Genomic DNA, 72,089 nt, shown 5'->3' on the forward strand with positions numbered 1-72,089 from the left:
TCGATCAGATGCTCGAACACTTAGCCGGTCATGCATATTACTGTTTTCTTGATGGTTATTCAGGTTATTTTCAGATAGTCATAGACCCTGCTGATCAAGAAAATACCACGTTCACCTGTCCATTTGGTACATTTGCATATAGACGAATGCCTTTTGGCCTTTGTAATGCACATGGTACTTTCCAACGCTGCATGCTTCACATTTTCAGTAATATGGTTGAACGTTTTATGGAAGTATTCATGGACGACTTCTCAATATATGGAGATTCTTTCGATAGCTGCCTATCAAATCTTGAAAAGGTCTTTACACGTTGTGAAGAGAAAAACCTTGTTCTCAATTGGGAAAAATGTTATTTCATGGTTACAAAAGGAATAGTTTTAGGACATATCGTTTCAAAGGACGGAATCAAGGTCAACAAAGCTAAGATAGAAAAAATTGCTTCACTTCCTATACCAAAATCAGTTCGAGACATTCGCGCATTCTTAGGACACGCAGGTTTTAATAGGAGATTTATTCAAAATTTTTAAAAGTTGCTCGACCTTTAACCAATCTCCTGCTTAAAGAGGCCATTTTTGACTTCAGTTTCAATTGCAAACAAGCCTTTGAGATTTTAAAAACCGCATTAACTACCGCTCCCATAATTCAACCACCTGATTGGTCTAAACCTTTTGAATTAATGTGTGACACGAGTGACTATGCTATTGGAGTTGTACTGGGCTAGTTGTCATTTACTATGCGAGTAAAACCCTTAATGAAGCTCAACGTAGCTATACCACCACTGAGAAAGAGTTTCTCGCCGTTGTATATGCTTTGGATAAATTTCGTCCTTACCTAGTGGGTTCTCCAACTATTGTCTACATTGACCATGCGGCACTTCATTATCTATTAGCAAAAAAAGATGCAAAACAAAGGTTGATCCGATGGATTCTCCTTTTGCAAGAGTTTACTCTAGAAATTAGAGATAAAAAAGGTTGCGAAAATGTGGTTGCAGACCATTTATCACAACTTGTCAGTGATGTTGATACTGATACCGAACCTATCTGTGATTCCTTTCCAGATGAACACTTGTACTATATTTTTTCGTCCCGTTGGTACGCTGACATAGTAAATTATTTAGTTACCGAAGAAGTCCCTTCATCTTGGTCTCGTAATGACCGGAAAAAGTTCTTATCCACTGTGAAATTTTATTTCTGGGATGATCCCTACCTCTTCAAGTATTGTTTCGACCAACTAATCCGCCGTTGCATTTCGACGGTGGGAACACAATGATGTGTTATCCTACTGCCATGAACAATCTTGTGGTGGTCATTTTAGTGGTAAGAAAACTGCGGCCAAGGTCCTACAATGTGGATTCTATTGGCCAACACTGTTTAGAGATGCACATGAGCATTGCAAAGCATGCAATCGCTGCCAGCAGCTAGGAAGTATTACTCAACGCAATATGATGCCCTTAAATCCCATTTTAATTGTGGAAATCTTTGATGTATGGGGTATCGACTTCATGGGTCCATTTCCAAATTCACATGGCTTCCTATACATACTAGTAGCAGTTGACTATGTGTCAAAATGGATTGAGGCATTGGCATTTCGTGCTAATGATCATAAAACGGTCGTTTTGTTCGTAAAAGAAACTATTTTCTCTCGATTTGGTGTTCCAAAAGCTATAATTAGTGATGGGGGAAAACATTTCTGCAATAAAATTTTTGAATCTTTAGTAAAGAAATATGGTGTCACGCACAAAGTGGCAACTTCGTATCATCCTCAAACCAGTGGTCAATTAGAAGTCTCTAATAGAGAGATCAAATCCATTTTGGAAAAAACTATCAATCCATCTAGAAAAGATTGGTCTCTACGATTATCTGATGCCTTGTGGGCATACAGAACAGCTTTTAAGACACCTATAGGGATGTCTCCTTATCGCCTCGTTTTTGGAAAACCTTGTCATCTGCCGGTTGAACTTGAGCACCGTGCTCTATGGGCCATCAAAAGCCTCAATTATAATACTAACGCGGCAGGCGCGAAGAGAAAATTGTAGTTAAATGAGCTTGAGGAAATTCGGAGTGATGCCTATGATCTCTCGAAATCCTATAAAGCCAACATGAAAAGAGTGCATGACAAGCACATATTGAGAAAAGATTTCAAAGTGGGTCAAAAAGTTTTGATGTACAACTCAAGATTACATATTTTTCTAGGAAAATTAAAAATTCGATGGTCTGGTCCTTTCACTGTCTCTGCTGTCACCCCTTATGGGGCTATCACTTTGAAAAACGCAAATGATGATAGCGAATTTCAAGTAAATGACCAATGCCTTAAACATTATCATGAGTTGTGCTCTCCAGATGTCGAAGAGACTCTTCTCAATGATCCAGTCTACACATACTAATAGATTCGCTGGTGTACTTCTTTCCAAATGACTTAAACAAGAAAAGTACGCCATTAGGGTAGCCGGGCCCTCTTCTATTTTCTTTTCTACAATTCCCTAGAGTGTGTGGTTGCAAGCGCCAGAACCTTAGTCCACAAAAAAACTCTACTTCAGAACTGAGTATAAATGTCTTCTGATAATCGAGCAAACGTGCCCCCTGGAAAACAATGGATACCAAAAATTTCAAATCATTCCTTCTCCTCCCTTTTCTATTCTCTTCCTCGCGAACTCCAACTCATCATTTGGTGTAAATCTCACCCATCTCGAATTGGTAATGGTCGTAGTACTTTTGCTCGAAAGCGATGTGCTAGAAGGATGGGGTGGTGTATGAATTGTCAACAACGCTTCTGTCCAGGTCTTGATCTATTATCCGAGATGAGCCGGTATAAGGTATATTATTGTCTGACACCACAGCAGTAGGATAAACTTCGTCGTTGCCCCGTTATTCCCACAGGTTGGGATTCGTCTTGAGGATCTGATGTTAAAAGACTCACATTCGTCTTGAGGATCTGACGTAAAAAGACTCAACATGTATATACTCGTTTGTTTTTTATTTTTTATTTTATTTTTCCCTTAGCACCCAACATGGTGCCCAAAGAGAGTCGTGATATGCAATATCGGACATTTCCTAGTTCCTGCGGGCAATGGATTCCACCCAGGCCAACCTCGATCGGTTTTCTATGTGACTGATTTCGGGGCGGTTTGAGGCCATACCATATGTACTAAGGGTAATATTATTATTAGACCATTGCACATTGGTCAGGGATGGTACCGTCCTGAACCCTAGGCCCCCAAAACATAAAGGTTAAGCCACAACCGAATTTGGATTGGGTTCGCCCCAGAGCCGACATGAAAGTTGCCTGAGTTAAGCTGTTGTGATGTGTTGTTTTATTTGGACTGCCGGTGTTGTTGACACGTTCCTCTCGACTTGTACATTTGTATATAAAAATTATAAATAAATAAATACTAAAATTAAAAAAATAAAAAAAATAAAAAAAAATAAAATAAAAAAAACAAATAAAAAAATAAAAAGGTTTGAATGTGATTTTGTCATATTCCAGTGAATGACATTTTTAATGCCGATCGTTTTGATATATCATTGTTTCAATTTGGAGTTAAAATGAATTGAAATTCCACGTTTGAAATTTCGGAACATTTCGGGACATAAGGGGAATTTCTGGAATTCATTTGTGTTTGGGCCAAAAATTAGACCTGACCCAAAATCACGGACCCGTTTACAAAAACCCACATGCGGGGCACCCACGCATCCAACCCTCACATTTCTTCCCCCTCAAAATCCGGATCTTGGTCTCCCTCACACTCACCTCACGCACGCGACTAGACAGACCTGAATTCAAACCGCGCACGTGGGCTAAACTCCACCAATTCGAACTCCCTTCCTCCAGCACCATCTCCTCCATTACTCCTAGCAATTTCCACCCTCAGAAATTCATCTAGACCTTGCTATGGCAGCACGAAGGAGAATCACGGTTGAGAGAAATTTTGAAAATCTCTACAATTAGGGATGTTTCATCCATTTTTCGATGAGGAAATTGCTAGTAGAGAGTGGGAATATCTCTTGCATCGAATTCCAGCTGATTATTCCGAAGATTTGGTGTTGAAATTTTACGACAATGGAGGTTTCCGGGGTGATGAATTTTGGATTATGGCGGATGGGTTGGAACGTGAACTCACGATGAAGTTAATATCGAATACAGCACATATTCCAATAAACTCTGATAGTCCGACCCTGTTGTTGTCAGAGTATCCGACTACGAGGGACTTAATGTTTGACACGCTTCTCGAGGGAGAGTACAATAATGGCTTGAAATGTGTGTACCAGCACTCGCTCAGACGAAACCAACTAGCCGTCACTCAATGGCTGGCGTACAACGTCATTGGAACTTCAAAGACGTCTGACATGAACAAGACATTCTTGCACCTACTGTGGATCCTCCAGGAGAAGAAGAACACTTTCTGTATGGTCCATTTCCTAGGCCATGTTCTTACAACCGCGTCAAACAGGTCAGCTCCTCTTGCTGTACTTGTTACTCAGCTTATGCTTAACTTAGGGTTCCAGTCCGCTACTCCTTTCATTCCAACAAGGTTTTTCAAGAATTTTGGAATTTTTGAGACTTGTGTTCTGGACCATTGGGACCCAGTAGCTAGAGATGATATTGAGCGTGATAACATACCTCCTCCTCCCCCTTCACCACCCGACTGTTTTAATGAGGCTACCATGCGCCGAATCAACACTCCCATGGAAGCCTTGAGACACATGAACACTAGTATGCACAGGATGTTTCTTCGTCAGGAAGAGATGCTTACTTCCCAAAATGACTTCCAAAGAAGAAATGCTAATCGCCAAGGCCGTTTCAGAGAATGATGATGGCAAATCAGCAGCAATTCAAGATCAATTGCTACTGATCTATAAGCCACATTCCGGACCGGTCATTTCGGCCCGAGGAAGTTCGTTTTGTGGCCGGCGACGAGAAAACTGGTTCATCTTACGCTAACCCGAGGATTCCGATGAGTGTTTATTTCCTTGGTCTAGAAATGACTATGTCATTTATTTCCCTTATACATTGCATTTTTAGTTTTCTTGTGATAAAAATATTATATATCGGTTTATTTCTCATAATTTTGTATCTCCAGACGGTTTGAATGAGAAATTATTTATGTTATGCAATTATTGTACTTTCTAATATAGTAGTTTGTTCCTTGATGCATTGGGCCTACTCTCAAAGCCCAACGGTCAGAACCCAACAGACTGATCCAAACGGTCAGATGCCCAACGGTCAAAAATCTAATTATAAATACAACTCTCCTTTTCCATTTTCACTCATCCCCTTCTCTCACTCTTCACAAATTCCTCTTCACAAATTCTCATTTTCTTGATCATAATGAATCCAATCGAGCGATGGGAAAAAGAGCAACGCGAATGGGCTATCACCGTATTCGTGATAACATTGTTTATTATTATTCTGCTGTCACTCATGCATAACATGATCCAGCACATCTAGATCTATGTAACCATCTTTCTTTCCGTCTGTCGTTTTGTATATTAGTATGGTGTATTAAATAATTCTCACACATTTGTACGGGTTACGTATTAAATGGAGAAGTTTCGTATAAAATATTTGTGTATATTAGTTATCGTTTAAAAAAAAAAAAAAAAAAAAAAGAAACACCATCCAAAACTCACCAAAATAATTAATTGATACTCATGGTATTCAGAGAAGATCGCGCACGCTACAAGGTACGCATAACACTTGTCACACATGCAGCTCGATTATTCTATCCATATTCTATTACTGCGGTATGATCATCATTTCTGAAATTACGTGTAAGTCTAACTACCCTGTGAAACTTTCCTCCGTATTTTCTAACATTGAACCATCTCATTAATTGTTTTTGGAAATCTGACATGACAAGACTTACTATGGATCCCCATTGTTGCTATTCATAACCACATGGGTCATTAACTACACTTGGAATCCAGATTGGTACAGACTCATAGATTGGCTATAAATCTTTTCTTTTTTAGCCATTCTCATTCAAACAATTATCACTATCCTTCCCTCAGTAATACTACCAAATGGATCAACCAAGAAAAATAATGCCCGAGAAAGACTACCTAAAAGTTTTGGAAGATGGCCAGTTTTATCCTTATTTTGACACCGAAATAATACGTCGGGGATGGACGCCTCTTCTATATCATTCAGCAGCTTGTTATTCTCGAGAATTGGTTTTGATGTTCTACCAATTTATAGGACCTGAGAATGGAAAATTCTACTTCAATGCTTATGGACGGTGATTGGAATTGACTAGGGAAATTATCTCAGACATACTTCAAATACCAATGAATACCCAGGAGTTCCTTTTTCCAGAGTCATCATTTGATTCTGTCAAAACTTTAGTAAGAGCTACCATATCTCATGGCGAAGTGGGAAATAGACATCACGTTGTTCTTCAACGCTCTTTGAAACAGAATCAACGAGTTGTGCTCCACTGGTTGGGACACAATGTGATAAGTACATCTCACCAATCAGAAGTCACAAAGATTCAACTCCACCTGCTTTGGATTTTGCATAATCAAAGAGATGATTTTTGTCTAATCCAACACCTTTGGAACGTGATCACCAGGAAAACAAGAAATTCAGCACCTCTATCTCTACCTACTTTAGTCACGCAAATTATGATGCGTTGGGGTTATCCAGTAATTTCTCCAGAAATACCACTTCAAAGAGCACATATTAGTGTACTCCAAACAGACTACTCCATTGGTTTTTGGATTCCTGATACTCTGACAGATGAACAGAACGACCCAAGCTCAAACCCTGAACATTTCTTTAATGAAAATGCCATGCTAAATTTTTTTAATCCCATGGAAGGCATTCAATTTCTTCATCAAGGCATGCGGGAACTACACACTCGTCAGAATATCATCATTACAACTCTTAAGGATTTCCAAGAACGTCAAGCAAAATATGATGTTGAACAGGAGGAAATCTTGGAAAATCATTCTCAGTCCTTGCAAAATCACGCTCTCCTTATGGAAAATCAAACTACACTCTCTGCCAGCCAAGGGGACATTCAGATGCAGCTCGGCCAACAAATGGAAGAACTAAACAATCTAGTGCACGATATGCGTCTCCAAGATCAACATAATAATCTATAATTTTCTAATATTACTAAGTCAATAAATAAATAATCGTATATGTTATTACGTTTTTCATCGTATTATAAATTTTGTCTTATCTTTGCGTCTTCTTTTGTATGAAATGCTTAGTAGGATTGTCATCATTTCCGTTGTGACTAATATAATTTTAACATGTGCTTACAGGAGGGTCTATTTTCTTACATACTCATTTATCCATCCAGTTTGCCTTTGTCGTTAACTAATTCTTTACTTCATCCACTATGTCATCTTCATCAATTGCATCTTCATCAAACATGGTATCTCCCAAACTCATTCCTGAGCAATCCTTTCAGTCTATGAGGGATTCCAATACCTATGGCCATCTCTTTCGTGACTACATTACAAATATCAGGTGGTCTTCCCTAATTCTTCAACCTGACCAAACTTATTCTCCGAGTTTGGCTGCATACTTTTATGCTAATATGGAAGACACACCAGCATTCAACCATGCGCATGGTTTCCACTTAGACGGGTTCACAATCCTAGTTGGTGACACACCTCACATCTTTTCTGAGCAACAACTTGCCTTAACTTTGGATCTTCCATACCACGAACCTGCTGCATCATGGCATTACATCTATCATAATTCTTACCATTCCTTTCAGTGGCAAGCGTTTCGCGACTCTTATGGTGATGGTCTTGAGATTAAACGAGAAGGAAATGGCCATGTGCCATGGCGCGACATCACCATTCCATTAGCAAGCATGACCATGAACATGGGGACTACGATGTTGTTTATACTCCTGAACATTATGGGAGATTGGCATTTTTCTACTGCCAACGAGGTTTCTTGTGTCGTATTTAGTGCCCTAGCTCAAGGTCATACATTATTTAACATCTTAGGTTGTGTTATCTCCAACCTGAAACGAGCTCACACTTTTCAGGATCAGTATATACTTTTACCGGTCACCGCTTACCGAATCATGAAGACACATTTCCCACAGTTTGCAACTACTTTTCATGACTGGGTCAAGGTAGATTCTATGTGCCCGGCAAACAGAATAATTCGTTCATTGAGGTTTCGGCAATGTAAGCGTCCTGCTCGGTACCTGAGGCATGTTCATTGTTACCCAAAGGATGAAAATATGAAGAAACATTTGAGGCAATTAGGAGACGAAGAATGGGCAGAAATTTGGCAGACTATTATCTTTTGGCGCGATGCTAAGGAAATGCATTTCCTTAAAGAGGCCACCAGACCTTCACATCCTGCTGGATGGTAAATTTGAGCTTGACATTGTACATATATCTAGCTAAATAATTATGTTTCGTGTGCTATTGTTTTTCATTATTTCGTGTGCTATGTTTCGTATGCTATTGAACATTTTATTGTTTCTTTCTGAATAATATATTATGTTCTCCAACCTTTCTGTCCAGCAATCTAGCCCTAATATTGCTCACGGTTCTCAAGTACTTTCTCTTTTTATTTATTGATACTTCGAGGACTAAGCATCATTCTGTTTGGGGGTGCTTTTAACCTGTAGCAAAAATTTGGCATATTGTAGCTTATATATAGTTTTTATTTTCATGATAATAAGTGTCCTTAGTGACAAAGTCTTGTTTCCTTTTCAATGATGAAAATTGTCTAGAAATCTCACATTAGTATCTGAATTAGGATTTGTTTTTTAGAAACTTAAGATAATACGTATGCAATAGTTTATACATCTTTTCACGAACATTCATGCACTGAGTATCATCGATTGTACATGGCAGTAAGTTTCTGGAACCAACGCTTAATTACTTAAACTATAAATCCTGTGAGAATCTAACCAAAAGCCTTGACATGAGTGATTTGTATGTGTGATGACATAGAGGAGTAGTTCTTCCGATTAGAGAAAATCACGCGTCTACTTACTTGATCACCACCCGAACCCTAGGCGAGAATTTAGGCCTTCTTTGGATCGACATAGCTAAAAATTCTTACCTGTTACAAATTTTACCGTTAGTCACTCCATTGAACCTTTCATCAAACCTTTCACTATTCACCAAGAATTCCTTACCCATCTATTACACCAAATAAAAGAACCTACCTAAGTGATGAGTATGAGGAATAGGATGAAATGTGGAAGAATAAAGAGAAAGACTTGTCCCAAATAAAAGTCAGTTACTTACTTCAGGAAAGAAAAATAGAATCATGTTCTTAAGTTATATATATATATATATATATATATATATATAAAATAAAATAAAAATCATCAGTATCCAGAGGCTTAAGAACAAGGTCGGAAAACTCAGTTAGAAGAAGGAAGGAAAACAAGGATTTCTCTAGTGTAAATATATGAAGACCCTATTCTCTCATACTCGTAAATTTTGATTATCCATTTCCATTTTCTTGTACACTATCACCTAAGCCTCACAATACCTAATAAAGACATCTAGCTCAATTAGGAGTAGGGTGGTGTGATAATAAGTAGTAGACCTAATTGATTGACATCGGCTCCTCTGACTGTCATTGAGATGTGAGGAAATGTGTGCCCACTACATACTGGAGTTAACAAAACCTGAGTGGTAAAATTTTGAGTGGAATGGTGTTTCAACACACACCTGTGAGAACCCATTTAGGTACGCTCTCCAAAGGATCCAGAAACAACCCTGCTAGTACATTTCAATAAAAAGCACTGCATGCATGATCATATATAGATGTTTTAATTATTGAATACATATTAACTTGAGTTTCAAAGAAATCAATCCTCGTTCCCTGCTAAGGAGATGTATGGATATCTGAGATTAATTTAGGAAACGAAGTTTACATCGAAGTCGTTGTAGTATAAATGAAGTTTGTGAGTATCTTCTCTGGAAAACTCTCACGAAGCTATAACTCGTCCACTAGGGAATTCCTAGTGGTTTAAGGCCTTGTTGTATATGGTCAATGTAACCGCACTCTGCGAAACGAGAATTAGTTAGGACTACACATTTTTGGCCACTTATCTGTTTTAATGTCTCTTCTTTGCTTCGAGGACAAGCAAAAGTCTTTGTTTGGGGGTAGTGTGATAAGCACCCAAAAGTGTATTATGAAACCCCATTGAGACATATAAATTTGGTTAATTATGTGTTTAATAATCATAAAATAAATATGTTTTCATACTTTTGCAGGTATTCGCAGTAAACATGAAAATATTATTTAAACCTGCGATAAAGCACGAGGAACGACATATATATGAATTCTTCCAAATCCGCACAGAAGCATCAAACTTCTGAAGCTCCTACCTCTTGAACCAGGACTCCGAATGCGACAAGTGAGCTGCTCAGACAATCAGGGCGATAAACTCTACGCATAGGCAGGAAGTTGTAAAATTGCCCAAAGACCGGACCGCCACTGAACTGTACATAGGACCCACTATGCGGGCCTACAAGATTGGATGAGTCATCAATCATGGAGCATGTCAAGACAAAAATGGCAAATTATTGGTGCAAAGTTAACACCTTGCATGTAATTAATTAGATTAGGTGTTAATAGTGAAAAAAAAAAGGCAAGGTGTCACTTTGTTTTAATGTGGTGGATAAAAATGAAGTAAATGTGGTTTGATGTTTCACGTGGGAGGAAATGAGATTTCTCTCAAATGGAGAAGAAAATAAAGCAAAGGGGGGACACTCCATTTACTCCCTTGACTTCTTTTCCTTACCTTGTATTATTTTAGTTCCTTAGTCATTTTTATTATTTAGTTTTGAGTTTTGGAAGAAATAGCTTGTAATAGTTTTAATGGAGGAAACTTGGGTTTTCTTCTAGTGAAATAAATCAAAAGCAAGTGAGTTTAGATAGTTAGTCTTCTTCTTCCTTTTTCTCTCTCTCTTTTTGTTACTTTCTAACTTGTAATCCTTTATCCCAAGGATCATGAGCTAACTTCCCCTTTCGGGGAGTTAATAAAACTCATGTGAGAAAAAATGTTTGTTGTTGGTTTGGTAAGTTGTTTAGGAAGAACAACTAGACCTACATCCTATCCCAAAATGATAGTTGGTGTAGTGTATAGTTAGGGATCAAAGTGATGAGCTTAGAGATAAGTCATTGCTTTGGTTCCACTTGCTAGCATGTATGAGCTTAGAGATGATCCATACATGTTAGGGATCAAGTTTTCTTCTATTAGGACTTATCTATGAGTTCTAGGAAGAATAAAATGAACTTATTAAAATCAACAACAAAAGTTATCTTCACATGAGGAGGATTAACTCTCCACCTTTTGTTTTAGTAAATTTTATTGTGTCTTAGTTGTATAATTTTGAAACTTAATGTTTTTTTAATGTTTGTGTAGTAAAGAAACCTAGTATTAGTATTAAAATTACTCACTAGTCCCCTAAGAGTAAAAACCAAGTTGTAGTTTGTCCTAGACTTTAGGTTGGTTCGAATCCTTACTTCAACTTTACGAACACGAAGATCGTGAGTAAGGAAACTTTGAATTCGCATTTTTTGCCAAATTAGAGAGTCAATAACTAACGTGGTAGAAAGAGGATTATCAACTCCCTCTATCTACAGGTCAGCAGAAGGCTGTTCCCCTCCGCTGTCTCTTGATTCTATAACCACGGGGAGTCGAATGAGGCCTCTCCTCCTGCCCTCGACTCCCTCTAGCTACATGTCAGCGAAGGGCTCTTCCCCTCCGCTGTCTCTTTCCACACGGGGTTCTAATGCCCCATGTGTGATTTGCTCCCCCGCGGAGGGCTCATCCTACTTCGCGGTTTCGGTATTCTCGGCACGTCTCTTGGGGGCGCTCCTTTTGCCCCCAACTCCTCTCGAGCCTCACATCAGCAATGGGCTCATCCCCTCCGCTATCTCTCTCTATCTTCAGGCTTTATGCCCCATGTGTGTCTCGTGCCTCTCGGCCCGCTCCGCGGGATTCATAGCTTTCGGGAGGCGCTGGGTTCAAATTTGGTCTTGTGCTAGCACCGCCGATGTCTCACTAGCATTCTCAGTTTCATGTTTTATTTAAGTCTCCTACTTTCACAAATGGCGATTTCCTCTCAAAAGTGCTGGTGTATTATATATTTACATACAACCACAAATTCATGTATTACATTTCCCTTACATTCAAGCGTGGAATTTTTTTAACATCCTCACATTCCACAGTTTCTCTATCAGCTTGCCTTCTTGTGTCTGCAATCTGTATGTGCCCGCCCCTCCGATGTCCACCACCGTATACGGTCCTTCCCAGTTCGGGCCCAACTTTCCATCTTTCTCTTCCCTGGTACTAGGTGTCACTCGGCGGAGCACCAGGTCGCCCAGCCAGAACTGCCTTGGCTTGACCCTACGGTTGTACTGTCTTTGCAATCTCCTGTGATACTCCTCCAGTTTTATGCATGCAGTGTCTCTTCTCTCCTCTGCTAAATTCAGGTCTGCTGCCAATATTCTCCAGTTTGATCCTTCTTCCACGGACCTCGTTCGCATTGTAGTTGCCACAATCTCCGAGGGGATCACGGCCTCCACCCCGTAGGCCAAGGAAAATGGAGTCTCTCAGGTGGAGTACCGAGGTGTGGTCCGGTAGGCCCATAGCACGTGATTCATCTCATCGGCCCACACCCCTTTCTTGTCCTCTAATTTCCTCTTAAGATTGTTCATGATGATCTTGTTAGATGCCTCTGCCTGTCCGTTGCCCTCGGGATTGTAAGGGGCTGAGAACCCCTATTTCACTTTATAGGCTTGCAAGAACTTGGCCACCTTCGCTCCCGTAAACTGAGTACTATTGTCAACGATGATTACGTATGGCAACCCAAACCTGCAGATGATATTCTCCCATAGAAACTTTATGATTTGTGCTTCCTTCACCTGTTGCAGTGGCATGGCTTCAATCCATTTTGTGAAATAATCCGTTGCCGCGAGCATGAATCTCCTTTTGCCGCTAGCCATGGGTAGCGGCCCCACTATATCCATTGCCCACATAGCAAAAGGCCACGGACTTGAGACGTTATGAAGGGGTTTTGCGGGGGCGAATATCAGCTGGGAAAATCTCTGGCATTTGTCACATTTCTTTGCAAATTCCATAGCATCCTTTTTCATGTGGGGCTAGAAATACCCCTGTGTCAGTAGGCGATGGGCCGTCGTTCTCCCCGCTGAGTGGCCCCCGCAATCCCCCTCATGTAACTCTGCCAACACTTCATGCGATAGCAGCGGACCCAAACATTTTAACAGCGGCCCATTGAAGTTTTTTCGATATAGCTCTCCTTCCAGTAGAACGTATCTCCGAGAAGTTTGCTCCCATCTCCTTCTTTCTTTTTTATCTGTCACTTCCTTCCCAGCCAAAAAGTCCTTAATTGGATCCGTCCAACTCTCCTTCTCTTCCGTGACCTGACAAATCTCTATCATCTCCTCGGTGCTCGGTTTTTCCAGTCTTCCCACACGTATCGTTCTTTCCTCCGACCCAGGGATGGCAGCTGCTACATATACCAGGGCATCAGCATGTCTGTTCTCTCCCCAGTCTAAATGAAGGAAACGGAGCTTTGTGAACTTCACAGACCTTTTACGCACCACCTCCAAATATCTGGCCATCCTGGGGCATCTAGCTGCGAACCCTCCATTCACTTGGCATACCACTAAGTTTGAATCAGAATATACTATCAGCTCTTGCACTCCCAGATCTTCGGCCATTCTTAATCCTGCAATCACTGCTTCGTACTCTGCCTCATTACTGGATGCCGCAAACCCTAATTTCATGGTTTGCTCTATTCTGCTATTGTCGGGCGTAACCAAAACCACCCCTATGCCGTTGCAGGTATCTGTCGCTGATCCATCGGCGAACACCCTCCACCCATTCCTCTTATCCCAAGGGTCTAGGATATCTAGCTCACCTTCTCGTTCTGGTTCCATAATTTTTTCCTTTCCCCAGGTGGGATCCTCTGCAGGAAACTCCACCATAAACTCAGCCATTTCCTGTGCCTTTTCCGCAGTCCTTATCTGATATTGTATCTCATAGGAACTCAGTATCACTGCCCACTTCAACATCCTACCCGAATTTTCTGTCTTCAGTGCTTGTCTCAGAGGCAGATTCGTTACTACCACTACCACATGTGCTTCAAAGTAGGGTTTCAGTTTGAGGGTGGAGAAAACTAGCGCCAAGACATACCTCTCAATCCTACTGTACCACATCTCTGCATCTAACAGAGTCTTACTCTGAAAATACATTGGCTTCTCTATTTTGTCCACCACACGCACTAGAACTGAACTAACCGCATACTCCGTGGCCCCCAAGTACAAATATAGCTTTTCCCCGATCTCGGGCCGTGATAGCAAAGGCGCTTTGCCCAAATATTTCTTCAAGTTCTGGAATGCCTCCTCACACTCCGCGGTCCATACGAAGTGCGGTGTGCTCCTTAATAATCGATACAGCGGTCTGCATTTATTGGATGACTTGGAAATGGATCTATTCAGTGCCGCTACCCTTCCTGCTAACCGCTGTACTTCCTTCACATTATGCGGAGATGGCATCGCTACCAGGGACCTTATCTGCTCGGGATTAGCCTCGATTCCCCTATGAGTAACAATATAGCCCAAGAACTTCCCTGTAGTCACCGCGAAAGTACACTTCTCAGGATTCAGTTTCAAATTGTACTTACGTAGTATCCCGAACGTTTCCCGTAACCCCTCTATATATTCCTCCTCTATCATGCTTTTCTCCACCATGTCGTCTATATAAATCTCGATTCCCCTCTGGATCTTGCTTGCGAACATTTTTTCTCCCAACCGCTGGAAGGTTGCCCCTGCATTTTTCAAACCAAACGGCATCCTCGTGTAGCAATATGTACCGCCCTCCACCACAAATGATGTCTTCTCTTGGTCTGGCTCATACATCGCAACCTGATTATACCCCATCGAGGCGTCCATGAAAGAAAATATTTCGAACCCGGCCGTCCTGTCCACCAACTCCTCTACTCGCGGCATGGGATAGCTGTCCTTCGGGCACTCCAGGTTGACATTGGTAAAGTCCACGCACATACGTACTTTCCCATTCTTTTTCAGTACCGCGACTATGTTTGATAACCAGTCCGTGAACTCCACCTCTCGGATTATCCCAGCCCCCTTCAATCTGGCAATCTCTTCCCGAATCCCCTCTGCGTATTTCGGTCTGAGACTTCGCAATTTTTGTCTCACTGGTTTGGCATCCTCTCTCATAAGCAGGTGGTGACATGCGAACTCTGGGTCCAACCCTGTAACGTCCTCTATCGTCCATGCAAAGACATCTCTATTATCTGACAATAACTGTATCAACTTAGTCCTCCACTCCTCAGGCAAACTTGACCCTACGACGTGATCTTCTCCTCTTCCCCTATCCCAATATTCACTACCTCTATCTCGTCAAGCGTCTTGGGATCTGCCGACGCCTCATCACCCCCCTCCCCAGAGGTGCACTGTAACTGCTATGCCAGCCTCTTCCTAAGGTTGGAAGTTTCTCCTTCTGACCCACCGATCAAACGTTTCACGCTTCCTCTGTGACTATTCTTGGCTGTTACCTGATCCCCGTAGACCTCATACTTGTCGGTAGGTGTGGGGAACCATATCACCTGGTAATACGTAGATGGGAAAGACTTCATCTCATGAATCCACTGCCTTCCCAAGATTGCATTGTATTGTGAAGCCGCATCCACTACCATGAAGCGGGTGAAGACGGTCACCGGCCCCGCCGTCACGGGCAATAAGAGTTCCCCCATGGGCTCTGTCATACTCCCGTTAAATCCATACAAATTAGTGCGCGAAGGGCGCAACTGCTTAGGATCAACTCCCATTTCCTCCAAGGCTCCTTTGAACAACAGATCTACTGCACTTCCACAATCGATCAACACCCTTTTCACCATGTAGTTTTCCCATTGCTACTGTGATGACCAGCGCGTCCTCATGTGGCAAATCCACTGCCCGTAGGTCCGCGTTGCTAAAGACGATTTTATCCTTCTCGGCCACTGTGACCTCTCTTTGCCGTGGCTTATTCGTCCTCTCATTAATTTGTTGGATGCTCGCTGTCCGCCGTATCTTGTCTCTATGGGCATTATGACTCATAACTTCCCCACTGTAAATTACATTGATGGTTCCCAGTATTCTTCCCTGCTGCGGCACTCACTCTTCGTTCTGGCCGTCTCTCACAAATTCTCCCATCCTCCCTTTCTCCACCATCCTCTGCACCAACCACTTGAGAGCGTAACAGTCATTCGTCTCATGATTTCTTATCTGATGGTATGCACAGAGTGGCTTCTCAGGTATTTTCGCTGGCATACTTCGCGGTCCTTCATATCCTGGTAAACCCTTTATTAAGGGCAAAATCTCACTGAGCGGTTTGTTCAACTTCGCGGTATGGCTTCCTCTCCTTGTACTCCCTTCGGATCCTTTCTCGACTTCCCTCCGTTCGTTCTCTGTATTCGCGGTATCTACCACTTTCTTTTTCCGATGCCCCCGATTTCCGCCGTTCTTGTTCCTTCTCCAAAGATAACACAGCCTTCCCTGCCCTCTTAGAATCCTTTTGCATAGAGTCTTCATATCTTATATATTTTTCCACTCATGGATACAACTCATGTAACGTCGCTATCTCATTCTTTGCTACGGACTGGTGAACTCCGGTTCCTGGACGCAATCCCCTTTCAAATGCTATCACCGCTGTCCTCTCATCCAGATTCTCTACCTTCAGTGTCTCCGCCTTGAATCGACATAGGAACTCTCTAATTGACTCCGCGGACCGTTGTCGCACATTGAACAGAGCCGCGATGTCCACCACCCTCTTCTTCTGGTGTATGAAATAATCCACGAACGCCTGCTCCAACTCTTGAAAGTTCTTAATGCTCCCAGACGGCAATCTATAGTACCAATCCGATGCGCCCCTTTTCAGACTAGCCTGGAACATAATGCACCGCAGACCATCAAACCGAGCCTCCTGCCATAGCGGCATCTGCTGTCAAAAATGATGGATGTGGTCCGCCGGGTCTCCTTTGTCGTCGTACCTCTCAAACCTCGGCTGGGCGAATCGCTTGGGAACCTCTGATGCCCATATGTCATCTGCTAGCGGGTTACGGTTCAACCCATCCACCACCTGGCTGGCCGCTCCCCCACGCTCCTTCGTCTGCCGCTGATTGGCTTCCCTATCATTGTCTATCATTTCTTGGACTTGCTCCATTGTTAACCCCGCCACCAGGTTTTCCACTAGGTTTGGTCCGGTCTCCTCCCCGTCTCCAGATTCCTCACTCCGCTCTTCCCCTGCCTCATCCTCCATCTTCTCTCTCTCTCTCCGCAGCTCATCGTTTTCCTCTCTCAGCCTTTTGATCTCTTCACGCATCAGACGCGCCTCTTCCGCCGCTCGTCCTTCTTCCAGTTCTTCCCCCTCCTTTATCATAGCTTCCGGCGTCGGCTCCTGATCCCTAACTTTCTTTGGCCTTCCCGCTGCTCGCTTCGGTGCCATTTCTGAGTTGCTCTTCTCTGTCCCCACAGACGGCGCCAAATGTATAGACCCCTAATTCACTACTACATAAATGTCTAGCTCTCTAGTTCACTCTTACACAAAATGTATGGACCCTCCTTTTCTCTCTTTCTTCTCTCTTTTTCTTGTTCCTCTCTCCCTCATTTTCTCCAGTGGCCTCCCTCTTTTCTCCACCTCTTCTCCTTTTTATATTCCTTTTTTCTTCCTTGGGACCGTCCACCTGGCCTGTCATCCTATGACCCCGATGTCGGCCGTACACTTGCCACCGTGGACTAAGGTTCCGCGGCCTTGATCCGCTGCTCCTGCTCGTCCTTGCGTATGTTGCTCCCTATCAGCTGCACCGCGGACTCGGTCCAAGAGGTACACATCATGCTATTACAGTAAACATGCTCCCCTGCTTTAGAACTTATTGGCCAGTTTATAAGGTAAATATCAAGGTACTCCAGTTGAAGACTCTTATAGTGATTAGTCATAATGAAATTGAAATGCACCCAAAGTTTATTCATATAAATATTCCATGGTAATTTATTAGAAACTAAATGGATTGTATTGACATTCACATTAATGAAAACATAGATTACAAGATGACATACAACCTCAAACCTAAACCCTAGCAAACAATCGATACATTAATACCTTATATAAACTATGTTTCTAACATTGTCAATGATTGTTAAAAAGAAAAAGAAATCTGAAAATGCATTAGGTGAAATTTTTACAAAATAGTGAAAATAACAATGAATGAGTGAAGCTACCTCAGAGAATTCTTAAGAGCAGGGAGTACACGATCTTGATGAGCGTCACTACACCATAACTTGGAAGTTATAAAGAACTCTTCTCTAGATTTTACAAGGCCAAGTGCAAGTGCTTCCTTTATAGCTTCACCAAGTGCCTACTCCGTCTGGTACAACGAAGCCGTATCAAAGTGTCTGTAACCAGCTTTTATCCCATTAATTATCTCCGACTTTATGGAATCTGATGCTGCCATAGGATAGGTCACTGTGCCAAAGCCAACAAGAGGCATCCGATGGCCGGAGTTCAGAATAACATCAGGAACATTAGCCATCTCTCTTGCACTGGTTTAAGTTCTCATAGTTGCCAATTTTCTTCTTCTATTTATATGCATTGTTTTGGTTAACTAGTTCCATTATTGGCATGGCCAGGAATCACCATACCAACTTTGTTTGCGAGTTCCATTATTGTTGATGTGCCATTCATCAAGTAAACATCACTTAGCTTTTGTTTTTTGTCGATAATTCATCACTTAGCTGCTTTAGAACACTTTTGACCACACTGATAATTCATCACTTTTATCCCATTAACTAGTTCCATTATTGATATGGCCGCCAGGAATCACCGTACCAATTTTGTTTGCTAGTTCCATTATTGTTGTTGCATTATTGTTGATGTGCCATTCATCAAGTAAACATCACTTAGGCTGTTTTTTTTTTGATAATTCATCCCTTAGCTTCTTTAGAACACTTTAGATAATAGAGAACCCAAATTGCATATCCAGAAGTAGGTGCCGACTAGCAAAGTCGGTAAAACTTTGGGTGATGATACCAAAGAAACAACCTCATAAATTTTTTTCGATTAGGATACCATGAAGAATTTTGGAATAAGGAGAATTTAAGGAGACAACTCTTTTTTTTTTTTTTTTTTTTTTTTTTTTGCTAAAGATACTATAATAACTCTTACATACTCAATATGGGACTAAAACCTGTAATGTAGTATACTACTATTCATATATCTCAACACAGATAGGTGAAGTACTTTGACTAAAAACTTTATTTTCAAGGGTGGGTTACACAAATATCTTTCAATGAGCCCAGTGACGGAGCAAGGAATTTCATCCAGGTGGGGCACCACAGAATGTGACTACTGACAATAAATTTCTAATACGTTTATAATTTTATCACCCCAACCTTTTGAATAGAAGAATAACAAAATATATAGTCGATACTTCATTAGAAAAATTAACACAATGTTGGAATAAGGTCGGTGCAACTAATTTGGAAAACACCTACGATTTGGCTTGTGCCAAATTGAATTAGAAATAGAGAACCCGTTATTGATTTGGAATTGAATTAGAAATAGGAAACTAATTGTTGTGAACCAATCTCCATGCGGGTTTGGAAACAATTTCCTAATTCTTTTAGGAAATCCATTGTGGACTTGGGGTCTATATATACTCCATTAGACTTGGAAATTTGTAAGAAAGAGAGGAGAGCAAAAGTTGTAGAAAATTGGTGAGAGCCAAAATTGTAATGAGGAGAATATGGTGAGAGAGAATTTGTGAGTTCCATTGGGGCTCTTGGATATTTGTGAGTGTTTGTAATTTGTTCTCTCTATTGATAATTAAATCTGCTTTTGTTGGTGGATGTAGGCATTGCCGAACCACATAAAATCTCTGGTCTCTTCTTCTCTTGTTCGTGTTAGTTGGTTACACACTTCCACCACACTCATTGTTTGTTTATTGCTTCCGTTGCATTATTGGTATATACTAGCCAATTGGCCCGCCTGTGGCCGGGCCTGCTACATTGATAGTTTACTCGATGAACTGATTTTACTTTTATCAAACTATTAACAACTATAATACAACATTACCCAGCGTTACCTACCATTATCTGTAATACCTACCATTGGCAGAGTATTGAGTGACCTTCCTCCACTGAAATATAATTGATGCATTAGTAGCATAAAAACTTAATAGCGGGCCTGCCATATGAAATTAATTTTCCTTTGTACTAATTCTTTTGAGAAGTATAATGATTCTTTCAAGGAGTAGTAGGTATAGACAAATTGATCCATAGTCATTTCAATCTAAAATTGTGGAGTATGAAATTCTAGCTTACGAATCATCCAATTGTGAATTACCATAATTAACCAATAATAATTAATACCCTACGAACCATGATATTCTCAATCTCGCAAAGAGTATCATGCTTTATATGGTCTTCACTCAGTTGTAGACTTTGGTTGTGGTTGGGTTTTCTATAACGAAATAAAATATCTTCACCAATGCATGATTTTCAAAAAGTATTTATGGAGATGTAACCTCACACAGCATACCAAAACAACATAAACAACCACCCAATCAAATGATACATGGAGGGGTCTTATGAAACAAAATATTTGCAAAACCACCAAGTAGATGGAAACTGAACAACATATAGCTTATAGGACACCCACTGGATAACACATTATCAAAATAGAGGCTACTTTGAATACATGAGGCCAATACGACTAATATCACAAATTCACAATACAAACTCGCCAGATACTGAAATAGACTACTATCTTGAATGAGTTCCTGTTAATACCACTGCACTTCTAAGAGTGCAAATGGTTTGGTAAAGCCTTGAAGACTTGAAGTACGTAGTCTATAATTCTCGACTTACGACAATATTCCCAATAGAAAACAATAATATATGAAACAGAGGCAGCTAAAACTGAAAATAACATGTGATAGGAAATTAACCGGCCTAAATAAACAGGTTAATTAAACCCCACTTTACTTATACTAATACTCGCAAGCGCACGAGGTCTATCGTAATAGGTGTGCAAGAACGAAGTCGATCCCACAGGGATTGCTGTTTAGGAACAATTGAATATTAAAATACTACTTAACCTAATCCGAACTATATTAGTTTATGAAGTTTTGATTAACTAATAACTAGTCTTATTTAACTTAATTATGAAAACTATAGAACTTATATTAAATTATCAATGGAGAGACTACTAAGGCATTCGAATCCACCCTAGACTGTTGTAAGTATCCTAATTCAATTAATTCAAAGTTCTCTTTTTAATTACGAAGTAGCACGAGTTTAAAAGGAAACCCTAGCTTTCTCGAAGATGTGAACGTTGAGCTCTTATATAAATCTATATATTGGTTTGATCAATTTCAACAAACGGGAATATAAACTCCTAGAAAAATCGCCTTCTTACAAAGACGACTTCTCACAAGTTTACGTAAACGGTAAAAACGATGCTTTGATAAGAACGGAATATGTATCTAACGATTAACTAGTCAAGTCATGAAAGATATAATTAATGAAAGTATACCACTAATATCGATACGAAAATGATCACTGAATCTTTACGTTCCGTGAACAATGAATCAACTAAACAGTATAAACATACGCAAGTCTAGGGCTTCATCTAATCCCTAGCTTATAGTTTAGCTACACATAATAACTGGAACCATAAAACAGAAGAAATAAAACTCCCTTAACAAAACCAAAGCCTGTTGTGAAGTCCTCTCCTCTTGCTTGCCTATTCCAACAGTTGTGCTCGTAGCTTAAAGTCACGGCCTCGCAAGATATCTCCTGGTTCAGCCCACGTGAGGTCTTCTCCTTCTCTCTCTCTCTCCGTTTTGGAGAGTTCCAAATGACCGTAGTAACTCTGCTTCCTGCTTTTGTTCTGCGTTTTTCCAGCCAAGAGAGCCTTCCTTCACTGCTGTGTTTTCTCTCCTTCTCTCTCTCCTTCCTTATTCGCGAGAATCCTCTTGAAAAGGAAACACCTTTGGTTCCGGTATGGGATCGGCAGTTTTTGGTTTTTATTTGGAAAGGTTCTGTTTTTCGTTTTTCTTTCCTCTTCGCAAGAATGAATGGAGAAGGAAACTAAAGATCTTGATTCGGTGGTAGCGATGTGGGCTTTTAATTTATTGGTTCGAATTTGTAAAGCTTCAATGGAGGGAAAGTTTTTGTTTCTGTTCGTGAGAGATGAAGGTGGAAACTAAGGTCTGATTCGGTGCTCTCGGGTGGACATGAACCGGTATGGCCATTAGTTGGTTGTGTGGGCTTTAGTCTTGAATACGGATTGGTTTGCAATTCTTGGGCCTTTTGCTGGTCACATGCCCACTGAACTTCATGGGTACGCTGGTCTTTAGCACATAGGCTTTTATAGCTACCTCCTTCAAACTGACTTTATATATTCTGCAGCTCCACTGAACTAGATCAACGTACACACACTAATATCTTCGAATCTCGATAGTTTCAACACTTTTAATCATATTAAGTCCAATTCCTGTAGAACCACCAAAAATACACTAACTAAATCAAACGAATAAATTAAACGAACTAACTAATATAAAATTGAGCGTGAATAATGTAATATTTATGCGTTTATCAAATACCCCCAAACTTACATTTTGCTAGTCCTCAAGCAAAACTAAATCTAAACTAATAACAAAAATTAAAAATCCTAACTCATTTTCGTAGGAATCACGATTACACTTAGCATGTGCAACAAACCTTTTAAACCCCTAGGTTTACCCTAGTGGACGAGTTTAGTCTCGTGAGAGTTTTCAGAGAAGATACTCACAAACTTCATCTATACTATAATGACTAAGAAATAACAGTAATGTTTCCTTAATTTAATCTCAGGTATTCATGCATCTCATTAGTAAGGAATAAAAAATACTCATTTTAAAACCTAAGTTAATACATGCATAATAATCAAATCATCTAAAAATAAACATACATGCAATGAACAAAACTATGAAATGCAGTGGCAGGTCCGTTTCTGAAACTTTGGAATAGCGTCCTTAAGTAGGTCCTCACAAATATGTCAAGACAAAATACTCGATTTTTCCACTCGGGGTTTTCACTCCTTCCGATTAATGCGGTGGGCACTTTTTTCCTCTTAATCTCAATGACATCCAAAGGAGCCGAGGTCGATCAAACACATCTGCCACTTACTATCACACCAACCTATTCCTAATTGAGCTAAAGGTCTTTATTAGGTGTTATGTATGGCTTAGGTGATAGTTTAAGAATAAATGGAATGGATAAACAAAATAGACAAGTCTGAGAAAATAAGGTCTTCAAATTCCGTAACTAGAGAAAGTCTTGTTCTTACTTTGCTTCTACACTTTGTTTCCATCCTTAGCCCTTTTGTTTTGGTTTTTTGACTCCTTTGATTCTATTTTTGGAGTTCTAAGTTTTTTATTTTATTTCTATTTATTTTTCTTTTCTTTGGATGGAAACTTTCTTTTATTTATTTTTCTTTTGAAGCAACTAACAAATTCTTGATTTTCCACAGGTCTTTCTCATTTCTTTTCTTCATTTCATCCTATTTCTCAAACTTATCAAATGGGTAGGCTATTTTTATTTATTTATTATTATTATTTTTATATAGGGTAAGGAATTTGCGGTTTATAAAAAGGCTAATAAAAGGCTCAGTGGGGTGACTAGCGGAAAAAATATTCTTTAGGTTTGAATTTCTGGCTATATCGATCCAAAGATGGCCTAAATTCTCTTTTAGGATATGGTATGGTGATCAAGCAAGTGGGACGTGTGTTTCTCTACTCGGAATTAACTTCTCCCTTGTGTCATCACTCAGATATCAACTCATATGAGGCTTTTAGGCTAGATTCTCACCGGATATGTAAAATTAAGCACTCTAACCTAGGTCTCAGAAAAGTACTGCCAAGTACAAATATAACGTTCATGCAAGACATTTATGAAAAGATGCGAGACTATTATTACCTATATCTTAACCTAAGTTTCTTAATAACTACTCTTAATTCTAATGCTAACTGAGATTTCTAGACTATAATCATCATAGAAAAGGAAACAATACCACTACCCTTAAGTGCATAGTATACATAAGTTTTATTTTTCGCTAAACAAAACATTTTGTTCCCACCCCCAAACTTAGTTTAGACATTGTCCTCAATGTTGACATATATGCTTAATTCCAAAAATTAATAACATGGACAAGTAAAAGAATTAGGAAAAAAGTTACCAATAGCTCCATGAACGAAAAATAAAACTCGAGTCACCTGTAGAAATTAGTACCTCACTAAAGATATAATATCGATAAAATAGAAAAGGAACCAATTTACTATGATGACTAACCTGTGGCACATATCTCATTCCATAGAGTTACACGTCTCCAAAAACACGGAGAAAAGGTGCTAAAGTGGAATGCATGAGATATGCGAAAGGTACACATGACTCAAAAATAAAAACATGGGTTGCCTCCCACAAGCGCTACAGTTAACGTCTCTAGCAGACGAATGCTTCACACAACTGTTGGGCTTAGTGTCGCAACCATCCACAAATAAAAACATGCATATAGAATAAGCAAATGCGAACAATAAAATGGAAAATAAATTCCCAACTATTATGGCCATATTCATTGCTCCATCCTGTTCACCGAACTCTTTTTGGTTGTCTTCGCTTAGTTGTTGGGGTTCGACCGACCGGTCCCTCTAAAACCGGAAATTTTCGCGGTCAACAGAGGTCGCGGGCTGGTGCGCTTTTACTTTGGGCGCAAAGCGCCTCGATTTTTTTTTTTTTTCTAGAGTTCTGGTGTTTTTTTTTGCCAGAGCGCCGAGTTGAATTCTCTCGACGCAGCCTTTTAGGGGCGCAGTGCGCTCAGAGTTGAATTCTCTCCGACGCGCTTAGAGCAGTGCGCTCCACTTGGGGGCAGGTGCGCTCAGAGTTGCTGAGGTGCTAAAATGGTGAAGAACAACGAGAAACGTGGGAGTGAAAGGTGAGAGATGGAAGTTAGGTGTAGTGTGGGTTGTGAGTGTAAAATGAATGAAGTTTTTATAGGTTTTGAGTTGCTAAAACGAATCGGGAAGTTGCCAAAAAGCTTTTACGGCAATTTCCGGAAATACTAAAAACATGGGTTGCCTCCCCCACAAGCTTACAGCTTAACGCCTCTAGCGCATCGAATACTTCACAATAACCGACAAGGCTATGTGGGCTTATCAACAAGCCGGATACTCAATCAGTCATGATAAATAGGATCAAGCAAACTTACCTCTTCCACATCCTGCCCGGCCAAACCTTCAAGGTATGGTTTCAAACGTTGACCATTTACCTTAAACACACGACCATCCGTAGGATCTTCTATCTCAACAACACCATGAGGAAAAACAGTTTTAACAATGAAAGGACCAGTCCACCTAGAACGTAACTTACCAGGAAAAAGACGCAAATGAGAATTATATAACAAGACTTTTTTATTAGGTTTAAAAGACTTTTGAAGAATAGATTTATCATGAAAAATCTTAGTCGGCTCTTTGTAAATCTTGGCATTCTCGTATGCCTCATTCCTTAACTCAGCTAACTCATTCAACTGAAGTTTACATTGTGAACCAGCCTTACGCATATCGAAGTTAAACGTTTTAATGGCCCAAAAAGCACGATGTTCCAATTCTACAGGAAAATGACATGCCTTTCCAAACACAAGCCTGTAAGGAGACATACCAATAGGAGTCTTATAAGCAGTTCTATAAACCCAAAGAGAATCATTAAGACGTTGAGACCAATCCTTACGGGTCGTCGCATCTTTTTTCTAAAATCCGCTTTTAATCTCCTATTAGATACTTCAACTTGGCCACTAGTTTGAGGATGATATGGGGTAGCAAGCTTATGAGTAATAGAGTACTTTTTCATTAAAGATTCAAATGCTCGGTGTGTAAAATGAGTACCATTATCACTTATAATTGCACGAGGAGTACCAAAACGAGAAAATATATTATATTTTAAAAAGTTAACTACGACTTTATGATCATTCATTTTACATGGCACCGCCTCAACCCACTTAGAAACATAGTCTACGGTAACAAGGATATAAAGATAACCAAAGGAAGGAGGGAAAGGACCCATGAAGTCAATACCCCATACATCAAAAAGCTCCACAACTAAAATAGGGGAAAGAGGCATCATGTTCCTATGGGAAATATTACCTGTACGCTGGCATCTATCACAATTAAAACAAAACTCATGTGCATCCCTAAATAGAGTAGGCCAATAAAAACCACACTGCAAAACCTTCGCAGCCGTCTTTTTAGGACCAAAGTGACCACCACATGCATGGTCATGGCAAAAAGAGAGAATACTATGAAACTCATTCTCAGAGACACATTTCCTAACAATCTGATCAGGGCATGACTTAAACAAGTATGGATCATCCCAGAAAAAATTCCTAACCTCAGCAAGAAACTTAAATTTATCTTGTTGTCTCCAATGAGAGGGAAACTGTTTCGTTACAAGATAATTAACAATATCCGTATACCAAGGCGATTGTGATATAACAAAAAGTTGCTCATCGAGGAAAAGATTCATTTATTGGGCAAAATATCGGTAGAGGATTCTACTATAAGTCTAGACAAGTGGTCGTGACCACGTTCTCCTCCACCACTTCTTATCCCTAATCTCTATATCAAACTCTTGCAACAAGAGTACCCAGCGAATCAAACGCACTTTAGCGTCCTTCTTAGTAAGGAGATTTTCAAAGCCGAATGATCAGTAAACACGACAACCTTAGACCCTATGAGGTAAGACCTAAATTTGTCTAAAGCAAACACAACAGCTAACAACTCTTTCTCAGTTGTAGTGTAGTTCATCTATGCATCATTAAGGGTTCGACTAGCATAATAAATAACATGGGGCAACTTGTCAAACCGTTGACCTAAAACAGCCCCAACTACATAGTCAGATGCATCACACAATAACTCAAAAGGCTCATTTCAATCAGGTGGTTGTATGATAGGAGCGGTAGTCAATAAATGCTTAAGCTTCTCAAAAGCTTTCAAACAATCGTCATCAAAGACAAAAGCGACGTCCTTACCAAGTAAATTGCATAAGAGACGAGAAATCTTGCTAAAGTCTTTAATGAAACGCCTATAAAAACCAGCATGACCTAAGAATGACCTAATATCTTTCACAGTCTTAGGTGGTGGAAGACCAGAAATGACATCAACCTTGGCCTTATCGACCTCAATTCCTTTACTAGAAACAATATGACCAAGAACAATACCCTGTTGAACCATAAAATGACACTTCTCCTAATTCAACACAAGATTCTTCTCCTTGCACCTAATTAACACTAATTCTAAACGGTGCAAACCTTCATCAAAAGAATCCCCAAACACTGAGAAGTCATCCATAAACACCTCAAGAAACCTTTCTACCATATCAGAAAAAATACTCAAAGATGCATCATTTGGAAGGTACCAGGTACATTACATAATCCAAAAGGCATACGACGATAGGCAAAAGTTCCAAAAGGACAAGTAAAAGTAGTCTTTTCTTGATCCTCAGGGATAATACATATTTGGTAATAACCGGAATAACCATCAAGAAAATAATAGTATTTATGACCGGCTAACCTCTCAAGCATCTGGTCAATAAACGGAAGAGGAAAGTGATCTTTCCTAGTGGCCAAATTCAACTTACGATAGTCAATGTAAAAACACCATTCATTAGTCATACGGGTGGGAACTAACTCACCTTTCGCATTTTTAACTACTGTAAACCCAGACTTTTTAGGGACAACCTGAACAGGACTCACCCATTTACTATCGGAAATGGGATAAATGATACCCGCATCTAACAACTTGAGAACCTCGGCTCTCACTACCTCTTTCATGTTAGGATTAAGCCGTCTCTGAAACTCACGGGTTGGTTTAGCATCCTTCTCAACATGAATATGATGTATACAATAAGTTGGGCTTATACCATTAATATTAGCAATATTCCACCCTAAAGCTGCTTTATGCTCTTTAAGAACCCTAATCAATTTACCTTCTTGTTCATTATCCAGATTAGAAGCAATAATAACCGGCAAAGAATCATCAGGTCCCAGAAAAACATACTTAAGAGTATCAGGTAATGGTTTCAACTCTAGCTTAGGAGGACTCTCTATAGAATAGACTGGGGTAGACTCAGATGGAGTCAGGTGCTCTATTGTGGCTCTCCACGTATCAGTTTCTAAAATTGGGGTTACATCCAGCAACACATTAACTTCACAAATTACATCATCCACATCACAACCACTACCAGAATTAGTTAAACAAGACTCAACAGGGTCATTAGAATAACTCTCCAAGAAAGTCTCGTGAACTATACTATCAATAAGATTAACATCCCAAAAATCATCAGGTTCAGGAGGTTCTTGACCCACATTAAACACATTAAGTTCTGTAGTCATATTACCAAAAGAAAGTTTTAACACTCCATTACGACAGTTAATGATAGCATTAGAAGTGGCTAAAAAGGGACGACCTAAAATGACCGGAATATGGTGTTTAGGATCTTGAACAGGTTGTGTATCCAGAACAACAAAGTCAATAGGGAAATAAAATTTATCAACCTGAATCAAAACATCCTCAACAACACCACGTGGAATCCTAATAGACCTATCTGCCAATTGAAGAGTAATTGGTGTAGGTTTCAACTTACCAAGACCAAGCTGTAAATAAACTGAATAAGGCAACAAATTAACGCTAGCTCCTAAATCAAGTAATGCTTTCTCAATCATATGATCACCAATAACACAAGAAATAGTAGGGCATCCTGGATCTCTAAACTTAGGTGGAGTTTGGTTTTGGATAATAGAACTCACTTGCTCAGTTAGGAAAGCTTTCTTGTGCACATTCAACTTACGTTTTTGTGTACACAAATCTTTAAGAAACTTGGCATAGGAAGGAACTTGTTTTATAGCATCAAGTAACGGAATATTTATTTGAACTTGTTTAAACATTTCCATTATTTCATTAAGATTAGAACCTTTCTTAGCCGGAATCAAACATTGGGGAAAAGGAGCTTTAGGTATATAAGATGGCACAGGGTTAGTCTCCACAGCAGTAGGAGGTTCTACACCCTTCCTAGAAGTATTATGACTATTAGATTCACTCACCTCACCTTCCTCCTTCTCACACTCTATAGAATCAGATCTGACCTCAGCGTCCTTAGACATCTCAACCCTATTATCAACACGTTTTCCACTCCTAAGAACAGTGATAGCCTTGGCTCCTCGTGAGCCTGGTTTAAGTTAGAACTTATTTCCAACTGACTCCTCGGATTAGCTACCGATTGACTAGGAAACCTGCCCTTGTCCCTCTCATTCAAAGTATTAGCAATTTGACCTATGTTGATTTCAATCTTCCTAATGGCTTGAGCATTATCCTGAGTAGTCGTTTGACTGGCTTGCATAAACTGTTGCGTTGTGTCCTGGAATTTCATGGTGTTTTGTGTTAATTGAGCAATGGCCTCTTCTATAGGTGAAAGTTTAGGTGGTTGAGGTGCATACTGTGGTACTGGGTTTGAGTTAACCACGGGGCCTCCCTGATGTATACCTTTAGACCAAGACAAATTGGGATGGTTACGCCATCCAGGGTTATACATGTTAGAAAAAGGATTATTGCCTGGCTTTTGGTATGAATTAAAAGCATTGACTTGTGCATTTACACCAGGGCAATTATCTATAACGTGATCAAGACTTTCACACAACAGACACCCAGGGACTTCAACATTGGTAACTGGAGCTAGAGACTTTGTCTCTTTTTCTAGCTCGAGAGCTTCAACTCTTCTAATTAAAGCGGCCATCCTAGCGTTAGGTGTTCAATTCCTTGTCAACGCTGAACAAACCCTTCGTGTAGTAGTACTACTAGCCACCTTCTTAGGCTCGCGACTAGTTTCCCATTCTTTGGACCTTCCGGAGACTTCCTCTAAAAGGTCCACGCTTCTTCTATAGTCTTATCAGAAATCCCAAGTACTCATGGTCTCAATCATAGCCTTAGAATTAAAATCGAGACCCTCATAGAGAATCTGACTAGCCTACCATTCTCTAGGCGTGGTTAGGACACTGCGCAAGAGCATGTCCTTAAACCTCTCCATACACTTCCATAATAATGACTCTCCATCAGTTTGGCAAAAAGATGACAAGTCTTTTCTAAAAGTAGTCGCCTTTTTATGATTAGGGAAAAAGTTCTTTAAAACACAATGCATAACTTTTCCCATCCCGTTATGGAATTCGATGGGAGAGTGTGAAACCAACTCTTGGCTTTTTCTTTAAGAGAAAATGGGAACAATTTTAATTTTATAGCTTCGTCACTAAATTGTTGAAACTTAATAGTCCCACAAATATCCTCAAATTCCCTCACATGAAGATATGGGTCTTTCTCTTCCGTTCCCCTAAACTTAGGAAGGAGCCCCAGCAGATTGGGCTTCAACTCAAAGTGATTAGCATTGGTTGCAGGGGGAACGATGCAAGATGGTCGGGTTGTCCTAGTAGGATATATATATTCCTTAATAGATCTAGGTACTTGGGCAACCACGTTATTATTATTACCTTCCATGTCAGCAAAAATTGGTGTATTGCCAACAAAAGTTACGGGTACCTCTAATTCGGGATGCCTACTTCTCCTAAGGAGAGTGCGTTCAATCTCAGGATCAAACGGTGTAACAGGTGTGTTATCAGACGGAGTTACTACCATAAACTATTTCTAAAACCTAAGACTGTAATAAAAGATGCAGACAATTCACACAAACAATACCAAACAAAAATTACAACCCAGATTGAATTTTAAAACTTGTTTAATATATATTTGCTCCTAAACCCAAATCACATGATTCCCAGTTCTTGTGCAAAAAGCACTGTCACTCGATCCACGCGTAAAAAAGGTTTTCCTAGTGAGCGGGCTAAAACCTGTCCTAATGCAAGATGCCTAAGGCTGGTCAATGTGATTTAACCTTCCTAAATGCAAGAAACAATAAAACAAGCACAACCCACGAAACAAACAAAATTCAACCCCACAAAGTAAAAAGACGTACCTCCGGCGTGAGCCTTCAAGGGCTACTTGCGACGCCGGGTGACGACAACAAGCAACTTCACAACGTCCACAACAAAGTCACGACTATCCCTTGTAAGAAGAAATCTATGCTTAATTATCTGCAAAAATAACTAAAATTAGACACGTAAACTATGAAATAATATATCTACGACTAAACTTAAACTATGAATCACGATAAATAAAACTTTAAAACTCAATTGTACTACTACAATCCCCAGCAGCGGCGCCAAAAACTTGATAGGAAATTAACCGGCCTAAATAAACAGGCTAATTAAACCCCACTTTACTTATACTAATACTCGCAAGCGCACGAGGTCTATCGTAATAGGTGTGCAAGAACGAAGTCGATCCTACAGGGATTGCTGTTTAGGAACAATTGAATATTAAAATACTACTTAACCTAATCCGAACTATATTGGTTTATGAAGTTTTGATTAACTAATAACTAGTATTATTTAACTTAATTATGAAAACTATAGAACTTATATTAAATTATCAATGGAGAGACTACTAAGGCATTCGAATCCACCCTAGACTGTTGTAAGTATCCTAATTCAATTAATTCAAAGTTCTCTTTTAATTACGAGTAGCACGAGGGAAAGGAAACCCTAGCTTTCTCGAAGATGTGAACGTTGAGCTCTTATATAAATCTATATATTGGTTTGATCGAATTTCAACAAACGGGAATATAAACTCCTAGCAAAAATCGTTTTCTTACATCACGACTTCTCACAAGTTTACGTAAACGGTAAAAACGATGCTTTGATAAGAACGGAATATGTATCTAACGATTAACTAGTCAAGTCATGAAAGATATAATTAATGAAAGTATACCACTAATATCGATACGAAAATGATCACTGAATCTTTACGTTCCGAGAACAATGAATCAACTAAATAGTATAAACCTACGCAAGTCTAGGGCTTCATCTAAGCCCTAGCTTATAGTTTAGCTACACATAATAACTGGAACCATAAAACAGAAGAAATAAAACTCCCTTAACAAAACCATAGCCTGTTGTGAAGTCCTCTCCTCTTGCTCGTCTATTCCAACGGTTGTGCTTTCGTGAGCTCAAAGTCACGGCCAAGAAGATATCTCCCGGTTCAGCCCCACGTGAGGTCTTCTCCTTCTCTCTCTCTCTCTCCATTTTGGAGAGTTCCAAATGACTTGATAACTCTGCTTCTCGCTTTTGTTCTGCGTTTTTCCACCAAGAGAGCCTTCCTTCTTTGCTTTGTGTTTTCTCTCCTTCTTCTCTCTCTCTCCTTATTATTAGAAGAATCCTCTTGAAAAGGAAACTCCTTTGGTTCCGGTATGGGATCGGCAGTTTTGGTTTTATTTGGAAATGTTACGTTTTTTCGTTTTCTTTCCTCTTCGCAAAGAATGAATGGAGAAGGAAACTAAAGATCTTGATTCGGTGGTAGCGATGTGGGCTTTTAATTTATTGGTTGAATTTGTAAAGCTTCAATGGAGGGAAAGTTTTGTTTTTCGTGAGAGATGAAGGTGGAAACTAAGGTCTGATTCGGTGCTCTCGGGTGGACATGAACCGGTATGGCCATTAGTTGGTTGTGTGGGCTTTAGTCTTGAATACGGATTGGTTTGCAATTCTTGGGCCTTTTGCTGGTCACATGCCCACTGAACTTCATGGGTACGCTGGTCTTTAGCACATAGGCTTTTATAGCTACCTCCTTCAAACTGACTTTATATATTCTGCAACTCCACTGAACTAGATCAACGTTCACACACTAATATCTTCGAATTTCGACAGTTTCAACACTTTTAATCATGTTAAGTCCAATTCCTGTAGAACCACCAAAAATACACTAACTAAATCAAACGAATAAATTAAACGAACTAACTAATATAAAATTGAGTGTGAATAATGTAATATTTATGCGCTTATCAACATGCAACTACAGGGAGCACTTATCAAATAAGCAACTCATATCGAAAGAGATCTTGCTTACTTCAGGAACTCATACCTAGAAATGCACATATACACATCCCTATTCAATTCCCAAGATGTTTGTGGCCCCCTTTTGATGTACGCAAAGCCTTCATCACCCCAAGTGCTGCCCCAACTATTTGGTACTATCCATACTGGTTTCCCATACTTCTCAACATACCCCGCAAGCAACATTGGATGAAGGATTTTAGTTGGATGCAGTGTCATGTTCACCTTGAGTGTATGCTCAATGTCAAATACACCATGATAATGAATGAAATGATGTTAGTAGTGTAGTCGGTGAAAACTGTCGAATCAGAAATCTAGATAATGCGTACCCCTCTATAAGAAAATAAAAGTTGACAATCATTCACTTTGATCACAACAGGTCTTCTAGCTACTTCTTCTTTTAGAGACTTTGCACTGGTACGACTTTCACCAAAGTCTTTTATCAATATTTTGTTCAAGACCTGTAAGTTTTTATGGAAATATTAGTTACTAATGTTCTTTTATTGGGTAGTAATCTCACTGACTTATTCATAACTTCAACTAATAAAATTGTCAAAACTACTTGATGCGACTCGTGTTCACTTTTAAGTGACAATCCTAGTGCAGTCAGTGGAAACTGTGGAATCAGAAATCTAGATAACGCGTACCCCTCTATAAGAAAATAAAGGTTGACAATCATTCACTTTGATCAGCTACTTCTTCTTTCAGAGACTTTGCACCGGTACAACTTTCACCAAAGTCTTTTATCAATACTTTGTTCGAGACCTGTAAGTTTTTCTGGAAATATCAGTTACTAATCTTTTTTTTTTGGCAGTAATATTCCACATAAAGTCTACCATTCCCAGCTAGTTCGTCAATATAAACCATATATTCCAGTATATATATATATATATATTCGCCCAAAGTCGAACATAAAATCTAATCCAAATTCTGCCACCACATTGAATTAGAAACCTTCATCATTTTTTTTTGACAGTCCAGTCATTGTAAAACTAATCACCGCCTATAGTCTAACTTTGTACCACCTACAACTACATACGATGCTAACTACAAAAAACACCCTTCTTTATCAACAACCATATGAGTATACTGAGTATGTACCATGTCATTCGTATTATTTATGTCAACTGAACTATTTTCAGGGAATATGCTACAAAAGTTAAAAGAAACTGGGTCTTCTAGAGAATTGATAAATCTTATGTTTGCTCTTACTTCCTTGTAGATGGTGAGCGTGCTTTTTCCATGACTTGTGGTTGAGCCAAGATTATCAAGTTTACCTACTTTATTTACCAACTATCCCAACACAAAATCTATTATGCAAAAATTAAGGAAGAAGCAAACCTGTGAACATAAATATAATTTCTGCTCCTTTCAAAAACAATTCCTTTGCATAAGTATCCTACCCATCTGATGGCTTTGGAGTTTGGAGACTTTGCAACATCCATTTTTAGCATAACCCATCTAGACAAGTCCACCATGAAGATCAACTACTCCAACTGAATCTGAGTACCCCTTTCCCAAATTTACTAACATATAGTTTTTTGTTTCCTGAAAAAGAAAAGAGACATTTTGTATGGTTAATTAGTGGAGATGAAAATCACGCAATTGTTAAAAGTATTCTTTAAAATGAAAGAAATGTCAACTATATAGCATTAATTTATAATATGAATGAGACAAATGTTGCACTTGTGATGAAGATGGCATGGGACTTTTTGAACTCTTCAAAAAAAATTCAAAGTTTAGGACCACTATTCAAATTGCTTTGTAAAAACTATTCAAATCATCCGATAAAATTCCAGGAGCATTTAATTGATCCCTTGGAACATCTATAATTGTTTACTTCAGTTAGCAGTCGTTATAGCATGTAGTTTTATAGGACTAATGCAGAATTCTCACAGGATTTGCGTTGTCACGAAAAAATAATAATGAACCAAAGAATAACACATTTTATTATGTAATCCCTAGTAATATTTTTGTGATTAGGATTGAAATATAACTTTGTATGATCCAAAGAAATAAATTTTTTACGTGGTGAGGTTCCCTGGCTCTCTACCTCGTGGGCAATTGGTATTCCTAATATCGATGTATCACAATCAATTACCACTAAATTGGAACTTACGAAAAGGAAATTACCCCTTTGACCAATACAAAAGGAGTTCCTGCTTCTAAAGTGAGAGTATCAATGTTATGCTCCAAGGACTCAAAAATCCCATATATACCTTTCTTTCTAAAGAACCCAAAAAAAGTGTCATGCACGCATCATCAAGGAGCCAACTTCTCTTCAAAGAATGAACTAAACAGGAAAAGGGACTACATTTGAGCTAAACAGGGAGTTTGTATGTCAACGATGCTGGTGTGGTGGTTTAGACAGCTGATAAGCACCCAAAACTGTAATACTAAACCCCGTAGAGACATAGTGTTTTGGTCAATTATATGTTTAATAATCATGAAATAATTATATTTTTCGTACTTTTGCAGGTTTTCGTAGTTAACGTGAATATAATGATAAAACGTGCATCGAAGTACGAGAATACTGGAATACTTGAAGTCTTCCCACTCAGCCCCAGTGAAGCCCAACAAAGCCTGACTAGAGCAGAAGATTCCAAAGGGACAAAACCTGTGCAAAATGGGTCCACATGAAAAGGAGCATCAAACTTTCGAAGCTCACATCTTTCAAACCTGGACGCCGGCTTCGGCTAGTGAACTGCGCGCCAGAGCAACCAGGGTGACGAACTCTACGCAAAAACAGAAAGTTGTAAAAATGCCGAAATCGGCGCCGCCACTGGACACACCATGTGGACCCACTCTGCGGGCCCAAAAGGCATGACGAGTCAGCATAGGCAGGCGGCAAGTGATGGTCACAAATTTGTGCCACCTTGCAAAAGGAAAAGACGTATCAATTCAAAGTTTGAATTGATTTGGGCAAAAGAACAAAACATTAAATGCAAGTTTTGTTTCGTAAACAAAACTTTGGAAGTAATACAAATAAGAAAAAAACAAAATAAAGAAAAGGACAAACTCAAATTAAATGGGAAGGATTCACGAGAAGGGGCTGGAGGCTATATATATGTGAGGGGTCTTCAATATTCACTCTTCAGTGTTTCAGTTTTAGTTTTAGCCTATAGTTTTAGTTTTTGTTTTTTAGTAGTTTCATTTCCTACTTTCAATTCCAGTACATTATCTTGCTTTCCTTTCTAGTAGCTTCAGTACTATAAGTCTTCTTTCTTAATAAAAGTCATTTCTTTTCAAGTTTAATTTTTGTTCTGCATTTACTTATTTATTGTATACAGCAAGTTCAATTATTCATCCAATGAGCATGAGCTAAACCCCCCCCCCCCTCAGGGGGAGGGTTATAATGCTCGTGTGAGGATCCAGATTGACACTTTTATGTTCCAGAATCACTACTTAGGAATTAGGTGTATATTATACATCCGGTCCCAAAATGATTGAGACTGTACGAGTTTGGAGTGCTGATGCTCCAGAACAATCTCGTGAGAGACACAAAATGTCTCGCACATGACTCTATGGTGTCAAACAGCTCTCCGATTTGTCCAGCTGATGTAGAATCGAGCCAGGAGCTGAAATGATATTCCAGAGATGAAATATTAGTTCAACTCCTTATTCTAGTGAGATGAGCTCAGAGATGCGTGCATCTCGCTAGGGATCGATACTCGACGTCGTCTCGGATTTGTCTATGAACTCGATGACGGATTAGAGCTGTAGTGATATGGTAATATAACTGTTGAAACTGATTCTTGCACGAGTATGGTTAACCCTTTCCCTGTTTCTCTATCTTTATTTATTTACGTCGGAATCACCGTTATTAATTTATGTTACTTCCATTATAGTTAATTTACTTAAACCAACTAAATAACCTAAAATCCTACTCACCAAAAGTTATAAATCCAGTTGTAAACCTTGTCGAGCCATAAGGTATGGACGATCCCTTACTCGACCTATCCTGCCAAACTCACGTGAGTAAGGTAACTTGACTAAATAGGCGACTAACAGACTTTGGACTTTAGACTTTGGGCTTCGGACTTTAGACTGTGGACCTTCAGACTTAAGTAAAATCAAACCTGAAATTACCGTTTATCAATAGTGGAACAAAAGGGGTGGGGGACTGGAAAAGAGACAGATTGACTGCTTAATAGTTTATGAATCCAAGCTCAAAAATGACTTGACTCGGGCATCATGCAGGTAAATAACTGATAAAATTAAAAACAATAGTTTTACCTACGAATAAGCGATGAAACTCAAACGTAAGTAAAACTAAGACTATTTTCCGTTCTAAAGTATCAAAGTTTTTTACTCTCGTTATCGTTCAATATAGTTGGAGTAAAGAATTCGCTCCACTCCTAGTTATTTAGAATTTATGTTAACTACGATAATCAGCCTATCAAAGTCAATGAGAGTAACGATGAAAATTATACTACGATGGTAATTCAACTAATCAAGATGATATAATTCAACTGCGGAAATACTAAATTAACAATATGATAATAAATTAGGGGAATTTGATTCCACCTTGATTCGACTTAATTAACTAACGAAGAATTATCGTAATCCGAATTGCAATGCTTTCGCATAACAATTAGGTCTTTCTAATCCCTAATTATTCATGGTAATCTCTACCAACTAACAACTAGCATGTGAAGCAATCAAATCCATTCTCATGGTGACCTAATTATTTTCTAGAATGGAATAGATTATTACAAACAATTCTACGCTAAAAACAATCAAGTTTCATCAAACCCCTATAATGGAGGTTTTAGCCTCGAATCATTATACTATTATTTCTAAAACAAGAACAATCAAAACAAGTCATTATTGAATAACTAATTAACCTTATTAATCTAATTTAACAATAGTCTAAGATTCAAAATGGATTAAAACTAAATTTAAAACTAATTTAGAACTAAGATTATGAATACTAATTATCAATTTAAAACAACTAAATCTATGAATGCAAGATTGAATTCGAAATTAAATATTGAAATATAAACTAAGTATTTTATTCTAAAATTCAAAACTTGTTTTAACAACTAATAAAATTAACAACTAACTAGATTAATGTATAAAAACTAATTTAATGAATTAAAACTAAGTATTTTTATCATTTACTAATTAAAAACTAACTAAAAACCCCTTGACTAAGTAAAAACTAAGTTGCTTAAGAGCTCAGTCTTTGTCTCCTCATCTGGAGGAGACAAGACCCAAAATTTCGTGCATGGGCTGAGGAGCCATATTTTGGGCCGAAAAATCGAGCCCAAAACCTCATTACTTCAGTCCACAAAGGGGTTTTCAGCTGGAAATGACTTCAACAGCCTTTTCGTCCACTTTTGCTCCTCTGATTGGGTCAAAGCTTGGACCATTAGAAAGCTCGTTCCAAGATGGTCGTTTTGACAAAAGGTAAGCCCAATTCCGAGGTCTGAGTCCAAAGATACGGCCTTCGGAAGTTCTGTTGACTTTGTGTGCTATTTTTGCCCACGTTGACTTTGATTTTTCAGCTTTGACCGGGATTTAAAAAGGCTTTTTCTCCTTAAATCTTGGCCTTTTATCATAGAAATTCTTAGCAATCAACATTTGCTCCATTATCTCTCAAAAGGGGCGCATTTCTGCACATATTAGACTCCAATGCCTGAAATACATAAGAACACGATAATAGTATCAACTCTTACTTATTAATCACACCATTGGTCAAAAAGTAATATTGTTAAGGGGTTAAAACTACAGTTTTGGGCTCTTATCAAACCACCCCCAAAAAGCATTTTGCCTATCCTCAAGCAAATATAAGAAATTAGAATAAGTGACAAAAAATAGAGTTCTAACTAATCTCGTTTTGCCAAGTGCGATTGCATTGACCATATGTAACATAACCTTAAACCACTAGAAATTCCCTAGTGGACAAGTTATAACCTCGTGAGAGTTTTCCAGTGAAGGTACTCACAAACTTCATTTATACTACAACGACTAAGAAATAAAGCTATTATTTCCTTATTTATTCTCAATATCTATCCATCTCACTAGAAATGGATACAGAATAATCAAGTCGAAACCTAAACTAATATATGCATAATAATCAATCATCTACGAATAAACATATATACAAATGAGTAATGCTATGAAATGCACTAACAGGTCCATTTTTGAAACTTTGGAATATCGTCCTTAAGTAGGTCCTCACATAAATGTCAAGACAAAAATACTCTGATTTTTCCGCTCAAGTTTCGCTACTCCAGTGTGTAGTGGGCACACTTTACCTTACAATCTCAATGACACACAAGGAAGCCAAAGTCGATCAAACACATCTACCACTTACTATCACACTAACCTATTCCTAATTGAGCTAGAGGTCTTTATTAGGTGTTGCGGGGATTAGGTGATGGTTTAAGAATGAAGGAAATGGATATTAAAAAAGAACCAGTCTGAGATAATAGAGTATTCATATTATGTAACTAGAGAAAACCTTGTTCTTTACTTTGCTTCTACTCTTTGTTTGTTTGTTTGTTTGTTTTTTTTTTTTTTTTTGTTTTTGTTGGCTTTTGACTCATTTGATTATGTTTTTGGAGTTCTGACTCTTTATTATTATTGTTTTTTTTTTTTTATTTGGATGGAAACTTTTTTTCTTATTTGAAGCAACTAACAAATTCTTGATTTCAAAGGTCTTTCTATTTTCTAATCTCTCAGAGGACTCATTCACGATATATATATAATATATATATTTTTTTTTTAAAAGGTTTGAATTTCTTGGTATAATGAAATCTCGAAGGAAAATAATTAATAAGGTTTGAATTTCTTGCTATATCGATCTAAGGAGGGCCTAAATTCTCGCTTAGGATATGGTATAGTGATCAAGCAAGTGGACGAGTGATTTCTCTATTCGGAATTTACTTTTCCCTTGTGTCATTTCTCAAATATTTCACTCATATAAGGCTTTATGTTATATTCTCACTGGATTTGTAGAATAAGTACTCTAGCCTAGATTTCAGAAACTTACTATCAAACAATCATAGATACTCATGCAATATATTTATAGAAAGATGCAAAGATTATTACCTACATATTAACCTAAGTTTCTAAAAACTATTCTAATGCAAAAGCTAACATGATACTTCTAGATTATTAAGAGCATAAAAAGAAAACAATACCAATATTCCTCAGTGTATAGCATAAAATTTTTATTTTTATTTTTGAATTTTTGATATTTTTACTAGAAAACAAGTGCATAATATACTATTTATATCCTAACAGATGCCTTAAATTACGCGTATTTTTATGCCACCCCCAAACAAGAAGCATGCTTTGTCCTCAAAGTATTGAAATAAAAAGGGTAGAAAAATACCATAGAAATGCGTGAAATTTTAGAACATCTACAAAATAAGGTTAAAACATACTAATATAGAAAAATAAAAACAGATGCAACTCTATATGAGTTCCACCCGTTATGGGGTTATAAGAAGTAATTTGCTTGGGGCATAAGCAGACACTAACTGAAATAAAAACTTACCTCTTATCCACGATTAAGCGTCATCCTCCTCGTCTATAAAGAAGTGAGGTTCCTTCGCATCCTACCATGCCATTATAATTTGCCAAGCCCTTCGCCGTGTATCATCAACCCGTGCTAACCTGTCAAGTGATACTTGGTCTGATGGGGTGTAAGGAGCAACCAAGTGAGGTTGCACCTGCCATCCCTACCAAGTCATAACTCGAAATGAATGAACCACACAATTGGTGGGTCTCATGATTTCAACCCTAACCCAATCCGTGAACTGGGTACAGAATTCAGGTAAACAACCGCGCATGATGCGGGAAACCAAAACAGGCATAAGAAGATACTTATGCCTCATGCTATGGGCTCTCTTTAGACTAGCCACTAAAACTCTGGGAATGTCATATAGGTGGGGCGTCCCTCAGCTAAAGCAAGGAAAATGTCACCAGCGGTACTATTTGCAGAAGTAAACTGCCACTCTCCTAAAATATTTATCAGGATGACTAACATGGTGGTGCCTACATTTAGGGACAGGCTACCAAGGGCTATGTTATATCGCCTTTGGTCCATTACATGAAACACCCCTCCCTCATAATACTTATGGAAATACGCATAGTTATAGAGGTATGCATTATCAGTCATATATCCCCATGTGTTTGTAGGATTAGGCAAAGGCAATCCCGAAACCAACGCTACCAAAGACTTACTGAATTCCATTGTCGTGTCATTAATTACAACGTAGAATTTTTGTTCTCCATCAGGTTGACTAAAGAAATTAATATTTTTGTAGAAATATGCAGTATGATGAGGTGAATACGAGTTGTCATCACTTACCAGTAGGTGCCGCCATCCTAACTGTAAGATCTTGTCACGGAACCAACCTCCATAGGTCTCGCTTCCCAACAAGTCTTTGAAAGACTGCTCAGGTATGAGTGTAGGAGATGTCATCACAATAACTACTCTCTAGAAGTGCTGCAAACAACCCTGGAAAAACTCACAAAAAATCAGAAAATTAAAGTGGCTGCGAAGGTTAGGGCGCGGAGTGCGCTCAGAAATAGCCTAGGTAGGGCTCAGGTCGTGCTCCCTTCAAACTCGAGTTCCAGTGTTTTTGGCGCAGGGTGCACTATAGAATGGTGTGTGTAGGGCGTAGGGCGCGCTCCGTGTGTGAAGAGCAGGATGAAGTGAAAAACAAAAGGAAAAATTTAGAGATTCAAGGTGAGAGATGCAAGTGAGATGTGTGGGTTGTGAGTGTAGAATGAATCAAGTATATACAGGGTTTTAGTTTCTAAAACGAATTATCAAATTGCCAAAAAAATTTAAGGCAATTGTCGGAAACAAAATATTTCCAAAACCTAAAACGAAAACAACCCAGATTCATTATTCCAAAACAAACCTAATATCTTTTAGATTAAATTTAGAATAGCAACTTCCTAGCTCATTGAAATTTCATCCTACCACAATATCTAATCCTAGCCACACCAATATTGGCAACATTCTCAACCAGCTCATTGCAAAATTATTTCTAAAAAGGTGGATCAGATAAAAGCAATGCAAAAAATAATAATACCACCCCAAACAATTCTGGAAGGTGGGATTTACGCAAAACTCATCGCATGCTTAGACAAAACCCAATTTAAATTAAACTAGAAATTCAAATAACAATTAACTACAAAATTCAAATTTAACTACTGAATTTAACAACTTAACATCCAATCTACCAAAAACAATAAAAACAACATCAAAACAATAAATGTCCTAAACCACTAGCCACGAGATGAAGATGGGCCTGCGTCATTCGTCCTTCAGCGACGACGCTCATGCCTCACAGACTCCTCTGAGGAAGAACCCCCGATGGGTGGCATGCGTTCTAGGATTTCCACTTGAACCAGCACTGTGCCTCCATAAATTCTCTCATCTCTACCCAATGCGCATCCTCACGCTGGACAATAGTCTCCATGTTAGACTGGAGATCCATTTGACCAACGTTGATCAATTCAAAATTCGTCTGAAGGTTCTTTTGGTTACGTTAAATGTTAACCTGCTTAGTCCGTAAGTCTTGACAAATATTATTAAGGGAACGCAAGCCATGATACAACACTGACATGCGTTCTAAATCAGAAGTACACCTCTCCAAGGCATTGACATCAAAACATGCCGTATCGTCCTCCTCATTATCCAAATCAACTACCCTATCCTCCGACAACCTCCAAGTCTTCTGGATACACTCCGTATAAATAGTTGCATTTGAATGCAACTTCAACATAATACGATCACTTTTCGGAATAGCTCTAAAACTCATCATGATCTTAGTAATTAAAATAGTGAAATGTGCAATACTTTTTACAACACCTCTAATCATATTTAACAAAAACTCGAGAATGCAGAAGTGATACCTCTTATTCTGCAACATCTATAGAACGTGCAAACAGTTCAAACTGATGTCACTGACTTTCTCTTTCCCAATGACATTCTTACCAATCCACTGAGCTACAGTCAGTTGGTTGGTTCGCAGAGATGACTGTCGAACACAATGTGACTTAGGATTGTACTGTCCTTCTATGACAGTGTCTCTTATCAATGCTTCGATCCTACCATATTGGGATTCCTGCAAGGTGGCTTCGAGATGGCGTTTTGGCGTAATGCCTAAAATATCAGCCAACAACTCTCTAGAAACTTCTCTTCTCGTCCCAGTCACCTTCACAAAATTTTCTGACCCTCCAACTCCCTCTTCTTATAGAATTGTTCGACCAAATTGGAGTGATGAAAGTCGTTCTCCGAATACCACAAACCTTTCCAATTTCGCTGAATCATTTCGTTACTGTAAAACAGCGCAAAGTGGTCGACTTTAAAAGCTTGTTCCGGCAAAATTCGTCATTTCTGAGCCATTGAAGTTTGGAGTCGATTTGTGGGCTTGAGTGCAATGTGGGGAATGAGTTTGAATCAAACTCACTCAAAATTTTGGAGTGGGCGCGGTGGTGGTTGAAATTTGTTGTTGTTGTTTTTTTTTTTTTTTTTTTTTTTTTATATATATATATATATATATATATATATATATATATATATATATATATATATATATTATTTTTTTTTTGTGGTTTAAACTATTGAGAATGGTGGTGGAGATGATGTGGAGAAGATTTGGAGTGGGGGAAACCTTTTTGGCGTGGTGGTATTTGGATTTCTTTTTTATTTATTATTTTGGTTAGGGTTTAAACTGTTGATAATGGTGAGAATTGGAGAAGATGAACTCGCGATCTGTTTTTGGGTTTAAGGCTTCACACGTGCCGCGCACGTGCGTGCGATATTTGGGCTCAAGCCCAATTCGATTTTACACCATTCCATTTTTATGCGCACAAATTAAAACTAAAATTCTTGAGTCGTTACCGGTCTGATTTTTGCGAATGAGTTATGAAAATGATTTGTAGAGAATTTCCAATCCAATGATCTAGAAAACACTCTATTCTAACCATGGTTGACATAAAAAAATTGGAAAATGCCTTGAAATGCGTGCATGACATCAGTTATGTGAACAAATGAAATCTAAATTCATAGATAGTGTCAACCTGAATCCAAATATGACTTAACGACATAAGCAACAAAAATGGAAAGTTGAGCAATCAAGGATGGAAAAACCAACACCCTACCCCCAAACAAATTTTATAGAATAGAGTTTAGAAAATTTGTTTTAAACGTGGGTCTTTTAAAGTCAGATTCCCGAGACTTCCTCGATTACTATTTTTATGGTTTTGATATTATTACGGATTAATATAAGGAAAACGAAAATCAATAAAGACGTAAATCACTTCATAGAGAAACATGACTCAAAAACTGAGAAAACATACAAGAGTGGAAAGCGTGAATTACGTTAACCGTGGACTTATGATCCGGTACTTACAGCCACACACTCCATAGGGAGGGCCCGATTATCTGAATGGTGCACTCACCAATATATGGAAGTGAAAGAAAGTACACCAAACAACAAAGGTCAATCCTCATAGACAGGGTCCTGTAAAAGGACTTCCTCCACATCCAGGGACATTAACTCATGAAAATGTTTTAACCATTGGCCATTGACTTGAAAGGTACTGTTGTCCTTGGGATTTACCAATGTGATTGCCCCATAAGGGGTGACTTCAGTAACTAGAAAAGGACCAGACCAACGGGTTTTTAATTTCCCGGGAAAAATATGCAAACGGGAGTTATGAAGCAAGACCTTTTGACCAACCACAAACTCTTTGTGCAAGATTTGCTTATCATGAACACGTTTCATGTTAGGCTTATAATTCTTTGCGAGATCATAAGAATCGCTACGGATTTCTTCAAGCTCATTCAATTGCAAGTGCGCTTGACACTCACCTCATCAAAATTGAAGTTAAGGCTTTTTATAGCCCACATAGCACGGTGCTCCAATTCAACAGGCAAATGACAAGGTTTCCCTAATACAAGTCTGAAGGGAGACATACCTATAGGAGTTTTAAAAGTAGTCCTATACGCCCATAAGGCATCAGTTAGATGCTTAGACCAATCTTTCTTATCAGGATTTACAGTTGTTTCGAAGATTTTTTTGATTTCCCTATTAGAAACTTCTACTTGGCTGCTAGTTTGTGGATGATAAGGAGTTGCCACCTTATGTGTAACTTTGTACTTTTTAACTAGGGACGCAACAACTCTGTTGCAAAAAAGTGTTCCGCCATCGCTAATGATGGCTTTAGGAATGCCAAATCGATAGAAAATATATTCCTTAACAAAAAACACCACTGTCTTATGGTCATTGCTACGGCAAGCCATGGCCTCTATCCATTTAGACATGTAGTCCACGACAACTAGAATATAAACGTAGCCGTGGAAAATAGGAAAAGGACCCATGAAATAAATACCCCATACATCAAAAAGTTCTACCACCATGATTGAATTTAATGGCATCATATTACGCTTAGTGATTCGCCCAAGTTGTTGGCAACGGACACATGTCTTGCAATGCACTTAGGCATCTTTAAAAAGGGTAGGCCAATAAAACCTACATTACAGAATTTTAACAGCTGTTTTTATACCACTAAAATGGCCACCACACTCTTTGTCATGACAGAATGATAGAACCTCGTTATATTCTCACTGGGGAATACAACGACGAATAATCTGATCCGCATAATACTTAAAAAGGTAGGGCTCATCCCAGTAGTATAGCTTAACTCTGGCCAAGAACTTCTTACGTTCAATTCTTGACCAAACATCAGAAATAATATCAGAAGCTAAATAATTAACAATGTCAGCATACCATGGTGTAAAAAAAATAGCATATAGATGATCATCAGGAAAAGAGTCAGGTATGGACTCAGAATCACTATCATCGTCATTTGTTAGTCTAGATAAGTGGTCGGCAACTACATTTTTGACCCCTCTTTTGTCCTTAATTTCTAAGGTGAACTATTGCAGGAGAAGAATCCATTGAATTAATCTCTACTTAGCATCCTTCTTTGCGAGAAGGTACCTAAGGGCTGCATGGTCCGTGTAAACTAAAGTCTTAGTACCAACCAAATAAGGACGAAACTTATCTAAAGCATAAATGACAGCTAAGAATTCTTTTTCCGTAGTTATATAATTCCTTTGAGCATCGTTTAAAGTTTTACTAGCATAATAAATGACAGTGGACTTATTATCTAGTTTCTAACCTAACACAATAACAACAACATAATCACTAGCATCGCACATGAGTTCGAAAGGTTTAGACCAATCGGGAGGCTGTATAATGGGTGCAGATGTTAAAACAACTTTTAAAGTTTCAAAAGCCTGTTTACAATTATAATTGAAATAAAAAATGGCATCCTTTAAGAGCAAATTAGTTAATGGCCTAGCTATTTTTGAAAAATCTTTGATAAATGCCTATAAAATCTTGCATGGCCTAGAAAGGCTCTAATATCACGGACAGTCCGTGGTATAGGTAGAGACGCTATCTTATCTAGTTTGGCCTTATCTACTTCGATGCTATCACTAGACACAATGTGACCTAGCACTATTCCCTTTTTCACTATGAAATGACATTTTCCCAATTTAAAACCAGACTCTTCTCTTCACACCATGTCAAAACCTTAGACAGGTTAGATAGGCAGTTAGTGAGAGAATCTCCATAGATAGAAAAATCATCCATGAAAACTTCCATGAAGCGCTCTACCATGTCACTAAATATATGAAGCATACACCGCTGGAAGGTACCAGGAGCATTATAAAGGCCAAAAGGAATTCGTTTATAGGCATATGTTCCAAAAGGACATGTGAAGGTAGTCTTTTCTTGGTCATCAATATCAATAATAATTTGAAAATAGCCAGAGTAGCCATCTAAAAAACAATAATAAGCGTGACCAGCTAGACGTTCGAGCATTTGATCTATAAAGGGTAAAGGAAAATGATCATTTCATGTCATGGCATTTAAATGTCTGTAATCAATACAGATCCTCCATTTTATAGGGACACGTGTGGAAATATATTCACCCTTAGCATTAAGTACCATGGTAACCCCCGATTTCTTAAGATCTACATGAATGGGACTTACCCATTCGCTATCAGAGATTAGGTATATGATACCTGCATCGAGTAAACATAAGACTTCTTCCCTGACCATCTCTTTCATGGCAGGGTTCAAGCGACGCTGAGGTTAGCGAGAAGTCTTTGCATTATCCTCCAAATGGATACGATGAGTGCAAACATTAGGGTTAATCCCCTTAATGTCGTCTAGGGACCAACCAATCGCTTAACGATGTTCCCTAATTACCCTAATCAACCGTGCCTCTTCATTCGCAGACAACAGAGAAGATATAAATACCGGATGACTACCGTCCGGATCAAGTTGAATATACTTTAACTTAGAAGGAAGAGGTTTAAGGACAGGGGTGGGAGGTATGTCGATAAAGGCTTCTAGAGGGTCCTCATCTTGAGTAGTGAAGACTTGTTTAGGTAGCAGGTCTTCAAACTCAGTAGATGGAGTAACAGAAGGTCTACGATAGGAGTAGAATCGAAAATGGCATTGACTTCCTCTAAATAGGAGTCATCGGCGAAATCTTAATTTCCAAAGGAAAGGAATTTATGCATCTGGTTTTCTAGAAACATGTTATTAAAATAGTCTTGAGCTAAGCTCTCGATCATGCTAACCTCCCTATCTATAGACGAGTCTGGTAACTGTTTCATCATTTTAAAAAAGTTTACCTCAACAGATAGGTGGCCAAAAGACATGGACATCGAACCATCGTGGCAATTTATAAGCGTGTTGGCAGTTGCCAAGAAAGGATGCCCTAAGATGATCAAAACAGAGTTGTTAATGACTTCTGTATCGAGGATAACAAAATCAGCAGGATAGTAGAAATCCTGAACCTTAACAAGCACGTTTTCAACCACACCCTTAGGATACTTAATAGACCGATCAGCTAATTGCAACGTCATTTTAGTAGGTTGCATCTCCTGTAGACCTATTTGTTTATATAAATAATAAAGGAGTAAGTTAACACTCGCCCCCAGATCTAATAGCGCGGTCGTCGTGTGGGAATCTCCTAATGTGCATTGTACCGTAGGATGACTAGGGTCCTTGTACTTAACGATTTCATTATGTTCGGATAAAGTTGAAAATTGTTCATTTAGAAAGGCATCTTTTGGAATATTTGTTTTACGCCTAGTAGTGCACAACTCTTTAAGAAACTTAGCATGGCGAGGTAACTTTTTAATCGTTTCCAGAAAGGGTAGGTTTATCGTTAGATTTTTGAAAACCTCCCTAATCTCATAGAAATTTGTATCCTTGGTTAGCATGGCTAATCTCTGGGGAAACAGTGGTTTCTCTCTATATTTAGCATATAGATCAACAGGATGTCTAACCTTGGCTTTTTGTTTCTTAGGTTGTGGTTTAACTGGTACCTCTACTGGGGTAGGATCTTCAGTTATTACTTCGGTATCTAGTACAATATCCGGTGTAGGGACTACTGGTGGGGTAACTACATGCATAGTTATGACGTTATCAACCACTCTGCCAGAACGGAGAGTAGTGATGGCCTTTAGCTCACCTACGTTTCCATTTTCATTACTAGTATTACCGTTTACTTCAAAGGCTGTGTTTGTTATTTTAGGATTAGGTATCGCTTGACCTGGAAACACACCTTTGGATTGTACTTTCTCTTGGGCTAACTGCTGTAAGGAAAGTTGGATGAACTGTAAAATCTATTGTTGGGTTTGCATAAAGGTGTCGAAACGATCCGATTGTTAAGGAGTGTTTGTTACAGGTTGTGTGACAGGAACTATGTCACGTTGATTATTAACAGGTGGATTGTGATAGTTATGATTAACCGGAACGATACCTCTATTAGCATTATAATTATTATTGTTATAATTATTATAATTCCCTTGTCCTTGTCCTTGTCATGGTGAAGCTTGCTTGTAATTGTTTGCTGGCCTAACATTTTGATTATTATACCCTGGAGGTGTAACTTGTTGATTATTTCTCCAACTGAAGTTGGGATGTTGTCTCCAAGGGGCGTTAGGAATAGGATAGCTATTAATGGAGCAAACATTATCTGTTTGTGATGTTTGTTGTTCATAGGCGAGAGGACAATAGGAGTCGAGATGTTTAGGACTCAAACAAAAATTACATGGATTAGAGTTGACATTCATGACGGGGATAAGCTTTTGTTGAACAGAAATAGCTTTTACCTTTCTAGTGAGAGATTCGATTAAAATTTTAAGCTCAGGATCGGGTTTAATCTCAAACATATCGGCAGCCTTAACTGTTGAAAAAGAACTAGAAGAGTGGGGGATATCGTCACTACCCCCTAGTTATTATTACGCTTTGTTTGATCTTCTAAAAACTTATAAGCCTCTGAGACTCCTTTACTAAGGAAACTACCCCCATTCATTATATCTAGGACCTCTTTATTGTGGTGTAAAAGTCCTTTGAAAAAGGCACGAACTAACGTGTCTTTCGCAAGGTTATGATGTGGACACTCTATAAGCAGGTCAGTGAAACGATTCCAAGCCTCTGAAAAGGATTCATGAGGATTCTATCTAAAAAAATGAATCTTGAAAAGCATTTCATCTGTCTTCATTGGTGGATAAAAATGTTCCATAAATAGTTGAACAAGTTTGGCCTATGAGTCCACAGAATTGGGCACTTGGGCAGTTAACCAAGATGCCGCCTTGTCGGCTAGGGTGAAAGGAAACACCCTCAGTTTAATTTGTTCCGTACCAACCGTAGGATGATGGAATGTGGTAAGGACTTGTTCAATCCTACGCATATGCTGATAAGGTTTTTCATGGTCTAACCCATGAAAAATGGGTAACAAATTAAATATATTTGGGGGGATTCGGACATCCCCCACTGGGTCTGTAAGAACGATGCAAGATTTTGGGCTATCGTTCAAGGCTTTGTAAAAGTCAGAGAGAGGAGACTCTCTTTCTTCAGCCATTAGTTCAGGTGTAGTGTGTGGTATACTAGATAGGTTTGTGTGTTGACGTTCACGATAGATTACATTAATCGTTTTTTCTCTTCCTGACCTTAATCTCATGCAAGGCTAAGTCCAATATTAAAGAAACACGACAACAGTCAAAACAACCCTGATATGCTAGTATAAATCCTCTAACAGGAGATGCGAGGAGTGGAAGAAAGAAGTACCTGAATGCCTCCTTGCTTCGCTTATGAATAACATCTTGTATACGTGAGCTCAGTGTAATTAATAAGTTAGAAACACTGAATAACTTGAAGAAATGGAAATTTGGACTAACCTATGAAAATCGGGTTCCTCAAGAAGAAGGCGCGGGTCGCACTCAGAAATAGCCTAGATAGGGCACAGGTCACGCTCCTTTATAACTCGAGTTCTAGGCGTTTCAGCGTAGGGGGCGCTCGAACTTTGCCTTGGATGGGCGCAGATCGCTCTCAGGCTTTTTCTGGGATTTTTTTTTTTTTAGTTTCTGAACCAAACAATCACTGTTAGAACCAAACAAGGGTGGGTGGGTTTAATGGGATCTACTTTGGGAAGACTAATAATACGAACGAAAACAAATCTAAATAGAACTAAGATGGCAGCGGCGCCATTTGATAAAAGTAAAAACGATAGTTTAACCTACGAATAAGCGGTGAAACTCAAACATAAGTAAAACTAAGACTATTTCCCGTTCTAAAGTATCAAAGTTTTCTACTCTCGTTATCGTTCAATATAGTTGGAGTAGAAGATTTGTTCCACTCCTAGTTCTTTAAAATTTACGTTAACTATGATAATCAGTCTACTAAAGTCAATGAGAGTAACGATGAAAATTATACTACGATGGTAATTCAACTAATCAAGATGATATAATTCAACTACGAAAATACTAAATTGATAATATGATAATGGATTAGGGGAATTTGATTCTACCTTGATTCGACTTAATTAACTAACGAAGAATTGTCGTAATCCGAATTGCAATGCTTTCGCATAGCAATTGGGTTTTTCTAATCCCTAATTGTTCATGATAATCTCTACCAACTAACAACTAGCATGTGAAGCAATCAAACCCATTCCGATGGTGAACTAATTACTTTCTAGAATGGAATAGATTATTACAAACAATTCTAAACTAACAACAATCAAGTTTCATCAAGGCTTCCTCAAACCCCTCTAATGGAAGTTTTAGCCTTAAATCATTATACTATCATTTGTAAAACAAGAACAATCAAAACAAGTCAGTATTGAATAACTAATTAACCTTATTAATCTAATTTAACAATAGTCTAAGATTCAAAATGGATTAAAACTGAATTTAAAACTAATTTAGAACTAAGATTATGAATACTAATTATCAATTTAAAACAACTAAATCTTTGAATGCAAGATTGAATTCGAAATTAAATATTGAAATATAAACTAAGTATTTTATTCTAAAATTCAAAACTTGTTTTAACAACTAATAAAATTAACAACTAACTAGATTAATCTATAAAAACTAATTTAATGAATCAAAACTAAGTATTTTTATCATTTACTAAATAAAAACTAACTAAAAACCCCTTGTGTAACGCCCATATTTAAAATATGTAATTATTTATTAATTAATTAATTTAATTATTTATATAAAATCTGTTGGATTGGATTTGGGATACGTAGGCCTGGTTTCTGGGACCGAGTCTGTATTGGGCTTGGGTTTCAAACCCAAGTATATAATCATATTGTTATGGAGAATAGGGTTCTTAGATAATAAAATAATAAAAATGGAGGCGGCTTGTTTGCTCGAGCGTTGGAGCGCGACAATTCGGACGATGAGGGATTCGTCGAGTTGTAATACAGGTGAGTAGTTAGTTTTTCTACTTCACGGGTATATAGTAACAGTTTTATTGTTCATTCTTCTTCATCATGTCTCGTTATTATTAAACTGGTTATATATTAGTATATTGTTTTGGTTATTATTGAAATTGTCTGAACTGTTGGAAACTCGGAAGAAGTCGTCAATGGTGACGCGAGACAAAACAAACAGTGGTCCTGTATTCGATTTGGAACTGTTAGTATATTATTTGTAACTGTTTGTAGATTATACTCTTGTTGTGTTGATTGAATTACAGATTGGTGGTAGTGGGGGATGTCTGGATTGAAATTCGGGGTGTGACAGTTTGGTATCAGAGCATTTGGTTAGCTTAGACTAGGGTGAGTCTAAGTGATTATCAGATCGTGGTTTATGGGTAGTGTTTAGGAACTATTATTTTTAAAACTATTTCCGCTTGTTGTTTTATTTTTACAAAGAAAAGAAAAGAGATACAGAAATAAAGAGAGTCAATATTTTCTTGATTTGTTTGTATGCGTAATGTGTATATTTATATTAGTTACTCTGGTGAAGTGCATTTGAAATGCTTTTATTTTTCCTTATCATATGAGGAGTGGTTATATGTGTAATATGTTAATTATTAATGGATTTGATCAAAATGATGTGTGCTGCTATGATGTTGTTTTATTGTTAGTGTTCATTCTCACATGGAGTATGGATTAAGTGCGATAACATGTATATGAACTTTGTATTTGAGTGTTATGATATTATTCAAGAAACAATAAGATATTTAATCTATATTGAAGGTGCTGTATTAACTGATGACTTTATGACGTACTAAGTAAGGAACTAATTGCCTCGGTGTTAGAGGAACTATCTCGCCTCACTCGTACACTTTAATGGATGAATAATATTTTAAAGTATAAGAGATTAATCTGTTAGAGGTGATTAGTTAGAAATAGACCGAATAATAAATAAAATATATGTGTATTCTTTTTTAGATGTATATACTTGCGTATACACGCTTTCTTATATTATCGTATATAGATGAACTATTACCGTGTATATATGATGATAATATGATTTCACCAATAAGACATGCATGTGTAGGTGGTTTTCTTAATGCTGCGTTATTAATGATTAATTAAACTAGTCGTGATACTTGGTAGTCCTAAACCATAATTGGATTAATTGTTCTTAATTAATATATTGAACTTTGTTCATGCCGATATAAATTGTTGTTGCTGATATATTAGAAGTGAGTTTATATTATCCTAAAATTTTTAAAATTCGTGTTATATGGTAGCAAGTCTTATGTTAATTGTCATTGTATATGGAGATTAAATTTTGAATCTTTTCACCGTTTAAAATAATTAGTAATAATAATAATAGCAATGAGCGTTGAGTATTTATTCTTAATTGTTTTGTTTCAGTCTATATGATTTTGATAGATGAATATGAAAAAAATTATTTTTTAATATGTGCTATATTTGATCCAATTGCAAGCATGAATTAGGATTCAAGGGTTGTTTTAAATTTAATATTTCTGATAGCATGACTAAAGTATTTATAAAGTTTTATTGTAGTATCAATGACATTAGTGATTTTTATTTTAAGTGTATCAGGGCACTAATTTTTCTTTGGTGCATGATAATGAAAGACTCTATGATGTTTTATGCAGGGATGAACTTACCCCATATTATTGATTAGTTAAGTAGAATATTAATTTTCATAGAGTTTGCTACGTGTCAAGAAACTACATGCTAAAAAGAAATGGTGTATTTATCTTGCGTTTAAGTGACAATAATAATTTGTTTTAATATAGACAGTTAAACTGTAATAGGTTTTGTAATGGCATGAGGATATACATTCTAGAATTATTTAAAAATAATTAATATCAACGTTATCTTGTTTAAGTTTAATCTCTATACATTTTTGTGTAGGTTCTAAGTTAATAACCAACGTTATTTGTTCGTATAGCTTTACTTCCAAATCTTGGGATGAGATTCTTTTGAGATGTGTATAGCTGTAACGCCCGTATTTAAAATACATAATTATTTATTAATTAATTAATTTAATTATTTATATAAAATCTGTTGGATTGGATTTGGCATACGTGGGCCTGGTTTCTGGGCCCGAGTCTGTATTGGGCTTGGGTTTCAAACCCAAGTATATAATCATATTGTTCTGGAGAATAGGGTTCTTAGATAATAAAATAATAAAAATGGAGGCGGCTTGTTTGCTCTAGCGTTGAATGCGACAACGGACGATGAGGGATTCGTCGAGTTTTGTCTGGTGAGTAGTTAGTTTTTCTACTTCACCGGTATACAGTAACAATTTTACTGTTCATTCTTCTTCGTCATGTCTCGTTATTATTAAACTAGTTATATATTAGTATATTGTTTTGGTTATTATTAAAATTGCCTGAACCGTTGGAAACTCAGAAGAAGTCGTCAATGGCTACGCGAGACAAAACAAACAGTGGTCCTGTATTCGATTTGGAACTGTTAGTATATTATTTGTAACTGTTTGCAGATTATACTCTTGTTGTGTTGATTGAATTACGGATTGGTGGTAGTGGGGGATGTCTGGATTGAAATTCGGAAAAACAATATTTGTTCCCGACTCTTCGATCTTCGAGGTGTGACGCACTCTCAACTCCCAAAAACCCATAAACAGTTTAAATATGCGGATAATTAAAAACCAATAAAAATTTCAATTAAACAAAAGTCCTCTTCATTACAAAAATTCACAAATAAGATTAGGTTACAACTCTCATTTCCATAACTCTTTAATTAAAATTACAAATGAAAATACGTAAAACATTGTCTAGACTGAAAATCTATATCACCTCAAGGGAAAACAAAACCTATCTTTAAATGCGACGCTAACACAAACCACAAGCAGCAGCCAACCTTCTTCAACACTAAACCTGTCAAGACTTATCAACTATGTTCATTTAATGAACACACCCGATAAGCAAACATGCAAATCGGGTCAGTATTATAAAAATGCTGGTGTGAGTAGCTCTAAAATACAACATATAATTATATATATATATATATATATATACAATCCATAAGGCCGTTAGTTCCTCCACCGAGGCGCCTTAACTTCTAACAACTAATACAACATCCTTAAGTACAATAATTAAGGCAGGTAGTTCCTCCACTGAGGCGCCTTAACTTCCCACTAACCACACAACAAACTATACTCATACTAAATAAGGCATGTAGTTCCTCTATCGAGGTGCCTTAGGTTCGAACTAAACAAATAACCAACCAAGCATATTATATACGTACCGCATTTTATGCTCAATTACAGAGTGGGTCGTCTCTACACGAGTAATTAGTTTGACCCACCCTTCTGCAAAACCATATACAATCATCTATCTAAAGACATATCACTAACCAACATATTACCATAATTATATTAATTAAGGCTTTCTTTGCGTGTCCCTAAAAGAATGTCGTATCTATGTCTTACCTAGTTTCCATGGCTACCACAATCGCTTCCCAACGCCGAACATGTACATCTACATGCCTCCCCTTACATAATGAACCACTCCGTGCGTAACTACCACCCGGGATGCCGCGACACGGGTAACCCTCACACGAAAGTCATTATGTAAGTACTGCCATTATTCGGCATAAAATATCGCGCATCTCGTTCTAATTTTGCGAACGGAATAATCAAGCCACTATTCGGCTACGCCAGAAGGGCCATTCAGATTTACTGAAACGCCAGAAGGGCCAATCCAATTACTTTTGCCCAAAGGGCCATTCAGATTCACTGAAACGCCCGAAGGGCCAAATCACATGAGTTGTGGTAGTTAGGTGCTAGGATTTTCGTTATGTAATTTATTCAAGTGTCATCCATTTATGACTCATAATAATTCCACAATATCACGTGCAGGTCAAATACCTTATTGCACTAAGCCACAATATTTAGAAACTATTTCAATTATATCTCATAACCACTTTCATTCTTTCACGTGTGATAAACGTAAAATGAATAGTCTACCTACGAAATGAACGATGAATTCTCAACGTAAGTAAACTATAACTTTTTCTTTTACGAGTCTCAATTATCAAAGCTTCTACTCTCAATGCGAATTGCACTAAATGGAGTACGAAGTTCGTTCCACTCCTAGTTCCCTAGCATGGATTGTTTTCTAAGTCTAACTAGTCGCTCTTAAGTCAATGAGAGTTTTACGAAGGGAATTATACTACGATGCAACTACCCACAAGATGCAACTAGTCGGTTATCAGAATACTAAGGGAATGCTACGTTGATTCTATGATAAGGAGTTAGGGGATTGATTCCACCATAACTCAACTTAATCCACTAACGGACGAATCGTCGTAATCGAAATGAATATATATAACAATTGGTTATTCCTAATCCCCTAATTATACATGGCATTTCTACCAATTATAACTAGCATGTGAACAATTAAACCCATTCTCATGGTGAACTAATCATTTCTAGAGTGGAATAGAAAATCGGCGACTCTACGATAATCGGACTCAAGCTTTCATCAAGGCTTCACAACCCCCTCTAATGGAGGTTTAGCCTTGAATCATTCCGCAATCATTTCCATTTATATTAAAACTAAACATAATATAAAGCATTGAAATTTATTTAATTAAACAATAATGAAATCTAATTTAATGACTAAATTGAACTAAGGACATGAATTGAAATTAGATCTAGAATTGGAATTGACAAAAATCGAAATGGATAAAGAATACTACTTTATTTATCTAATCTATCAAGAACAATAATTTGAGAGTTTAATCTAAAACAAGAATTGAAATGAAATTAAACTTAATTAATCTAATGAAAACTAGATCTAGAATTAAGGTTTAATGGAGGCTAACTAATCTAATTTATTTTCTAACCTAACTATCTACCCTTAACAATGAACTAAGCTTTTGTTTTTTATACATTCAGATCCAAAAATCGTGCATGGGCTTGGAGCCATGTTTTGGGCAGAGAATCGGGCCCAAAACCCAGTCTTTCATCAAAAAGGCCTCTTCAGCTGCAGTCGGCTTCAACAGACTTTTCGTCCACTTCTGCTCCTCTGATTGGGTCAAGGCTTGGACCATTGCAAAAGCTCTTTCCGAGCCGGTCGTTTTGACATAAGGTATGCCCAATTCGAGGTCTGAGTCCAAAGATACGGCTTTTGGAAGTTCTGGCGACTTTTGCTCCTTTATCTCGCTAAAAGTGGTACACGCACATAATGGACTTTGAAGCCCGAAATGCATAAAACGCGTAATCGGTGTTAACTCTTACTTATTATTCACATAATTGGTCTAATAAAGTATGATTATTAAGGGGTTAAAACTACAGTTTTGGGCTCTTATCAAACCACCCCAAAAAACATTTTGCTTGTCCTCAAGCAAATATGAGAAATTAGAATAAGTGACCAAAAATGGAGTTCTAACTACTCGTTTATTTGAGTGCGATTTCATTGACCATATGCAACAAGGCCTTAAACCACTAGGAATTCCCTAGTGGACGAGTTATAACCTCGTGAGAGTTTTCGATGAAGGTACTCACAAACTTCATCTATACTACAACGACTAAGAAAATAAAACTATTGTTTCCTTATTCATGCTCAACTATCTATACATCTCTCTAGCAATTAAATAAGAATAACCAAGTCGAAACCTAAGTTAATATATGCATAATAATCTATCATCTACAATAAACATATACCAATGAGTAGTACTATAAAATGTTTAGCGGGGTTGTTTTCGAGAACTTCGGAATAAGCGTCCTTAAGTAGGTTCTCACAATAATAGTCAAGAAACAACACTCGATTTTTCACTCAAGTTTCGTTACTCCAAATTAATACGGTGGGCACACTTTACCTTACAATCTCCATGACAACAAGGAAGGCGGGTCAATCAAACACATCGCCACTTACTATCACACTAACCTATTCCTAATTGAGCTAGAGGTCTTTATTAGGTGTTACGGGGATTAGGAGATGGTTTAAGAAGGAAGGAAATGGATATTCAAAAGGACAAGTCTGAGATAATAGAGTCTTCGTATTATGTAACTTAGAGAAAACCTTGTTATTTTCTTTTGCTTCTACACTTTGTTTCCATCCTTAGCCGTATTTTTTTTTTTTTTTTTTTTTCTTTTCCTTGGCTTTTGACTCCTTTTTATTCTATTTTTTTGGAGTTTTTATTTTATTTCTATTTTTCTTTTCTTTGGATGGAAACTTCTTTTCTTTATTTTTCGGAAGCAACTAACAATTTTTGTTTTACCACGGGTTTTCTCTTCTTCTTTCTTCACTCATTCTATTCTCGGACTTATTCTAAAATGGGTAGGTTGATTTATTTTTTTTTTTTTTATTTTGTTTTGTTTTTGTAGCGGGGTAAAGGAATTGTGGTGTATGGAAGGCTAAAAGAAGAGGCTCGAGTGGCGACTAGCGGAAAAATAATTCATAGGTTTGAATTTCGGCTATATCGATCCAAAGAGCTGACCTAAATTCTCACTTAGGATATGGTTTAGTGATCAAGCAAGTGGGCGTGTGATTTCTCTATCCGGATTTTACTTCTCCCTTGTGTCATTTCTCAAATGTTTGGCTCATATATAAGGCTTTAGGCTATATTCTCCACAGGATTTGTAGAATAAGTACTCTAGCCTAGATTTCAGAAAACTTATTTTGCTAACAATCATAGATACTCATGTAATATATTTATAGATAGATGCAAAAGATTATTACCTAACATTATTAACCTAAGTTTCTAACAATTATTACGATGCAATGACTATGTGAGACTTCTAGATTGTTAAAAGCATGGAGAAAGAACAATACCAATATTCCTAAGTGTATAGCATAACTTATTTATTTATATTTTTAAATTTTTGAAATTTTTAACTAGAAAACAAATGCATATTATATATATTTATATCCTAGCGGATGTCTTAATTACACGTGTTTCTATGCCCCCAAAACAAGAAGCATGCTTTGTCCTCAAAGCATTTAAATAAAGAGGGTAGAAAAATACCATGGAAACGCGTGAAATTCATAAACATCTGCAAAACAAAGGTTAGAACGTACTAATATAGGAAATAAAAATTGGACTTAACTCTATAAGAGTTCCACCCATTATGGGGTTAATAATTAAATTGCTTGGGACATAGCGGACACTAACAAGAAACTAAAACTTACCTCCACTCCCGGGACATGCATATTATCTACCCAATAGCATCATGGGTCTTGTATTTCCGGGCATGGCAAGTCCAAGAACAATTGCTAGCAAGACCCATAAGCGGTTCTAGCCTACGTGTGTGATCACCTCATGAAACCAAGCACCATAAGTAGTGCTTTGGAACAAATCTTTGAAAGACTGTTTTGGTATTATTATAGGAGATGTCATCTCAAAACTACGCTCTGGAACAGCTGCAAAACAACCGGGCACAACTTCATGGAAAACTGGAATTTTTCTGGTCCACGAGTCAGGCTGGCGGCAACCATCTTTGTATTTTGAAATTCGGTGTTTGGCGAAGTCGGGTCAACCGTGGCGCCGCTTTGAGCAAAATTCAGAACAAAATATACTGAAGCCTTGATGCGCTCTTGTGTGAGAATTTTTTCGGAGTTCTTGAAAATAGAAACGTGGGGAGTGAAAGCGCAAATGGCGAGTTAGGTGTAGTGTGGGTTGTGAGTGTAGAATGAATGAAGTTTATATAAAATCATGTGGAATAGATAACACCACCCCCAAACAGTTTGGGAAGGTGGGATCAACAATAACTAATCAATAGACAATGAAAATAACGACATTATATTAATATTGTCATTCAAACAACATTTCACTACAAAAGTCAAAATTAACTACTTGAATGTTAACAACGTAACATCCTATCTACTAAATATATAAAAACAACATCAAAACAACAAAGAAGGAGAAATCTAGCTACTCTTCAAGGGGCGAGGTGGGGTAAGAATAGGAATTTAAGTGATCAAGAATGGAAAAACCAAAACCACACCCCAAACAAATTTTGAAAACAGGTTTGTAAAATTTGTTTTAAAAACGGGGTCTTTTAAAGTCGATTCGAGACTTGCTAGATTACTATTTTTATAGCTTTAAACTTTTTTACTTTTTATGAATTAGGTTTAATATAAAAAGGAAAACAATAAGCCATAAAGACATAATTCACACCATAGAGAAACATTACTCAAAAACCGAGAAAACATGCAAGAGTGGAAAACGTGAATTATGTGAAGCGTGGACTTAGGATCCGGTACTTACAGCCACACACTCCATAGGGAGGGCCCGGTTACCTGAATGGTGCACTCACCAATATATGGAAATGAAAGGAAATGCACCAAACACAAAAAATTGAGTCGTTTTTATAGTCGGATATTTCGAGACTTTATCTAAATATATGTATGAATATGCGGTTTATCATATATCAACAACGAAATAGTTGTGGATCGTTCCATAAATAAATATCAAAGAAAAACATATCCAAACACAATCAAGCACCAAGATTTCCTACTGACATTGACCTAGTGGAATGAAAGCTTAAGTCGGATAGACCTATAACATAACCGAGTAGGCACCTTATGTTTCATCTTTGAATGAGAGGGTGTCCTAGTGAATAAGTGTGGAAAAGTGAATGGTTGTGGAAGATATGGTGGATTGGGATAAGTTTTAAAGGGAAAGCATGGAAAAATGAGGATGTGGGTTTAGCACAAAACTCATTCATGGTGTAGTTAGGGACTATCTCTCAAGTCTAAAAAATGAAGGTGTCAAGTGGTTTATCCTTGGGAAGTATTTGTTTACTAGGTGGATTTACAAAATCATGAAGCACGGGGAGAAACTAAAGGATCGAGTGCAAACTCGAGGTTCCTTTGAAAAGGTGGAGGGTGGGGAATATTGGTGAGGGAAGGTGAATGATTCTCAGCTAGAGCTCTCAAGTCCATATCATCAGAAATCTTGATATGTGCAAGACATTCCTCAATAGTTGGGTCAAAAGGATCACTTTGGGATAGAGATTGAAAAATTCATCTTCCGTCATAGCATCAAAGGATGTATGGTTGTTGGCAAGGGGACTCATGAGAAGTGGTAAAGAAGCGGTGCAAAAGAGTTGCAGGAATTCTTCTTCTATTTCGTCTACTACCAGGGAGTCATTGTTAAAGTCGGAATTTCCGAAGGAAAGGAATTTGTTAATCTGTTTCTCTGGAAACATGTTTTGAAGTAATCTTGAGCTAAGCTCTCGATCATGCTAACCTCTCCATGTGTAGATGAATCGGGATCTGTGTCCTAGTTTTGAAAACATTTTGAAAGATGGCCAAAAGGACAAGGACATCGAACCATCAGCGAAGATTTATGAGCCGCGTTGGCGTGAGCCAAGAAGGGACGCCCTAAAATGATAGGCAGAGTCGTTAGTGACTTCGTGTGGAGGATAGGATAACGGTTTGGGTAGTAAAAATTTTGGACTTTAACCAAAGACGTTTCAACCACACCCTTAGGATACTTAATAGACCGATCGACTAATTGCAACGTCATTTTAGTAGGTTGCATCTCCTCTAGACCTATTTGTTTATACAAATAAAATGGGAGTAAGTTAACACTAGCCCCCGTGTCTAATAATCGTGAGAGAATCTCCTAAGGTGCATTATCTGATAGGGCGACCGGGGTCCTTGTACTTAACAATTCCATTATTTTTCGGATAAGCGTTGGGGAATTGTTGTTAAAAAGCGTCTTTTGGTATATTGGTCTTTCGCCTAGTAGTACACAACTCCTTAAGAAACTTAGCATGGTGTGGTAGCTTTTTTTAATAGCTCGAAAGAAAGGGAAGGTTTATAGTTAGATTTTTGAAAACGTTCTAATCTCCTCATAATTTGTATCCCTAGTTAACATGGCTAATTTTTGGGGAAACGGTGTTTTCTCTATAATTAGCATATGGATCAACGGGATGTTTAACCTTGGCTTTTTGTTTCTTAGGTTGTTGTTTAACCGGGTACCTCTACGGTTGTAGGCTCTTGAGTTTCTATTTGGGGTATCTAGTTCGATATCCGTTGTAGGGAATCTTGATGGGGTAACTATAGGCATAGTTACTTTGTTATCAACCACTCTTCGAGCGGAGAGTGGTGATGGCATTTAGCTCACCACGTTTGTAGTTTCCGTACTAGTATTACCGTTTACCTCAAAGGTGTGTTTGTTGTTCTAGGGTTGGGGATCGGCACGGAAACACGCCTTTTGGTTGGGCTTTCTCTTGGGCTAACTGTTGGTTTTAAATTATTAACGGATTGTAGAATGTGTTGGTTAGATTGAGCCATGGTTTGGAAAAGTTGTTGGCTCACTTGTATGAAGGTGTCAAAGACGATCGGTTGTGTGGGTGTAATAGTCACGGTGGTGTGGATTGGAACTATCTCGCGTTGATTATTTATATGGATTGTGATAGTTATTATTTACGGAACGATACCTCTATTAGCATTATAATTATTATAACTATATTGACCTTGTGCTTGACCTTGTCGAGGTTGTGCTTGGTTGTTATAATTATTATAATTACCCGACCCGCCCTTGTCTGGTGTAGCTTGGTTTGTAGCGTGTGGTGGCCTAACATATTGATTATTGTACCACGGAGGTGTGACTTGTTGGTTATTTCTCCAACCGAAGTTGGGATTTTGTCTCCAAGGGCGTTAGGTTCACTATTAATTGAACAAGAATGTTCATAGGTTATAGGGCGATGGGAGTCGGGATGCTCGAGGAAAACTACATGGATTTGAATTTACATTCATGGCGGGGATAGGCTTTTGTTGTACCGAAATGGCCTCAACCTTTTTAGTTAGAGATTGATTAAATTTTTAAGTTCTAGATCGGGTTTTATCTCAAACATTTGGGGCCTTAATTGTTGAAGAAGAACTACACTTGGGGGATATCATGACTACCCCCAATTGTTATTACGTTTAGTTTGATCTTCTAAAAAATTTGTAAGCCTCAGGGCTCCTTTACTTAGGAAACTACCCCCATTCATTATGTCAAGGACTTCTTTATGGTGATGTTGAAGTCCTTTGAAAAGGCACGAACTAACGTGTCTTTTGCTGGGTTATGGTGTGGACACTCTATAAGCGATCGGTGAAAACGATTCCAAGCCTCGAGAAAATGATTCATGAGGATTTTGTCGGAAAAAAATGAATCTTGGAAAGCATTTCATCCGTCTTTAGGGGTGGGTAAAATGTTCCATAAATAGTGAACAAGTTTGGTACGAGTCCTGAAAATTAGCTTGGGCGGTTAACCAAGGCGCCGCCTTTATCGACTAAGGTGAAGGGAAATACCCCGGTTTAATCCGTTCCGTACCAACGGTAGGATGATGGAATGTTGTAAGGACTTGTTCAATCCCACGATGTGTTGGTAAGGTTTTTCATGGTCTAGACCATGGAAAACCGGGTAACAGATTAAATATGTTTGGGGGAAAATCCCCGTTAGATCCCTGCTAGAACGATGCAAGATTTAGGGCTATCGCTCAAAGCTTTATAAAAGTCGAGAGAGGAGTCTCTCTTTCTTGACCATAATATCGGTGTAGTGTGTGAAATTCTAGATAGAAGTGTTGTATTTATTTCTCTGAAAAACAAGCCCGATTATACTAGAATTAAAAACTCCAATAAGAGAGGGTGGAAGAAGGAATACTGAATGCCTCCTTGCTACGCGTTTGAATAGCGTCTTGTTTTACTGGCGTGTTCGGTGTAAATAAGAGATTAGAACACTGAAAAACTTGACAACTTCGAAGTTCGAATCAAAACCCGGGAAAGAAATTTCAGCTAAAGGGGTAGCTGGGTTTGGTCTTTCGCCGTCTGTATTATGTAAATTAGAAATTCGAAGAAAGCGGGTCGGTCGTTCTCTTTTGGGGCGCTTCGGTTATAAACGAAAATTCAGTATTTTTAGCTGGTCGCGCTCTCTTTGAAGCGTAGGCGGCGGTGTATTGATGAAATTCGGTAACATAGCTGGTCGGGTGCCTCTCCTTGCTGGCGCTTCGATTATACGAATTTTTCCAAAACTGAAACGGCAACCGCGGTATGAATCAAACAAGGGTGGGTGGGTTTAATGGGACTTAAAATAACTACTTTACAAAGAAAACAATGCTAAAGTGCAACTAAGATGGCAGCGGCGCCATTTGATAAACGTAAAATAAATAGTCTACCTACGAAATGAACGATGAATTCTCAACGTAAGTAAACTATAACTTTTGCTTTTTACGAAGTCTCAATTATCAAAGCTTCTAACACGAAGTTAGTTCCCTCTCTAGTTCCCAGCATGGATTGTTTTCTAAGTCTAACTAGTCGCTCTTAAGTCAATGAGAGTTTTACTGAAGGGAATTATACTACGATGCAACTACCCACAAGATGCAACTAGTCGGGTTATATCGAATACTTAAGGGAATGCTACGTTGATTCTATGATAAGGAGTTAGAGGGGGATTGATTCCACCATAACTCAACTTAATCCACTAACCATTTTAATCGTCGTTTGAAGCGCCCGCCAGAACAATTGGTTATTCCTAATCCCTAATTATACATGGCATTTCTACCAATTATAACTAGCATGTGAACAATTAAACCCATTCTCATGGTGAACTAATCATTTCTAGAGTGGAATAGAAAAAATACGACTCTACGATAATCGGACTCAAGCTTTCATCAAGGCTTCACAACCCCTCTAATGGAGGTTTCCAATCATTTCCATTTATATTAAAACTAAACATAATATAAAGCATTGAAATTTATTTAATTAAACAATAATGAAATCTAATTTAATGACTAAATTGAACTAAGGACATGAATTGAAATTAGATCTAGAATTGGAATTGACAAAAATCGAAATGGATAAAGAATACTACTTTATTTATCTAATCTATCAAGAACAATAATTTGAGAGTTTAATCTAAAACAAGAATTGAAATGAAATTAAACTTAATTAATCTAATGAAAACTAGATCTAGAATTAAGGTTTAATGGAGGCTAACTAATCTAATTTATTTTCTAACCTAACTATCTACCCTTAACAATGAACTAAGCTTTTGTTTTTTATACATTCAGATCCAAAAATCGTGCATGGGCTTGGAGCCATGTTTTGGGCGCAGAATCGTGCCCAAAACCCAATTCTTTTCGATCCAAAAAGGCCTCTTCAGCTGCAGTCGGCTTCAACAGACTTTTCGTCCACTTCTGCTCCTCTGATTGGGTCAAGGCTTGGACCATTGCAAAGCTCTTTCGAGCGGTCGTTTTGACATAAGGTATGCCCAATTCGAGGTCTGAGTCCAAAGATACGACTTTCGGAAGTTCTGCTGACTTTTGCTCCTTTATCTCGCTAAAGTGGTACATTTCGCACATAATGGACTTTGCTTGAAATGCATAAAACAGCGTGTCAGTGTTAACTCTTACTTATTATTCACATAATTGGTCTAACAGTATGATTATTAAGGGGTTAAAACTACAGTTTTGGGCTCTTATCAACGTGCCAATATATTATTGCACTACGCCACACTCCTGTGGGAAATATCTACAAATACTCTACTACCTCCTAGTAGCATCTCACAGATAAAATAATGGAGCGTTTATACATTTATTTCTCCAAAACTATTGCATTTAATATATATATCCCAACATATTATATAACGTCACATTTGCTTCAAACGTATCGCATAATATTTTTATAGCGTTTTAGGAATATTATATCTCCTAAAGTTTCTATCTCGTCACGTGTCAAAATATACACAATATCAACGTCAAATCATTCTTAGATAATGACAACCAAATTTATACAAGCTTCCACAACATTTTAGCATTTGATTTGTCCATACAATTTAATATATAAAAACGTAACACAATTAAACAGTTAACAGTCCACAATCAAAGTCCATGAATCTAAGTCCGTATATAATTTAATTATCGTAAAAACGTATATATCTAAGTCCTATAAAAATTCCCCGCTTGTTACGTGCCAATATATTATAGGTTTTACACACTACCCACGTCAAATCTTAATTAGATAAAGACAAACAAAATTATACAATTTCCGACAATATTTTATTACTACATTTGTCCATATTCTTAAATATGTGAAAAACTGGAAAAAGTCAACGGTCAATGGTCAACGGTCAAAGTCAAAGTCAACACGTTATTGTCAAAGTCAAACTGTCATTTCCATGTTCAACAGGTTCAGGGTCATAGCCATGGTTCATGGCTAAGGTCATAGGTCATGTCATGGCTAAGGTAAAGGTGCATGGCTCATGGGCTCATGGTTAAAGTCATGGTTAGGGTCATGGTTCGGACCCAACTAGCCAAGCCTATAACTCAACCAAAGGTTCAAATAATATTAGCCAGATCCAACATAAAAGCCAAACTAGAAACCGGCCCAACAACTTTAAACTGAACTGGCCCAAAACAACTTTAACTAAATGAGCCCAAAACAAACACTCTAAGGCCCAAAAGGTTATAACCCGGCGCAAAGAAACAAAATAGAGCTCGGCCCAACAACCATCTAAGGCCCAAGCCCCAGGCCCAAACCGGTCATCTTCTCCATCAGCTGCTCCAGCAGCCTCCCACCACCAGCCACCAAATATGGTTCTCCTCCTCCTCCCACTTCATCATATTGGTTTTTTTACCCACATAAAAACCCAACCAACTTTAACAAAAGTGAAAGCTTCAATTAGTTAAAACAATCCCTTTCTTCCAAAGTAGATCTGTGATGTTTCTGGCCACCATTAACAGCTTGTTTTCAAGCTTCGACCACCACCATTTGCAGCCTTCACACACACTACCCTAGCCACTTCAACCCCTTTATCAATCAACCAACAAAATCAACAAAAAACGGTTAGAATTAATTTACTAGAGGACGTCTGGGCGTGCCGCCATTAATGGACTTCGAGCTTCCACAGCCCTTTCCAGCACCCATTCGACAGCCCTCATTCCAACCTTAATACCCAAACTCAAACCAACCAATTAAACATCACTACAACCACCATAGTTCAAAATAAAAACGGACAGGCGACGCCATTGACGCACCATCAGAGCTTGAACAGCTCCTCACAATCGATTCTAAACCCACATCACCCACCAAAACAATCAACCTGATTTAGGTCTGTACCCTTCCTCCAAATCGCGACCACCAATCCGAAACCAACCTACACACAACACAGTATAACATAATAATAAAAATGGAGGCAGAGATAGAAGCTGGATTGCTAGAGTGTGGAGCGCGACGATTCGGACTAGGAGGAATTCGTCTAACTTTTTATACAAGTGAGTTGTTAATTTTTCTACTTCATCGGTATACAGAAACAGTTTTATTGTTCATTCTTCTTCGTCATGTCTCGTTCTTTTGAGATGTGTATAGCTGTAACGCCCGTATTTAAAATACGTAATTATTTATTAATTAATTAATTTAATTATTTATATAAAATCTGTTGGATTGGATTTGGGATACGTGGGCTTGGTTTCTGGGCCCGAGTCTGTATTGGGCTTGGGTTTCAAACCCAAGTATATAATCATATTGTTCTGGAGAATAGGGTTCTTAGATAATAAAATAATAAAAATGGAGGCGGCTTGTTTGCTCGAGCGTTGGAGCGCGACAATTCGGACGATGAGGGATTCGTCGAGTTGTAATACAGGTGAGTAGTTAGTTTTTCTACTTCACCGGTATACAGTAATAATTTTACTGTTCATTCTTCTTCGTCATGTCTCGTTATTATTAAACTGGTTATATATTAGTATATTGTTTTGGTTATTATTGAAATTGTCCGAACCATTGGAAACTCGGAAGAAGTCGTCAATGGCGACGCGAGACAAAACAAACAGTGGTCCTGTATTCGATTTGGAACTATTAGTATATTATTTGTAATTGTTTGTAGATTATACTCTTGTTGTGTTGATTGAATTACGGATTGGTGGTAGTGGGGGATGTCTGGATTGAAATTGGGTGGTGCTGTTGAACTTTGACGAGGTCGTTAATGGAGTCGCCTCACTTTTATTATGTTGTTGTTTTGGTGGGTTTAGGTTGTGGTTTTAGTTGGTTTTTTTTATTGGTGATAGTGGGGTTTATGGGGGCTGTTGGGAGCTTGCATGAGGCGGTAATGGCGGCGCGATTTGGCCGGAATTCACGCTGGTGCGGTGGTGAGGGGGAGAGGAAATCGGCTTTTTCATGTATTAATGATGTCAGGTTTTTCTTGAGGAGACCAACCACTTGGTTGGAAAGGGGTGGTGTGTGGAGAAGTGGTGGCCGGACTTGAGCAGCTGGAGGTAGCTGCTGGAGGAAGAAGAAGAACCAGACGATACTGTTTGTTTGGTTGGGCTTGGGCCTAACTTTAGTAAGTGTTGGGCCATTTTTTTTAGTTTGATTCTTTAGGCCGGGTTATAACCTCTTGGGCTTTGGGCCGAAATGTTTAAGTTCTGTTTGGGCCAAAAATATGATTTTAGTGGTTGGGCCGGATTCATTTCTTTTAATTTTGTTTGGGCCTTTTTCCAATTAGTTGTTTTGGGGCCGGAACTTAGTTTGTTTTGATGGGCCAGTTCTAATTTTTTTGTATACATGGGCCGGTTTCTTTTATTTTGTGGGCTGGGTCATTTTAGTTTTAAGTGGATCTGTTCCCTTTAGATATTTCTAGTTGGGCTAAATCTATTGTTGGGCCGGTTTCTGGTTTGGCTTTTATGTTGGATCCGGCTAACATTATTTGAATCTTTGGTTGAGTCATAGGCTTGGCTAGTTGGGTCCGGACCATGACCTTAACCATTACCTTAGCCATGAGCCCATGAATCATGCACCCTTTGCCCTTAGCCATGAACCATGGCTATGACCCTGAACCTGTTGAACAGGGAAACGACACTTTGACTTTGACCTTTGACCATTGACCGTTGACTGTGGAATGTTGATTTTTTTTTCTAGTTTTTCACATATTTAAGAATATGGACAAATGTAGTAATAAAATATTGTCGAAAATTGTATAACTTTGTTTGTCATTATCTAATTAAGATTTGACGTGAGTAGTGTGTAAAGAATATAATACTGGCACGTAACAAGAAGGGAATTCTTATAAGACTTAGATTCATAGACTTTAGTATTGGGCTTTTATGGTGACTTGAGTTCACATAAATATATTGAACGAATACATTTCATGATTGATTATTATTATGAGTTGCTACTTAAATGAATTGTAGTATGTAAGAAGGCTTGAGATATTTCATAGGGTGTAGTGCAATATATTATTGGCACATGAAATAATAAGTTTCGAGATTTGATATAGAGATACTTGGATATCGTGCAATTAATAGTATTGGCACGTGATAATGTGGATTGTATTATAATGAGAAACATTGAGCTTCAGTACAATTCAGTATACTGGCGTGAGATAGAATAAGAATTATTCTGAGATATAAAGGTATGACACCTGAATAAATTATGTAACGAAAATCCTATAACCTAGCTACCACAACTCATGTGATTTGCCTTTGTGATGGGCGTATGTGATATGATTGGCCCTTTTGGGTTCGATGAATCTGAATGGCCCTTCCGGTAAAGAAGTAATGTGATTAGCCCTTCTGGCGTTTCAGTGAAGCTGAATGGCCCTTCTAGGGTAGCCGAATGGTGGCTTGATTATTCCGTTCGCAAAATTTGAATGAGACGCGCGATATTTTATGCCGAATAGTGGCAGTACTTACATAATGGCCTTCGTGTGAGGGTTACCTGGTGTGCGGCATCCCGCTCATGGTAGTTACGCACGGAGTGGTTCATTATGTAAGGGGAGGCATGTGGATGTACATGTTCGGCGTTGGGAAGCGATTGTGGTAGCCAGGGAAACTAGGTAAGACATAGATACGACGTGATTTTAGGGACACGCAAAAAAAAAGCCTTAAATAATATAATTATGGTAATATGTTGGTTAATGATATATCTTGAAAATATATGTTTGTATATGGCTTTGTAGAAGGGTGGGTTAAACTAATTACTTGTGTAGAGACGACCCACTCTGTAATTGAGCATGAAATACGGTACGTATATAATATGCTTGGTTGGTTATTTGTTAGATGTTAGAACCTAAGGCGCCTCGATGGAGGAACTACATGCCTTATTTATTATGCGTATAGTTTGTTGTGTGGTTAGTGGGAAGTTAAGGTGTCTCAGTGGAGGAACTACCTGCCTTAATTATTGTACTTAAGGATGTCGTATTAGTTGTTGGAAGTTAAGGCACCTCGGTGGAGGAACTAACGGCCTTATGGATTGTGTATATATATGTTTAAGTATATGTTGTATTTTAGAGCTACTCACACCAGCATTTTTATAATGCTGACCCGATTTGCATGTTTGCTTATCGGGTGTGTTCATTAAATGAACATAGTTGATAAGTCTTGGTAGGTTTAGTGTTGAAGAAGGTTGGTTGCTGCTTATGGTTTGCGTTAGCTTCGCATTTCAAGATAGATTTTGTTTTCCCTTGAGGTGATATAGATTTTCAGTTGAGACAATGTTATTTGTATTTTCAGTTGTATTTAAATAAAAAGTTATTGAAAAAAGATTTGTAAGCTAATATTATTTTGTAAATTTTTGTAATGAAGAGGAATTTTGTTTAAGTTAAAATTTTTATTTGTTTTTAATTATCCGCATATTTAAACTGTTTATGGGTTTTTGGGAGTTGAGAGTGCGTCACACCTCGAAGATCGAAGAGTTGGGAACAAATCTTGTTTTTTCCGAATTCTGTCGAAATTCGGGGTGTGACACCATGACTAAGTAAAAACTAAGTTGCTTAAGAGCTCAGTCTTTGTCTCCTCATCTGGAGGAGACAAGATCCACAATTTCGTGCATGGGATGAGGAGTCATGTTTTGGGCTGAAAAATCGAGCCCAAAACCTCATTACTTTAGTCCACAAAGGGGTTTTCAACTGGAAATGACTTCAATAGACTTTTCATCCACTTTTGCCCCTCTGATTGGGTCAAGACTTAGACCTTTAGAAAGCTCGTTCCAAGCCGGTCGTTTTGACATAAGGTAGGCCCAATTCTGTGGTCTGAGTCCAAAGATACGTCCTTTGAAAGTTTTGCTAACTTTGTACGCTGTTTCTGCCCGCGTTGACTTTGACTTTTCAACTTTGACCGGTCTTTAAAAAAGCTTTTTCTCCTTGAATCTTAGCCTTTTATCAAAGAACTTCTTAGCAACCAACCTTTGCTCCATTATCTCACAAAAGGGGCGCATTTCTGCACATATTCGACTCTAATGCCTGAAATACATAAGAACACGATAACAGTACTAACTCTTACTTATTAATCACATAATTAGTCAAAAAGCAATATTGTTAAGGGATTAAAACTACAGTTTTGGGCTCTTATTAATAACATAAATGGTGAGTCTGCCATCGGTGTGGTCCATCATGAAAGACTATTTTGAGTGGACCCATGTCTCCTATTTAATACCATAAATAAGAGGAATTGACACTTGATCTCAAGATTTAAGAAATTTAAGATAGACAAAAATAAAGAAAACATGCTACAATAGAAACATATCCCAAAAGAAGGTGTTTCTGGAAACAAACACGAACTGTTATCATGAAAATGGATGGCACCAAGTGAATGCGTCTCCATATCTCATGTACGAAATTCCTCACAGGGATCTATAAATTCCATGATATACAATCTATGTTACAATTTAATACTGAAAGTCATAGAAACGATCCCAACAAAGACAAAGCATAATATCTCTTAATTTTGATACCACAGCCGTTACAAGAATAGATGAATGACGCTCAGGAAAAAAAATCCAAAACTTGATTTTCTTGTCTTTGTATTAGACATGAAAAGAAAAGAAGGGGCAAAATGTAAGACAACCTAACATAGCTTAACGATCAGAAACAATTTTACATTCAATATGAAGTTGCAGTCAGTCACTTAAGAAACCAAGTTCTAAGAAATCATTCCTTTTGTAATTGTAAGTGGGACGAAAATACCAATGAAGTAGCTTAAGGCTAACAAAAATATAGTAAAGCAAGAAAGAAAATCAGCATTATATTAGATTAATAGCACAACTAAATCTAAGAATATACAAAATAGTCGGGTTAGAAAATCAATCAAACGTACCCAACTGGGTCGAAAAATGCAGTATCAATTGCTTTAACTTTAAGATACATTAAACATCAACTTGTGAACCGAAAAATTGGGGAAACCGACTCCCACAAAATTTAAGAAATATCAAATATGAATTATGTTGTGTGCCTGAACTTTAATTCTAAGAAAATAAATCCATATGAACATATTACTCAACTATTATAGTACAAGATCATGGAA

The 72,089-nt window shown here is 38.0% G+C and overlaps 3 protein-coding genes and 2 long non-coding RNA genes across 5 annotated transcripts; all 5 read right to left on the reverse strand.

Annotated features, from left to right (window-relative positions):
- Window positions 1-15,458: 15,458 nt before the first annotated feature.
- LOC147523080 (uncharacterized) lies at window positions 15,459-15,893 on the reverse strand. Its single transcript, XM_086569508.1, has one exon. It carries the CDS (start codon window positions 15,891-15,893, stop codon window positions 15,459-15,461), a length of 435 nt encoding a protein of 144 aa, XP_086425634.1.
- Window positions 15,894-16,585: 692 nt separating this feature from the next.
- LOC147523081 (uncharacterized) lies at window positions 16,586-16,972 on the reverse strand. The gene has a single exon (XM_086569514.1). The coding sequence runs from the start codon at window positions 16,970-16,972 to the stop codon at window positions 16,586-16,588; it is 387 nt and encodes a 128-aa protein (XP_086425640.1).
- A 4,558-nt stretch (window positions 16,973-21,530) lies between these two features.
- On the reverse strand, window positions 21,531-32,152 carry LOC147523082 (uncharacterized). The gene is made up of 2 exons (XR_015215553.1): window positions 31,078-32,152; window positions 21,531-22,528 (listed from the first exon to the last, which is right to left on the reverse strand). It is a non-coding gene; the product is annotated as an uncharacterized LOC147523082 (long non-coding RNA).
- LOC147523083 (uncharacterized) lies at window positions 27,452-29,850 on the reverse strand. Its single transcript, XM_086557570.1, has 2 exons — window positions 29,355-29,850; window positions 27,452-29,286 (listed from the first exon to the last, which is right to left on the reverse strand). The coding sequence occupies exons 1-2, from the start codon at window positions 29,848-29,850 to the stop codon at window positions 27,452-27,454; spliced, it is 2,331 nt and encodes a 776-aa protein (XP_086413696.1).
- A 436-nt stretch (window positions 32,153-32,588) lies between the features above and the next one.
- On the reverse strand, window positions 32,589-35,351 carry LOC147523084 (uncharacterized). Its single transcript, XR_015215554.1, has 4 exons — window positions 34,391-35,351; window positions 33,697-33,814; window positions 33,078-33,510; window positions 32,589-32,896 (listed from the first exon to the last, which is right to left on the reverse strand). It is a non-coding gene; the product is annotated as an uncharacterized LOC147523084 (long non-coding RNA).
- Window positions 35,352-72,089: the final 36,738 nt, after the last annotated feature.

This window comes from Coptis chinensis, chromosome 1, assembly GCF_015680905.1.
Source record: "Coptis chinensis isolate HL-2020 chromosome 1, ASM1568090v1, whole genome shotgun sequence".
Taxonomy (NCBI): Eukaryota; Viridiplantae; Streptophyta; class Magnoliopsida; order Ranunculales; family Ranunculaceae; genus Coptis; species Coptis chinensis.

What these genes read in the sequence shown, in the direction of transcription:
- LOC147523080 (XM_086569508.1), bottom strand. Translation starts at nt 15,893, where the DNA reads ATGGTGAAAAGGGTGTTGATCGATTGTGGAAGTGCAGTAGATCTGTTG.
- LOC147523081 (XM_086569514.1), bottom strand. Translation starts at nt 16,972, where the DNA reads ATGCCGCTATGGCAGGAGGCTCGGTTTGATGGTCTGCGGTGCATTATG.
- LOC147523083 (XM_086557570.1), bottom strand. Translation starts at nt 29,850, where the DNA reads ATGGCCGCTTTAATTAGAAGAGTTGAAGCTCTCGAGCTAGAAAAAGAG. An exon ending in TTTGAATGAGAGGGACAAGG is followed by an intron (nt 29,287 to 29,354) that starts GCAGGTTTCCTA and finishes AACTTAAACCAG; the next exon opens with GCTCACGAGGAGCCAAGGCT.